Source organism: Sorex araneus, chromosome 4, assembly GCF_027595985.1.
Source record: "Sorex araneus isolate mSorAra2 chromosome 4, mSorAra2.pri, whole genome shotgun sequence".
Lineage (NCBI taxonomy): Eukaryota > Metazoa > Chordata > Mammalia > Eulipotyphla > Soricidae > Sorex > Sorex araneus.
In genome coordinates, this window is record NC_073305.1 from 107222529 (window position 1) to 107294617 (window position 72089).

The following is a 72089-nucleotide window of genomic DNA, read 5'->3' on the forward strand; positions in this document are numbered from 1 at the left end:
TTTGTCTTGAAAATAGGAGGGGACCTTATAGAGGGTATCATTTTTAAAACAAGTACAAATTCAGTAAAAGAACAAAAAGCAAGCAAAAAAAACCCTTTCAGGTGTTATTTTCAGATGTAAGCAGAGTAGATCAGCATTTTCTTTTATATTTTCCCTGAGCATAAAAATGTTTAAATCATATTTTATGTACTTTCTCTGCTTTATAATGCTATAACATTTTAAAGTACAGGAGTACAGCTTCACCCCTCTGTCTGTGTATATCACTCTACATAAAACATAGTTTAAAAAAAAGACATAGTTTATAAACACATTTAAAATAATTGCTTCTGTGAAAGAAACTGCCCATTCGTCATTTCTCCAAGCTAGTAACGTCTTCCCTTCGCTTTTTATTTTTAAATTCTATTTGAGGCACTCTGATTTACACTACTATTCGTGTCAGGGTTTCATGCATGCAATGTTCCACCAGAGTGCTTGCTTCCCCAACCATAGTCCCAGTGTTGGCTCTCCCTCCCCACTTGCAGTGATAATTCATTGAAGCACTGTTCACAGCAGTCAAAATCTGGAAACAATTCATGTGTCCAGGAACAGCTGACTAGATAAAGAAACTATGGTACATATATACACAGTGCAATACAACTTGACTATAAGAAAAGAGGAAATCAAGCAGTTTACAGCAGAAGGACAGAGAGAGAGAGAGAGAGAGGAATAGTGCCTGCCAAAGAGGCAGGAAGAGGAATAGGGGGTTATGGGAGGGAACCTGGGGAAACTGGTGCTAGGAAATGTACACTGGTGGAGGGATGGGTGTTAGAATACTGTATGACTGAAATCCAACCATGAACGGCTTTTTAATGCTCTATAAAAACTGTTCTAAAAAAGTATTTCAATACTGTTATCAAGAACTAGAACAATAATATATACTGAAGTCTGTATATGTTACTATTCTATAAACTTTTATCTACAAACATTTAATTTATTAATTTAAAAGTATTATAAATACTATTTTTATTCACAAGAGAAAATATTTTTATTCACAAGAGAAAAACTAGGGTTAAACTCTTTTCCAAGAATAAAGGAGCACCAAGTGATAAATTTAGGAGCAAAAACCCTAATCTCCTAGATCAGAAGATTTATTGTTCAACATTTAAACTTCTGTCCAAGAATAATTGCAGAACTCACAGGTTCTAAGGAAAAGGTCTGTGATTGACTGAGATCCCGAGAAGGAAGGTGTTAAAAGAAAGAAAATCTTAGAGAATTAGATTCATCTCCAGGGATTTAGAAATGTGGCAAAGAATCTGAAATAAAAGGAGAGATTTGGATGTGTATTGAATCTGTGCTGAATTACAAGCTTTTAAGGACATTAATGTGGAATTTTTTCACTTATAAATAAGGCTCTACAATCTAAGTTAGTAGTTTTACAACTATTATTTTATTTTATGGGGGTGGGAATGTTGGGTCACTTTCTGTGGGTTCAGGACCTACACCTGGATTTGTTCTCAGGGATTACTACTGGTGGTGTTTTGGGGACCACTTGTGATGCTGGGGATCAGTTTTGGTGTTTTGGGGACCACTTGTGATGCTGGGGATCAGTTCAGGGTCAGTGTGTGCAAGGCAAGCACCTCATTGCTGTGCTATCCAATCTATAATTATTATTTTTAAATCATTGTGTTTCTAAAACTGTCATTTATGAACAATTAACTTGAGGGATATGTGTAAAGTAAAAAATCTGAAAGAGAATAGCAGTAGCCAACAGTACATATGAAACATTAGTTGTAAAGGAGAAAACATAAAAGGTATGCCATTTCTTTATACCCTTCCTCTCAGTCTCTAGAAGACAAGAAATTGATACACAACTCTTTGTTAACCTTTTGATTTTCAAATATTCTGATAGAGTACCTCGAATTCTTCCACTCTGTGCGTGATAAGAAAGTCATATTTAACCAGGCCTCAAACAGCAACATTTTGATATATTCTACCCTGAGACTTGGTATACTCTACCATAGACTTGTACCAAATCAGTCATTGATACTATACAATCCCGGTTAAATACATTTGTCTTATTGGTCAAACCAACTAACATGATTGCTCATCATTGGGAGAGATTCTGGGGATGATAGAAAATATTTATCTCAGTTACCAAGTAAATCTATTGGATTTCCAAGTGAATACTTAGTGTAGGAAAAAGCTCATTGAAAGTTAGAACGGGCCTTTGGGCTTGTGAAACAAACAAACAAACAAACAAACAAAAAATGGCAAATTGTCCACATACACTCACCTTCACATTTTTATTGTGAATGTGAGGGCATCTCTCAAAAGACAGAAGAGGATTTGGGGTCTGAGAGGGTAGTATATGCCCTCTGGATGAATCAAATAAAGAAAAAAAAAGATAAAATGTGAAGGGTAGGTAGGTGTGTGACTTACAATCCTTAGTCTTCCTTACTTAGCAAATCCTAGAAACCTGCATAATAAACAATCAGTTATAAAGTCTTGCAATGCACTAATTTGCACTGGTAATCTGCAAAGACTTAAGGATTCATGACACTAGTTGCTTGTCATTTTTGAAATGAGAATTTGGGTAGAATTTTTAAAAAGGGGGTTGGTAGTCTAGTAAGTTTTTATTTGCCACCACTTAAATGATAACTTAATTATCATTTAAGGGCGTTTGCATTGCACACAGCTGACCCGGGTTCGATTCCTCTGCCACTCTCGGAAAGCCCGGCAAGCTACCAAGAGTATCTCACCCGGACGGCAGAGCCTGGCAAGCTACCTGTGTCATATTCGATATGCCAAAAACAGTAACAATAAATCTCCCAGTGGAGATGTTACTGGTGCCTGCTTGCCTGCTCCAGCAAATCGATGAGCAACAGGATGACAGTGACAGTGACAGTGATAAACGATAATGAACCCCAAATAACCATAGCAAAACAAAACCAAATAAATCAAGAACACAACTTTAATGTACTTTCTCTTAACATTTGTGTCTAGAATTTGTTTCTATTACTACATATTTTTATTGATTAAAATTAATTTTCTTTAATGTTAATATATTACTTGATAAACTATCTAGTATTAAATCAACTTGCAATCCTAAAATATATCCAACCCAGTGGTAATTAATATATTACTGTTTTTGAAACACCATTGAGTTCAATTTTCCTTTATTTTTCAGTTTTGTACTTCTGTGTTAATAAAATTAATCTTTTTTCCGCAACATACACTCACTTTTTACTCTCTTTCGGTAGCAAGAGAGAGTACAGAGTAAAAAAATTAGACATGAAAATTAAATCACAAAAAATTTTCTTTTTAATTAAATTTTAATCTTTGACTTAACACTTCTTTGAACACTACACTTTCTCATAAACCATCGTCCTACTTTCTGAGGGAGAATTTTGAACTACTGATACCATTCTGGTATTTATTTATTAATTAAAAAATGTTTCACAAAAAAATGCTAATGAAAACGAACTAGTCCCTGATGTTTCATTTGCTCTCAACAGAAAGAATATCTCCGAATGCAGCAGCTATGTGTACCTGGGTGGAGAAATCAACATGAGGAACGATTTGGCGCCAGAATTGCACAGGAGGAAGAGAGCAGCGTGGAACGCCTTCAAGAGCGTCGAAGAAGTGGTTAAGAGGACAAAGATCCTCCGTCTCCGGGCACATCTTTTCGACTCCACTGTTCTTCCTGCACTAACAGATGCCTCAAAGACCTGGGGCCTAGGAAAACAGGATGAAAACGATATTCAAGTATCACAAAGAGGAATCGAAAAAGCTATGCTTGGAGTATCACGTCTCACTCAAGTGAGAGAAGGAATCCTGAGTTCTGACCTTCGTGGACCATCAAGATCAAGAATCAGGGATGCTGTCTTGTTTGCCAAGGCGTTGTAATGCAATTTAGAAACGGCCACTGGACTAGAGCTGTTACAGACTGGATTCCACGGGACATCGAAAGACCGCATGGCCTCCCACAAACTAGATAGTCAGATTTCTTCATCAAAATCCTGAACGAACGGTTTGAGGCTCTTCCTGTTCCTGGAGAGAGCAGATACCATTGGGCTACGTGACAGAGTCAAATGGAAATGTTACTGGCGCCTGCTTGAGCAAATTGAAGATCAACGGGATGACAAGTGATACAAGTGAAATGATATCTTAGGCACTGTGGTTTACAACTGTTAGTAGTAGGGTTTTATACATAAAATTCTCCAGTGTCACCACCCCCTAAGTGTCATCTTCCCTTCACCATTGGACCTGTATCCCTACCAGACCCCTAATCTTGATGGTAAGTTTTCTACTAAAGTTTATTTCTTGACAAGTGTTAAGTGATAGTTTTAATCTGCTAACTTTTTGAAGGGTTTTCTCTCTTTTTCCTAATACTTCCATTGCTAGCATTAAAGCTACTTGTACTTCCTTAACTTGATCTCTGCTTCCATTTTAGTTAGCTCCCTTTTAGAATTTCATTCCAAATACTTGTGCTATCTTTAGTTTTCTTAGTCAATTTAGCCTGAGATTTGTGCATTTTATTATTAGTTTTTTCTTTTTATATTTGCAAAAAAATAAATAAACAACCACTTTTGGTTTTGTTGCTCCTCTTATATCTTAATTTTTAAAAATTTTTTACTGTGCTTTTGTCTTCTTTGATTTACACCTACTATATTTTCTGTGTTTATTTTTCCCTTTTTCTAATAAGATAAATGCTTGAACAATTGACTGAGTTTTTCTTTTATTGTAATATAAGTATTTTATGTTTCAAATTATCCATTAAGATTTTTGACTACATTCCAGAAGTTTTGGAATGTAGTGTTTTTATTAATGCACAGCTGTTCCTGCAGTTGTTATTTATGCTGACTTTTGCTCATTTTGGCTTATTTCCTTGTGTGTTTATCATTTTTTATGGTGATTTCCTGGTTCTTGAATTTCTGTCTGTGGGAATTCTTTGAGGCTTGTCTTTAATGTACCTTTCTCTAGAACCATATTACCTACAGAACTATCACCATAGAATTCCTTTTAACTCCATTTCAGGTTGAGGTTTTTCAGGAGTATAAAATGCAGTGGCAAGCAAGCTCCTGTGATGATGGCTTTGACTGAGAAATCCCAAGGAGGATATGATCAGTAGAATTGTGAATGGAGAAGTCTGCAGGAGGATGTCTATATAGAGAGATTTCTAATAAATTACAATCTAGCATTCAAGATTTGGAAAAAACTAGAGTACCGATAGAATTTCTTTTGAATTAAAAAAATTAAATAAATTAAAAAATAATTTGTAAATTTTTTTAGGTTAGATCTAAGTTTAACACACAACCCAAGAATTTTAATCTTAAGAATTTATTCCAGAGAAATGAAAATACAAGTGCACAAAACGGCATCTTTTTCAAAAGTTTACATCGGCATTATTTATTACAATCTCAACTGGAAACAACCAATATGTCAACTAATAAATTGGTAAAGAAAATATACAGCAATATAAAATAAAAATCCATGAAATAGAATACTAACCAAATTAATAAACTATAAATTAATATAAATATAAATAGATTAATATTTTAATCTATATAAATATAAAATATAATATACATATAAAATAGACCCAAATATAGTGTATTACTGAACCTTGAAAATGAATTACCTACTAATATATATTACATGTGAATAAAATGCAAGTCACTATTCTAAGTGAAAGAAGCCAGATGCAAAAGACTACATATTTTATGTCTCCAGTTATATGAGATGTTCGGGGTAGGAAAAAACAAGCATCTGAAAAGTAGATCAGTAACTGTCTAGGAAAAATATGTAATCTTTAGAGAGTCAGAGATCTGGGAGAAAATAGGGCATAATTGAAAATGACTAGGGAATTTCTTTTGGAGATTATGAAAATATACCAAAACTGCAGTTTTCATTGAACAACTGCAAGTATATTGACAACCGTTACGCATGTACTTTAAACAGGTGAACAGTATTGATGAGGTACATGAATTACATCTCAATATGTATTTTTTGAAGAGAGAAAATTGGAAGTAAAGTTTTAGGACATGAAACAATATAAACCAGAGAAGTGGTGGGAAAAAGGGCAAAAGTGAGACAAGAAAACTGGACCTTACATATTGTGGCCTAAGAAACAAAGTTCACCTGGAATTAGTGAAGTGCATGACTGGGAGATTCATACCCGAGTCTCCTAGAGCTGAGTGCTTGAAAGATGTTGAAAGATAAATCTGGATGCTATCATAAGGGAATGGGAAGAACAGCCATTAACAACAGTGACTAACGAGTCCTTCCCTTAGTTTTCTGAATTTGTGTGACCACATAGAGGAGGAAGATTTTACTAATTAGTGCAAGCCGCATCTCAGAATAGATTAAATTTTATTTTATTTATGTATTGATATATTTTTAAATTCTTTTTCTTGGCTGGAGCAATAGCACAGCGGTTGGACGTTCGCCTTTCACGAGGCCGACCCGAGTTCGATTCCTTCGCCCATCTCGGAGAGCTCAGCAAGCTACTGAGAGTATGGAGCCCACACGGCAGAGCCTGGCAAGCTACTGGTGTGTATTGGATATGCCAAAAACAGTAACAATACGTTTCTCAATGAGAGACGTTACTGGTGCCCGCTTGAACAAATCGATGAGCAATGGGATGACAGTGACAGTGAATACTGTAACAAAGTTGTCTGAGGAGACCATTATTATTATGTCATTTATAATCAATCTCTCCCTTTGTGCAGTGACTATGCGATTAAGTGACTGCTCCCCCCGTCAGCCTCACTCAAAGTAAAACTCATCCTCTGCTGTCATATAGACTAAACTCCCATGAAATATTTTTTGTTGCTATAATTGTTCTTGAAAGTTATACCATTTTCAGAAAAGAGCTCATTTTTCTTCTCTAACATACTAAAGCAATAGAAGTAATCATAAAAGTAATAAATAATGAAAACAATATTCTCGAGATTATAGTTTCAGGCAGATGTGCTCATCGATTTATGCAACATACTTCTATACAGATAATATCATAAGGATCTAATTTGAATTGTTGTGATGTTTAAATAAACCCAAACAATCAACTTTGCTTATTTAAGCCATGAAAGGGGAAATTCCAATTTCAACTACCCTATGTCTGTTGTAAACATACACAATTTCTATGTGTTCCCAAACACTACTTATATTTTACTTTAATAATGTTTTTCTATGACATAATCTTTACTCCTACATTCAACTAAGTTGCAAAATCATTTGAGTCCCAAAATGTTCAACAACTGATATCAAAAATGGTACAGAAAGAAGATAACATGTCCTCATCATCCCCATTTTATAAATAATTGTCTATTATTTGCTTTCAAATTATTGACTTTTAAGAATTGTGAGCACTGCTCAATTGCTATATAAAAATCTTGTATCTTGAGTTGGGATGAAATAAAATGCATCTTGATTTTCTCTTTTAAAATGACTGAAAGTGTGTTTCCTATTAAGTGACTATAGAACATTAGGGATTTCAGGAAGGAATTTGTCATTAAACAAGGGACAGTGGAAATGTTTCAAGTAACAAAATCAATCAGAACATGACGTGTCTCTGGCTCTGATTTGGTTCCCTGTTGGGAAAAGTTCAACAGACCTATTTTATGATTAGGGAATGAACTGGTTTTCTCTACCTGGATGTGGGCAATGACGTGTGTAGCTCTGTGTGTAGCTGGCAGCATTTTGGGACCATGTCAGGAAGATAGATAGCTTTGGATTGGAGCTGACATCATGAAAAGCAGAGCTAGGAGACAGAAATAATCTATGGCTTTGATGATATAGTTTATCTGCCAAATCAAACTAAATGGAAAAATCATTATTTCTGGAGTTTCTAACTATGTGTCTTATTTAAGGCAAACTCATCTGAATTTTGAGTTTTAAGAGCATCATTAGTTGCCTCCTCAGTTTCCAGAATGTGGCAGACTATATTTGTTCAGATAAATCCCTTCAGGAACAAGAATAATACAAAGTAAATTTTTTAAAAATTCTTTTCAGAGCATAGTGAGTTGAGCTGGAAATTAAGAAGTGCAAATAGAAGAGACAAGCAATGAGAAAGTGTGATTCCACAAGGATTAGGTGAGTGCTGGAGCTGGCATCATCCCTGAGGGTACCTGCCAATTATAACCGCTTCATCTGGGTTTTTATTAGCCATGTGTTTGGGGACCAGAAGCCAAAACCAGAAGGCCACAGCAGAGCAAAGAGGAGAGGCAGAAATACCAGTATGAAATCAGGACCACATGAAGATCAATACTCACAGTGGCTGAATATGGAAACAAAGATAATCAGAAACAAAGAGGTTATTTCAATCTTCTTTCCTTAAATGCAGTGGGGTAAAAAAGAAAAACTCCACCCTTGAGAATTTTTTCTTTTTAGCATATAATACTATTATATGTATTGATATTATTTTTTGTGCCTCAGTGCTGCTATAACATGTCTATCACCATGTTGAATTTCAAGATCCCTCCACCATTAGATACCAAGGCTGCTTCCCAACTATATGAATATGTATAAACATACATTTATATATGTATGTATTTGGTCTGTATCCATAGTTCTTAATTCACAATTCAAAGACCCTTGAAATTTCTAAGTGCTGAGAGCAACGAAGGTACTTTTTTTATTGTGGGAATTTCTTGTGTAAATAAGGTGACATTTGGAAACACCTAAGGATGAGGGTTGGTCCTCAGGAGAACAAACCATATGAAGAGAAGGTTGGAACTGTCTATCTCTTTCTTCCCCAACTTCTACCACTAAATTAATATGGTTGTTAATAGTCAATGACTTAATAAATTGTGCCTATGTTATGAAACCTTCTTCAAAATCCAAAAGACAATATTATGAGAAGTTCGAGATCAGTGAACTAGTGAATTCAAGAGAATGAAATGTCAGAGAAAGCATTGAAACGTTCTGTAACCCTTCCTATAAATCTATTTCATCTAGCTATTCTTAGTTGTATCCTTCTATAATAAACCAGAAACCTGCTAAGAAAAATGCTTCCTGATTTTCTGTGAGTCCAGCAAATTAAAAGAGCTTGGCAATATGACATTAAGGCACTTGTCTTTCATCAGCTGATTCAGGTTTGATCCCCAGCATCACTGGCACCTAGAGCAGTGCCAGGAGCAACCCTGGAACAAGTACCTTTGGGTTTGACCCCAAACTGTACCTCTTTTCTTTCCATCTTCCAAAAGAACCCAAGAACAGGTTATTCTGGGTTTGTGACTGGTGTCTGAAATGTACATATGGGATGAGAATGGCTGACTTGTAAGACTGAATCTTTAACCTTAGCATCTGATAGCATCTAGGGTAGATAGTGTCAGAGTTGAGCTGAGTTCTCAAATACACACTGGTGTCCAAACAGCGCTAACTAATGGCATAAAGAATATGGTCACTCATACAAATCCACATTAGATTTTGGGATCAAGGTGCCAAATATTCCCCAACAATCATCTTTTGAATTATAGTTCTTATAATAGGTATGAAATATTATGCTTATGTGGTAAAATTTCAATGAACTACATTCCAGAAAACATAGGTATCTGGCTTTCCTAGTACCTTTCAGATGTTCTAGTAACACTGGCTCTCAGTTATACTTAAGACAAAAACTGACTATAGCTGTAAAACTGACATTCTCTTTAGACTGACATGCTGTCTCCTTTTTATCAGTGTCACATTTTATGAGCCTGACACTCAGGTATGTGTCAGTTATTATTTTTTTATCATAGGGTGCTCTTTTGTTTCTGGAGGGAAGAATGTTTTGTGCCTCCATTCTCTGTGAAAGTGGAAAACAAGATAGAGATTGATAGGACACTATAATTCAATTCAAGAAAAATAGGGAGGGAATTCCTTATGCAAGTAACAGCTAAGAATCCTTGCTTCATATATAATAGTTTTTTCCCAAAAGTACAATTTAAATAATCATTATGGATAAACCATAGAACTATAATGTGTGAAGGAAATTTTAGTGAACTGCGAAAAGCAAAAAATAAAAAAAAATCAATGAATTCTATTTTGAAACCAAATGAAAGGATGTTACCATGAAAAGTAATTGTCTATTAATAAAATTATTTATAAACTTTAAATTTATACAATAATTGCTTTTTCTTATATTAATTTTGGAAAAATTGTTTCTTTGGTAGGATAACATATCATACTTTAAAATAACTTTTAAGAATTGGAAATTATAGGAATTCCCTATTGCAAAATTGAAAATCCAGTTCCAAGTATAGTTCTAACTTCAGACATTTTATAAATAAATGAAGGTTTCACTTTGTCTCAGAATTAATGTAATAAAGAAATATAAAGTATCATATAAAGTGCAATACATTAAAAACTAAAAATAATGACTATAAAACATTAATTTTTAAAGATAAAATCAAATATGTTTGGAAGTACTTTTGAGTACATTAGTTCTCCATTATGAAATAGAATTGAAATAAGCTAAGTATTATTGCAATTATGGGATTTAGACAAATTCTATACTATCCATTTAATACTCAAATACAAGAACAAATATAATTTATTTAGAAAAAAAGATGTTAGTGTTAGGATTCCAAAGCAGAAAAAAATATGATTCTAGTTAGGATTAGAAAATCTTAATATATCTTTTTATTTTGAATTTAATCAATCCAAAATATTATATTTTTATATGTTGAAATACACATATATATTGGTGAGGGAAGGCTTGGGGCCACATCTGGTGTTACTCAAGGCTTACTCCTGGCTCTGCACTTACTGATCACTCCTGGAAGACTCTTAAAAACACATGAGATGTCAGAGATTGAACCTGGGTTATCCTCTTGCAAGGCAATCACCATACCTGCTGTACTATCACTCTGGCCCTTCCATTTATATTTTCTTAATGCACTTCTAACTTAATACAAGTTTTTTAAATGTTGGATTCTCTTTCTGGAAGTCAAATGTTTTTATACTTGAACTGCTGCTTACATTTTGTACCTGATTTGACTTCAAATGCTTATGTAAAACCAAGTCTCCAGGGAAAGTTTCCATTTCTTCATGATCCAGCCCACATTAAGGGTTATGGGATATGGGGAGAGAATGTATAGGAACCCTGAGCAGGCACTGAGAAATTGAAAACTTGTTGAAGATAAAAGCACAGAATAAACTAGTGGGAAACAGCTATTGAAAAGGGGATGGCCTAATATTTATTTTGGTCAGCATCATGTAACACCAGCTTTCAGACCGCTAGATTAGGTAAATAAGAGTGGCATGAAGAAATTGTTGTTGACTCCTGCTTACTTGTCTTAAAGCAGCAAAGATCTGTGGAAGCTCAGTATATTCACCTCACCAACCACCCACACATACTTTATTTCACAAAGGCCATCTCTTGGACAAACATGTGGTACTCAGCTTCCGCAGGGGTGAATACCTCAGTTTTGGCAGAGAAGTACTAATGCTTCCCGTGTTCTGTATGACTAACTACATAGCATTGCATAAAGGGAAAATGTCCCTGCTTCTGACACTTGGATCAATTGGTTTGTGTTCTGAAAACTTTCATTACCCCTTTTCTCTTAGCATGAAGAGCTGCATCTGTCATTTATTTGTCAGATATCCATTCATTCTCTTTTGAATGCGGCTTCTGTGCTCAGCTCTTCCTTTGGCAGTGGGCTTCACAGGTTGGCTAAATGTGGTATAATGTAATAGTTTCTTCAACTTGCTCTAAATTTATCGGCTATTAATTACACCAGATGACATTTCATCCTTCAGTGACATTATGGAACATTCAGTTCCTTTTCTGAGAGTATAAACAAAACCCTCTGTCAGGCTCTGACACTAAACAATCATCACTTGCCATTTTCCTTTTAAATATGTTAGCGTGGGTTGGTTAACATGGAGAAAATCTAAAGTTCTTTCTGGGTTTCTGTTATTGTGTTCAGATTTTACTCTTCTCTTCCACACTTTTGTGGAAATAAAATCTACATTTATTTGGGGGTATATAGATAAGGTAGTTATTTGCAAAGACTAGGATTATTTTGTGTAAATACTGCACTAGGGTTCCTAAGAAAGTATCAGGTATCTTGTGATGATGATGACTCACAATAAATTAATTTAGGAAGTAGGTGACAGGATACATGCCATGATTTTAGAGTAAGAATTAGTTCTATGCCTGCCTCAACCTTCCTTCTCCCACCCACTACAAATTCTTCTCGTCATCCTGATTTAAGAAATTCCCCTGTAAGGGTTCAAGCTCTTTTGTTCTTACGCCAATGACAACTTCCTCTGAGGGAGGTTTTATTAAGATATTGTTAGCCATTTTCTCCTGGGCACAAATTGTGGTGATGTATGACTTCTCTTTCCTTCTAAATCAGTTGTTTTCAAATCATGTCATGCAGAATCCTAGAGTAGCAATGATATCTAAGAAATTGTTGCAGGATAAGATTAGATCAGACAGAATGGATTTCAACAGAGCAATTCCACTGTTATCTGCTGTGGTTATTGGTCTTATGTGTAAGATTTCATGTCAGAATAACATTTTGCATCATTGATATTGCTCTTTTTTATATCCTTACTTTAGGACCTTAGGTTACTCCTTAGCATACATAGTATATTCTTGTAATTTGCCTTTTAAAAAGTACATATTATATATCAATTTTACACTTTTTAGCATATACATTAGAGGTCAGGGGTGAGTTTCTAATACTTCTATGCCTTTTATCCTTATTAAATATTCCAAACTCCTTATACTCTCAGGCAGCTCACACTCCTGATATGGGCACAAGCCTTTGCTTACTTCTTGGATTATCATCTAGAGGTGCACTCCAACCTCCTCCACATTTTCCATCCTTGCTGCACTAAGAAGTAAAGAAAAGAAATCTTGGGGCTACTGAGAGACAGCCACACATATACTTCTATTGCATCCCTTATTTTTATAACATTTTATTTATAGAACCTCATTTTCCTTAGGAGTTTTAGAATGGATTGCTTCAAAAGCAAAAGGTGTCTTTTATACCACAAAGTTGAAAACCTTTAAAGACCTGGAACATTGGAACTATATATACAAATATATTAGCTATAGAATTCAACTAACCATGTTGGGGGGCAGGGGTGGATGGGAGGGGACCTGAGGACACTGATGGAGGGAAGTAGATACCCTGGTGGCGGGTATGCCGTTGGAATATTACATGCAGGAAACTACCATTAACAGTATATTGTAAATCATGGTGTCACAATAAAAATTGAAGAAATAATCTAAAGTCACTTGTTATAAGGCAATTAAAAATATTCAGCACAAACCAAAGCAATCAAAATAAAGAAAAGAGATTACTTATGGACTGGTAGAAAGCTATTAGCTTTGAAGCAGTTTAGAAAAAATCATATAAAACAATTCAGAAGCTAAATTCTAGCAAACTAAAATTTCCTAAGTGGTAGAAAAAATGATAAAAACTAAAATTGAGAGGAAACAACTGGAAACATTTACATAAAAATTGACATTGGTTTATGTAATACAAATATGCTATCAACTTTGGTCATAATAAACAGTAGAGACCAAGTATGGTTCATTTATTTTTTTAAAAAACAACCCAATTGTAATTAAATTATTTAATCACATGTATCACTTGTCATCCTGTTGACCTTCGATTTGCTCAATCAGGCGCCAGTAACGTCTCCATTTGTCCCTGTTTCGTGCTAGTGCAGCCCAGTGATATCTGCTTGCTCCAGGAACAGGAAGAGCCTCAAATCGTTCATTCAGGGATTTGACAAAGAAATCTGACCATCTAGTTGGTGGGCGGCCACAAGGTCTTCTGATGTCCCGTGGAATCCAGTCTGTAACAGCTCTAGTCCAGCGGTAGTCTCTGAATCGCATTGCATGACCGGCTCATCTGATTTTTGATGCCTTGGCAAACGAGACAGCATCCCTGATTCTTGACCATTGATGGAGGTCAGAACTCCGGATTCCTTCTCTCACTTGAGTGAAACATGATACTCCTAGCATAGCTCTTTCGATTCCTCTTTGGGATACCCTAACAGCATTTGGGTCCCTAACATCCTGTTTGCATAGGGCCCAGGTCTCTGAGGCATATGTTAGTGCAGGAAAAATGGTGGAATCAAAAAGATGTGCCTGGAATCGGAGGTTCTTCGTTCTCTTAACCACTTCTTCGACACTCTTGAAGGCATTCCATGCTGCTCTCTTCCTCCTACGCAGTTCTGGCACCAAGTCGTTCCTCATGTTGATTTCTCCACCCAGGTACACATTGCTGCTGCATTCGGAGATGTTTGTTCCATTGAGAGCAAATGGAGCTTCAGGGACCAGTTCATTTTTCATGAACATCATCTTGTTGAAATTCAGCTGCAATCCGACCTTTCCACTCTCATGGTCAAAGTCGGCCAGCATTTGTGCCTCTTGGCTAATGTTTGGTGTTATGAGAACGATGTCATCAGCAAAGCAGAGGTGGTGTACTTGCCAATGTCTATCTTCACTCCCATTCCTTCCCATTCCTTCCCATTCCCATTCCTCGCATGATGTTCTTGAGGGCTGCACTGAAGAGTTTTGGTGAAATGGTATCACCCTGCCCCACCTCTCTCTTTACATCAATGATCACTTCCTTGTAGAATGGTGAGATCCTGGTGGTGAATCCACAATACAGCTCCGGAGGATTTTGATATACTGAGTTTTTACGCCCTGTTTGCCTATGGCTTCAATGACCGCTTCAGTCTCAACAGAATCGAAGGCCTTCTTTTAGTCAATGAATATTAGACAGAGAGGCATCTTGAACTCTTGCAAAACTTCAATGAGTTTGGTCACTGTGTGGATATGGTCTATAGTGCTGAATCCCCTTCGAAACCCTGCTTGCTCGCATGGTGGTCCTTCATCTAATATTCTGGTTATTCTATTCAGGAGGACACGAGTGAACAACTTGTAGATGACAGACAGCAGGCAGATTGGGCGATAGTTGCCAATGTCGTGGATGTCTCCTGTCTTGTACAACAGAACGGTCCTACTGGTTTTCCACTGGTTTTCCAACTTTGCATTCAGAGAGGTAGCGTGTGAAGAGTCGAGCCAGTGTATTGATGAGTACTGTCGGTAGATTCTTCAGGTTTTCGGGTCTGACCTTGTCCGGACCAGGTGCTGTAGGCGTCTTTACCAACGGGATGGTGTGTCGGATTTCAGAAGGGAGATTTCAAGCGAAGCCCCAAAAAATCAGGTAAGCAAAACTTTGCGACCTTGAACTCTAGGTTCAATGAGACCTGGAAACAAGATCCTCTATCTGCCTCCTCCAATCTCCGGCATCTGAGGGAGGGGTTAAACTCAGACGCCCCACTCTATCCAAATTATATAATAGAACTTATAAAATGAAACATTGAAAAATATCAGGTCTTACTTATGAATAAGAACCAGAGTATGTTTGCAAATATATTCATTCTTTTTAGAAAGCTGTGATTATCATGATGTGGTTTTTATCATTTTCTGTCCTGCTTTTATTCTTCTCAAAATTAAAATTCCAGAGAATGCCAAGTAAGTCAGGGAATAGAGACAAGACAAGAGCAGCTACATAGCCTATAACAGAAGAGGGATAGGCACCAAGGTAAAGTTCAGCTATGAAAGGAAAAAGATTTTCTATAGGCAAAAAAATAAAAAACACCAGAAGTTCATGTAGATATATAGAAAAATACCGATAAAAGTATCAATAACTGGAGAGAAAACTTAAATTAGCAATTCATAGAAGATTAATTAAAGTGACATAAATAAATGAAAAAATTCAAACCTCATGAAAATTTTAATTGACTTACAGCAAACAATTGATACTTTTTAATATTTAAAAGAAAATCACCTCTCAAAAGTTAAGCACAGAATTTCATGTGGTCCAATAAGTCTACTTAATTTATACATATTATAAGTAATTATAATATATAATATATTATAAATTATAATGTATGGTATAGGATGTAATATATTATATTATATAAATATATACTTTAGCGCATATGCTGCCTGAGCCCATGTGCTGCTTGTGCCCAGGTGACTGAGCACATGTGGTGCCTGAGCACATGTGTCGCCCGCATCTCTCCCCTTGAGATGTGTACTTTTATGCTTTCTTGTCCAGTGCTAGGTTGTGTGTAGAGCTCTCTCCATGCTCGGAGGAGCCCAAATTCTTTCTTGAGTGTGTTACTCCTGCTGTTTTTTTCCTTTTCCACTTATCCCTTCCTCCTTCCCTAAAACCCTCTAAAATAAAATCTGTTTACTTCAAAGAATATATATATACTTTATACAGATTTATATATAAATAATTGAAAGTAGAAACTCAAAAAGATATTCTCTACACTATAGAGACACTAGTCATGATATAGTGAAACAACCTAAAAGTCCATTGACAGATGAATAAACTATCTAGATGAAAAGATAACTGAACATATACATAAATTCAATGGAACAAATATTATCTACCTGGAAAAGGAACAATATTCAAATATATAATGCAATACAGATTAATCTTTAAAACACAGATTAATCTTCTAAGTGAATTAGGAGATACATAAAGACACATAACAGTCTACTTATGATGTAACTAAAATAGATCTCATAGAGAAAAGAAGTAGGGAAGTTACTGGGGTCAGAAGAAAGTTGGGAAATGAATAATTATTAATGGATGAAGAGTTTCTATATGAGATGATGAAAAGTTCTGGAAGAGGGTGGTGGTGATGTTAGCACATCACTGTGGAAGTAATACCACTGTGTTGTAGGCTTAAAATGGTTAACGTAATTTTCCAAGATCTTTTAAAAAATAAATAACTGCTTAAAATTAGGTTGCATTTAACTAATACATTTAAATTGAAGATGGATCATACAAGTCACTTTGGAAAACAATGTAAGTTATATAACCCTCCCCCAAATATTTCTCTTTTAATACAACTTCTTTCTTTCTCTCCCTCTTTCTTTTCCTTCCTTTTTCCTTCCTTCCTTCCTTTCTTCCTTCCTTCCTTCCTTCCTTCCTTCCTTCCTTCCTTCCTTCCTTCCTTTCTTTCTTTCTCTCTTTCTTTCTTTCTTTCTTTCTTTCTTTCTTTCTTTCTTTCTTTCTTTCTTTCTTTCTTTCTTTCTTTCTTTCTCTCACTTTCTTTCTCTCGCTTTCTCTCTCTTTCTCTCTTCTTCTCTCTTTCTCTCTTTCTCTCTCTCTTTCTCTCTTTATCTCTCTCTTTCTCTCTCTTTATTTCTCTTTCTCTCTCTTTTTCTTTCTTTCTTTCTTTCTTTCTTTCTTTCTTTCTTTCTTTCTTTCTTTCTTTCTTTCTTTCTTTCTTTCTTTCTTTCTTTCTTTCTTTCTTTCTTTCTTTCTTTCTTTCTTTCTCTCTTTCTTTCTCTCTTTCTCTCTCTCTTTCTTCTTCCTTCCTTCCTTCCTTCCTTCCTTCCTTCCTTCCTTCCTTCCTTCCTTCCTTTCTTTCTTCCACTTTTTTTATCTTTTGGGAGTTACACATAGCAGTGCTCAGGGGTTACTCCTGGCTCTGGACTCAGGAATTACTTCTAGCTCTGCACTCAGGAATTATTCCTGGTGGTGCTCAGGGAGCCATATGGGATGACAGGGATCAAACCTGGATCAGCTACATGCAGGACAAATGCTCTATCCACTGTACTCTCCAGACCTCAACTATCTTATTTCTAGGTAACTAATCTTTAAGCAGTAAAATCCATTTGCATGAAAATTATCATAACAATGTTAACAATAACTGAAAAATTAAAAATATGTCTGTCAGAAAAAGAGGAATTTATCATACAAACTAAATGAGATATTATGCAACTATTAAAGTTATACTTAGGAGATAAAGTTAATGATATATTGGAAAGTAAAAAAGTTTACAAAGTGGCATTTTATCATGAATGTAATTTTATGTAACATTTATTTCAATTACTGCATATATAAAAATTTCTGAGGTGGAACCAGAAAGATAAGACAGCGGCTAAGTCACTTGCATTTAATGCTACTGATTCTGGTTCAAATCCCTGACACTATATACAGTCCACTGAACACCACCAGGTACTCAGGTGGTGAATACACAGCCAGAAGTATCTCCTGAGCTCCACTGGGTATTCCTCAAGAACAAAAACAAGAAATTCTGAGATAATCTGAGGGATTTATACTAGTCATCTTATTTTCAATTATTTTTATCTTAATAAAATAATAATTCATATGAAATAAAATTTAATAAATTAAGCATCTAACATATGATATACTAGCAAAAATAGGGGTTTTTAAATGCTACACATTTTGCCATGAAGGAATTTTTGTCTTTTAGATCTTCCAGTGAAATGCTATTTTATGTTTGTTAATATTACTAGACACTTTAAAATCCAGTATTCCTCCCAAGAGTGTTGAAGTTAGCTCCAAACTTAAATAAGACCTTATGAAATAACAATAAAAGAAGATAAATTATGCAGTGCTAATTCAGAGGTCAATATATAACTCTCTAGAGTCTGCGAATGCAGACTCTATGGGTATGATCTGGCAGGAAAAGAAAAAATAAAACAATGCAAAAGTAAGATTTGAAGATAATTTACAACTGAGCCATTCGCAAGCTAGCTTAAACATATAAAGCCAGGAGTTTGTGTTTGAACAGGATTTCTTTATGAGTTTTGTATCAGGAAAGGTGTGAGAGCCCAGTCCAGGTGTTTAGGTGTTGAGGTAGAAAATGGACTGTAGCAACAGCAAAAAGTAAGATCGATTCTGAAATTTTTCATAGATGCAGACCTTCAAAGACCACAAGAAAAAAAAAAGACCACAAGAAGATTCACTATTATAAAAGAAATGTGAACAATATAACAACCAGGCTTAGGTTTCTAATTTCTTTTGCTTTACTTCGGTGTTGTAAAAGTTGAATTTCTTTTCCATGTCAGTGCAGCTTACCAAGTTGTGCTATAACATCTGGATATCTCAAGGAAATAATTCAATTATAGTCACATTATGGCAGTTCAACTAAAAGAATAATAAATGCATGGATTTTAATCAGTCATTTTGACAATCACAGTCTATTCATGATCCCATTTAGGTAAAACTCTTGGGTCTACTTGTTTCATTTTGAATAGTTTTTCCCATGACCTCTTTTTAACCCCAGCTTATAGGGGCATGGTTGAGTCCATTTTCTCTAGACACTTTCATTCACATTTCAGTATGTACCTATAATTACTATATAATTTCCTCAAGTTTATGGTATTTTTCATCTGAAGTTGACATACCTTTTTAAATTTTATGACTTTACTATTAAATATGTTCTTTGAGACAGAGAAGTACCAACAAATAGCTCTTAAAGTTTGTAAGTTTTAAGAAATCCCCCAGAGTTCTCAGTAATTATTCTTATCCCTTCAAGTCTGCAAATGGTATTGACGTCCTTTTCCTGTCTCCATCAGGGACTCCCTCTTCCCCTTAACTTGCTGAATTCTCTTCCTGGAACTGTCTGCATCAAAAGTTGTTTTACAGGGCTGACATCAGTGCTCCCTCTCCCTTTCTTCTCAAGTACAGTATTCAGTCACTAGGTAGTCTTATTTCATACAGGAAAGATTTGGTTGTGTAGCAGGTAGGTGGACTAACAGTGTGATCAAGGTGTAATAACATGTGGGCACTTAGAAAACCTTCCAGTCTCCTCTCTTTATAGCTCTAGTTTGTTTTTGGTCTCTATGTCTTCCAGGCTTGTAAAAGGCTAGGGAGTAAGTAAAAGCTTAGACACTGAACATTGAACATTTTAACACTATGGAAAAGTCTACTTACTTTGTTGTTTTTGAAAGACATTCTCACACTGATCATGATAAAAAGCCATTTTTGTTCTTTCCAAGGATGATTTTTACCTTAAATTCCAAGGGGATTTACCTTAAAGTGAGCCTTTCCATTGTCATGGTCTATAGTCACTCAGACTAACCACGTTCTCGAAATGCTGACTCTATAACCATTTCCCAGGTTTCCTCCCTCAATCACACATATCACCTAAAATTATTCTGGGGCTATAAGGAATACAAATGGCAACTACACCTATAATTTTCCTTATCTGGAACACTCTTAAGTTTACCAGCTCACCAGGGTATTTGCCACTCTGTTCACAATAGTCTTATATCATACAAGAAAGATTTGGTTGTATAGTAGGAATATTAATGTTTCTGTTGTCATTTGTTAATTGCAAGTCCCATATCGATGTCCCAGGAGTATCTACTTAGTGTTGAATAAAAGGGGAGTGACCACCAGAGAGCAGACTGGCAGGAAAACCCAGATATGCAGGAACCCATGACTGAGGTCTCCAAGTCCACTTGGATTGGGACTGTGCCTCCTCCCCCCAGTTTCCCAGTTTTCCAGAAGCTTGGCAGTCACACTCACAAACTGCCCCAGCACCATATAATCTCATCAATGGCCAAGACCCAGAGACTATAAGCTAAAGCTCCCGGAAGAGAATGACACAGAATTTCATGGACATTATATTCTATCCATAACAAGCAATACAAAACAAATCGTCTAGCATTGCCTTTTCAGCAGGTTTGAGTGGTGGTGAGACTGGTGTTGAAATATTGAATGTAACTAAAGTAGAGAGAGTATGGGGTAAATTGTCTGCCACATAGGCAGGGGAAGGATTGGAACTAGGCTGGGGGGGGTGTGAATACTGAGGATTTTGGTGGTGGAAAGTGTGCACTGGTCATGGATGGGTGTTTGATGATTACACGACCAAAGCTCAAACATGAAAGCTTTGTAGCTATATCTCATGTTAAATCAAAAAACGGGGGGGGGGATAATAAAATAAAGTTAACATTTAGAATGGTAGCACTGTAGCACTGTTGTCCCGTTGTTCATCGATTTGCTTGAACAGGCACCAGTAACATCTCCATTGTGAGACTTGTTACTGTTTTTGGCATATCGAATATGCCACGGGTAGCTTGCCAGGCTCTGCCATGCAAGCGGGATGCTGTCAGTAGCTTGTTGGGCTCTCCAAGAGGGACAGAGGAATCGAATCCAGGTCGGCCATGCCCAAGGCAAATGCCCTACCCGCTGTGTTATAGCTCCAGTCCAACATTTGGAATAGATTTTAAAAAGTAATAGATTTCATACCAATTCAATCATCTTAATCAATGGCTGAATAAATAGCAGTATTCCTACATTGATGAGAGAGAGAGGGAGAGAGAGAGGTGAGAGAGAGAGGGAGAGAGAGGTGAGAGAGAGATGGGTGGGGGTGAGTGTAATAGAGGCAGGCACAGGCAGGAGACTGGATAGGAGTCTCCTATCAGGAAGGAAGGAAGGAAGGAAGGAAGGAAGGAAGGAAGGAAGGAAGGAAGGAAGGAAGGAAGGAAGGAAGGAAGGAAGGAAGGAAGGAAGGAAGGAAGGAAGGAGGAAAGGAAGGAAGGAAGGAAGGAGGGAAGGAAGGAAGGAGGGAAGGAAGGAAGGAGGGAAGGAAGGAAGGAGGGAAGGAAGGAAGGAAGGAAGGAAGGAAGGAAGGAAGGAAGGAAGGAAGGAAGGAAGGAAGGAGGGAAGGAAGGAGGGAAGGAAGGAAGGAAGGAAGGAAGGAAGGAAGGAGGGAAGGAGGGAAGGAAGGAGGGAAGGAAGGAAGGAAGGAAGGAAGGAAGGAAGGAAGGAAGGAAGGAAGGAAGGAAGGAAGGAAGGAGGGAGGGAAGGAAGGAAGGAAGGAGGGAAGGAAGGAAGGAAGGAAGGAAGGAAGGAAGGAAGGAAGGAAGGAAGGAAGGAAGGAAGGAAGGAAAGAGGGAAGGAAGGAAGGAGGGAAGGAGGGAGGGAAGGAAGGAAGGAGGGAGGGAAGGAGGGAAGGAAAGAAGGAAGGAAGGAAGGAAGGAAGGAAGGAAGGAAGGAAGGAAGGAAGGAAGGAAGGAAGGAAGGAAGGAAGGAAGGAAGGAAGGAAAGAGGGAAGGAAGGAAGGAGGGAAGGAGGGAGGGAAGGAAGGAAGGAGGGAGGGAAGGAGGGAAGGAAAGAAGGAAGGAAGGAAGGAAGGAAGGAAGGAAGGAAGGAAGGAAGGAAGGAAGGAAGGAAGGAAGGAAGGAAGGAAGGAAGGAAGGAAGGAAGGAAGGAAGGAAGGAAGGAAGGAAGGGTGAGACAGTGGGAAAATGAACTTCAGTGCACTGAAGTTCATTTTCCCCATTGCTGGACACACCCTCTTGCTAAAAGCTGACAATTGTTTCTTTAAGTCTAGTTGGAAATTTATATGGGAATTGATGTAGTAATAGCAGTAAGGAATAACTTTTGCATCTTGTGATTAATAGAGAAATGCAATCAACACATTCAAAATATGATTAGTAGTAATTTATATAGCTTTTTGAGACATAACAGAATTTGGAAGGGCCTTTTATTTTAATGCCTATATTATTCTGAAGTTTCGCTACAATGCCATATATTTGCACTCATTCGTTACTCTCGGTAAAGAAACTATTTTTGAAAGTCAATTTTTATTTTAAAGAAAACGGGATCATTTTAAGCATTTAGACAATTTCTTTTTCTTTTCTTTTTTTTAAGTGAGGACATCTCAAAACACGATAAAAATTACTGTACCTACAGTTAGACAGAGTGCTCAGGTGAGAGAGCATCTGCCTGGCATCTGGGAGGACCTGAGCTTATTCCCTGCATGTCCCACATCCCAGTACTGCTAGGTGCAGCCCTGGTTGTTCCTGAGCATTTTACTATCAAGTCCACAATTCTGAACCCAGTATCACTGGGACTAGATGCTATAGAAAAACTATTTTGTGTTTAATTAAATTCTCTTTCCATAAGTTTATAAGTATTTTAACTAGTGTCCTCAAAACCAATTAGGGATGACCCTGAGTATAATTCAAAATAAAAGTGCTAATTTAATGCATTACAAACCAATTCTGTTTTTCTTTACATTTTGCGATATTTAAAAAGTTAGAGATGAACAAAAGGGAATGCCCTGCTGCAGAGGCAGGGTGGGGTGGTGGGGGTTAGGGTGGAGGTGGTTGGAAGGATACTGGAAACATTGGTGGAGGAGAATGGGCACTGGTGGAGGGATGTAAACGAAATGCAAACATGAAAGTTCATAAGTTCGTAACTGTACCTCACGGTGATTCACTAATAAAAATTTTTAAAAAAGACGAGAGAATGCGCAGCAAGTAAGGCTACCACCTTTCATGCGGCTAAGCTCAGTTCCAATCCCAGCACCTGTTATGGCCCTGTAAGAACACTGGTACTAGTGATCCCTGAGCACAGAACCACGGGTAAGCCCTAAGCACTTCTAGAGGTGGCCCCTAAAAAACAAAAAATAGAATAAAATATTTATGAGTGAGAAGGAAAAAAATGTTATATTGAAAATCCTCTGTTTTGTTAAATTGAAGTAAAATATCTGAACATAACATTTTAGCTTTATTTTTTTTCTTTAGATTTTCAGCCACACCTGGCAGTGCTCAGGCCAAACTCCTGGCTTTGTGCTCAGGGTTTCTTCCTGATGAGGCTCAGGGAGTCCCTATACAGGGCATTCCTATATGTGATGTAAGGGATCAAACCCAGGTCTGCTGCATGCAAGGCAAGTGCTCCCCCATTGTCACTCTGGTCCCGAACCTAAATTTTTAAATAAACTTATTCCCTGATTTGTATTTAAATGTACAGTTCATTAAAGCTATGTACATTTAAATTGCTATGCAACCTGTTTTCAGAATGTCTCACCTTGTAACAGTAAAATGCCATTCCCACTCTCTCTGCTGCTGCTCGTCTAGACACTCGTCACCCTCATTCTTCTTTCTGTCTCTGTAAGATCGTGTACTCTAGCTGCCCCACGTAAGTGTAATGATCATTTTGTTTTATAAACTATGTTCTGTAATATTACCATAGTATAATCAAATTTTCATAATCTGATATACCTGTCATGCTACATAAAATTTTCTATAAAATCAGAAGTTTATGGTTTCTGATTATTAACTTGTATAATGGAGGCTTTAAAAAATGAGGTCTTACTGAGAAGTGGTCCCCATAACTAAGCTTAACAAGGGGTGGGGCAAGGTAGATAGAGCTCACGGGACACTGATGTGGGGAATTTGAAACTCCAGTGGTGAGCATAATGTTAGAACATTGTACAAATAAAAACTACCATAAATATAAAAATTGGAAAAATATAAAACAAAGTTTTAAAGAAACTCAAAAAAACTCGACAGAGGAATATAAAGAGAAGAGAAAGGGGAAACTAGTTCCATCGTGAAAATAGCAAGCTAAAATGATTCCTAATACAGCAAAGAACTTTGATGTTAAAATAGCTTCCACAGAAGACTTATTCTTAAAGAAAATCCATGAAAAAAATAAGTTTATTATTTGGAAAGATGCTAATAATATGTCTTATGGATATTTAAATAATATTGTATACTAAAATTTTTACAAAGTTCTGAACATATTTTTCTTTTGTTTCAGCCAGGTGCTTCCCAAGGAAATTAAAGAAACCCTTTTCTCTCCCATAAAACCTATGAAGACCATGAAGGAAAAAGCTTGCTTTAAAACATGGAATGATTTTAGTTACATCTCAGTAATTTTTTTAGTTTTAAAATCTTGATTTAGAACTCAACCACACTTATTCATTCCACATTTTCATATTTACTTTTAGAAAGATTTGTGTATGCTCCATAAATGCTGTCACCCAGACACCCCTTACTGTAAATGTCAAGTTGATTAAACTTTCATTTGAAAGAATGGTGAAGCAAGTCTGACAATACACATTTTTCTTAGCTTGGCGTTTGAAATGATGGGCATAAATCCCAGGGGGCAGATCTCTGATCCTCCAGGCAAAAATAAAAACTGTTTAGTTATTATGCCTCCACTACATATGAGTTATAAACCTATCTCCCACAATGATAAAAACAAATGGTTCTGCTGCAAACTGCCTTTAAAGTACTAGAATAAGAACAGCAAAGATTGGTAAATGAGAATGTTTCTATGCACAACATGACATTAATATTGCATTGAAAATCTAACTTTGTGTGGATTGTATTTAGAGAAACAATGATTACAGGAGAGAGTACATAAAATACAAGTTGAATCATTGTTGCTACACAAAAGGCTCTGAAATTATGCACAGAATCTAAATGGTAAGGGGCTTGAGTAATAACTTGGAAGTGACTAATTTTCCACTGTAGACATTTTGTTAATTATTTCAAGACTATAGGAAATTTTAACACCTTGTGAGGCTGTCATAATCCATTTACAATAACAGCAATTTCTTTCTCAATATTTGGCGGTGCATAAATTAACTTCTTCTTTTTATGTTTTCCCCAATTATGGTTGAACATTTGTTCCATGTATCATCATCATCATCATCATCATCTTCTTCTTCTTCTTCTTCTTCTTCTTCTTCTTCTTCTTCTTCTTCTTCTTCTTCTTCTTCTTCTTCTTCTTCTTCTTCTTCTTCCTCTTCCTCTTCCTCTTTCCTCCTCCTTTTCCTTTTTGCTAAAATTAAACTTTCTCAGGTCAGCAGTGATATTTTGACTGTATAAGCTAATCAGAACTTGGAAGAGTACTTACAGCAATTTTAATATTTTTATGGAAAATTATATGAAATTTTACAACTAAATTTATTCAGTGTGTAATCAATATTTCTAAAGAAAAATTTCATTTCTCCATTGATTATTACTGGAGGTTAAAATGCTAAATACGTCTCTCAACTAGAAGAAAGAAATGTTGTCCATAAATTAAGGATTCTGCACATATTTGGTGTTCTTGATATCTGTTTCTTAAAAAAAAGTTAATACAAACTTATCTATGAAAAAGTGAAAGACAAGAAACAGGACATTGGAAAAGGGAAAATGGCATATTTGTGTACAAATTGATTTATTAATTTAAATGTAAAGAGCTTCCTGAATTTTTACCAGAAATCTCATAAAATATAAACCAAGTTTTACATATTATTTTCTATTTATCCTTGAATTATCCAGTTATAATAATTCTTTCATAGATGGGTCTAGTAAAGAATCCCTGTTGTGTTAAGTATTGGTATTTCTTTCAAGAAACTTCTGATGCCTGGGCCTAGCCTGGTGCCTGGCACACATAACACACAAACACTTGAATTTAATAGTTTTATAAATGTTTGTGCATACTTGTCACACCAATTCATTATTTTTATTTAATTTGTCCACCTTTGTATTTGGACAATATTATTGGAGTATATGGAAGTTGATAGACAGTAGGTAGCAATTATTCAAATAAAATCGCCCTATTTCAATTACTTAATGCATACAAATACATTGGGAAAGTATTATAGATCAGGTAATTAGAAAAATTTGAGCAGAGTGGAAAATTTGTTATGCATTAATAGATATTAGAGACAGCACTTTGCAAATTGATATTTTAAGCCTTATAACCACCATGTTAGGTTGGCTGGGATTACTGCTGTCAGACCAAAGTACCAGAAATTGAGTAATCTGTCTGTGGTTTGATAACTGAAACAGAGACAACTTGAACTGGAACTCGTCTAAGTGTTTGTTTTCCCATGCTGAGCAAGGGTGAAGTGATTCCTTCTCTGCTTCAAGCAACTTCAGATTAGTAAGCTCAGATATGAGAGAGCTTTGAGACAAAAGATGTTAACCTGTTCATAGAATAGTGGTAATGAAAATAAAAAGGTGGGATTTGAAATGAAGGCTAGAGCAAAGAATTCTACAGCTCTGGTTTCTGAATTATTTTGGAGTATGGAGAAAAACAAAAGAAGAGTGTTTGGAGTGATCTGGAGACTGGCACAGACTTTTGCACAATAGAGTAAAAGATTTGTGTGTGAGTGTGTGTGTGTGTGTGTGTACACAAAGCAAAGAAACACACTTTTGATAATACTTCCACTCCCCTTGGAGAGTTTTTTATGTCTGTGCAGACAACTTCCTGTAAGATATTCTTCCTGTATCCTAACGTCTATTTTAGAAGAAAAAATAATGAAAAAGGTAACTATTGTAGATAGGCATCTGAAACTCTTGACAGTTTATGAAAACCAATTTTGAATATGTTTAATTATTTGATGATTTCTATATGAGAAAAACTACAATATCAAGAAGAAAACATTTACTCTCGTTTCCTACACCTGGTTTTTATAAAATATAATTTGTATAAAATACTTTGTGACAGATATATCTGAGCAATCTATATTATTAAAAATATTTACTATTTTTATTTTTCCTTTTTTTTCTTTTTGGGTCACACCCAGTGATGCTCAGGGGTTACTCCTGGCTCTGAGCTCAGTAATTACTCCTGGAGTTGCTTGGAGGTCTATATGAGATACTGGGGATCAAACCTGGGTTGACTGCATGCAAGGCAAATGCCCTACCCACTGTACTATCTCTCAGATCCCTGATATTTACTATTTTTCAATGTGTTTTTTCTTCTCTTCTAGCTTTCCCTGATTTATTCCAATAAAGTTTCTATAAGATATGGCAGCTTAAATTTTTTAAATAACTTTTTGTTAGATTAAAAAACTTGCATATTTTAATTTTAATTTTTTTAATTGAATCATCATGAGTTACTAAGCTACAAAGAAAATTATAACTTTTAGACATTTGTTGTTCCAACACCAATCCCTTCACCAATGATCTCAGTTTTTCTGCCACTCCCAGACTGCCAATGTGGCAGACACTTTTTCCCTTCACCTCCAGGAGTAACTCCTGAGTGTGGAGCCAGGAGTAACTCCTGAGCATTGCTGGGTGTCACTTAAAAAACCAAAACCAAAAAATTAAAACTCTATTTTATTTATTTCTACTCAAGTTCTACTTTTTTTCTTGTTTAATTGTGTTTTCGGTTTTGTGTGTATGTGTGTATTTTTGGTGGTGGTGGGGTGTGCCAGAAATGGAAGCAGGGCAGCCTCACATGTGCAAGGCAAGTGTTCTACTGCTCAACTACAGCCCTGGCTACTCTATTTCCTTTTTTACATATACTTTTCATTTTTATTTTTCTAGTTCCTGTAGGTGCAAGCTTAGATTTGTAAAACTTTTTGTTTCTTGGTGTAGGACTGTTTTTCCATCAGCTTCCTTGGTTTTACTATCTTTCCTGGAATCCCAGAGGGTTTAATAACTCCAGTTGTCATTTGCATTAATCTCCTGGTATATTTTTAATTTTACCTTTGATTTCCTCATCAACTTACTAGTTCAGTAACATGTTATTTATGCTACACAAATGCTTGCTATGATTCTAAGCTTCATTAATTTATTGAGACTTGTTTTGTGTCCCAACATGTAGTCTGTCCTTAAGAATGTCCCTTGGGCACCTGAGAGGAATGTGTACTCAATTTGGAGAAAGACATGTTTTTTAAGTAGCTGTTGAGTCCATCTTGTCTGACTTGTCATGTAAGGCCATTATTTCTATGTTAAATTTTCATCCATTGCTGTAAAGGGGTTGTTCAAGACACTTATTACTGTGTTTATTGGTACTTTCATTGGGCCTGTTAATATTTAATTTTTGGAGCTGCTGTGTTGACAACACATATATTAATAATTATATGTATTTGTATTGTGTTGATTCCATTGTCATTTCACAACATCCATCTTTGTCTCTTGTTACCTTTTTGGGGAGCTAAAAACTTTACCTGATATATATGTACATAAGTACATATATAATTTTACCTGATATATGTACAAGAGTGCAGCACCAGGAGTAACCCCTGAGCATTGGTGAATGTGGTGTAACAAAAATAAGGCCCTGGGGTCAGAGTGATAGTATAGTGGGTAGAGCATTTGTCTTGCACACCACTAACCTGGTTTGATTCCCAGGTTCTCATATGGTCCTAGGAGTACTGTCAGGAGTAATTCCTGAGTGTGGAGCCAGAGGGGATCCTTGAATATTATCAGGTGTGACCCAAAAGAAAAAAAGCCCACATACATGCAAAAGCAAATGTGAAACTATTTATTCTGGAGAGCAATCAAATAGTGAGTTAAAGAAGTTAAATTATTTTTACTGAAAAACTCCACCTAGGGATTGGAATGGACTGGAGCCATAGCACAGTGGGTAGGGCATTTGCCTTGCATGCGGCCAACCTGGGTTTGATTCCTCCATCCCTCTCGGAGGGCCCGACAAGCTACCGAGAATATCCCGCCCACTTGGCAGAACCTGGCAAGCTACCCATGGTGTACTCGATATACCAAAAACAGTAACAACAAATCTCACAAAAGAGACGTTACCGGTGCCTGCTCAAGCAAATATGTACATAAGTATAGCTTTTCTATATAATTTTTATATTGCTTTATAATACTATTTTTAATCCATTTATTTGTTTGTCTTTATAGACTAAGTTAGCTTCATCTATGTGGCAAATAGGTTTTTTCAAATCCACCCTATCACTCTGTGCCTTTTAGTGATGGGTGTCCATTTACCTCTACAGAAATTATTGACAAATGAGGGTTTTTTTTTCTTTTTGGGTCACACCCAGCAATGCACAAGTGTTACTCCTGGCTCTGCACTCAGGAATCACTCCTGGTGGTGCTCAGGGGACCATATGGGATCCTGGGAATCGAACCCGGGTTGGCCACATGCAAGGTAAACGCCCTACCTGCTGTGCTATTACTCCAGCCCGACAAATGAGGTTTTACTGATGCCATTTTTACTTTTTGTTTTATAGTATTGTCTCCTCAAACTTTTGTTAGCTTTGCTTTTTCAATTTAGATAGAAGAGCTCCTTTCAACATTTATCTGAGAGGTTTAGTAGTGGTGAATTTTTTTTCCAGCTTTAGCTTATTTGGGAAAACCTTTGTTTCTCTTTATGTCAGGAGGAGAGTTTGGCAGGACATATTATTCTTAACTGACAGTTTTTAATCTATTAGTGTTGAGAATACATAATTTCACTACCCCTGAGCAGGTAAAGTTTTTGCTAAGAAATCTGATCATAGTCTTAATGAAGTGTCACTATAATTTCTATAATTTACCTGCTTTATTTGTGTAATTTTTTGCAGTGTCAAGAATGAAACCAAGGGCCTCACATACACAAGGCATGACCTCTTAAATAAAGTACAACTGTGTCCCTGTTTTGGACTTTTGATAGTCTCAGATAATTGAGTATTATATTAGCTGTCTAGACTCATATATTCTAATACTTACCCAGGTTTGGGATTTTTCTGCTATTGTTTCTTTGAATGATCTTTTATTCCCCCTTCTTCCTCTCTTTACTTTCTGGGGTGCCATAATCCTTATGGTACCTTTCCTTAATGCAGTCATGTAATTCTTACAGTGCACCTTCATTGAAAAGTTGCACTTCATTATCTAGTGGTAAAATGAATTTTTTGATAGTTAAAAAAATCCTAATTTCTATAATCTTGCACCTGGGTTATTTCTAAATTTCCATCTTTGAATTCACTAATTCTTTTCTCCATTAGGTTGATTCTGTTTCCATAGCTTACTATTGCATTCTTGACTTCAGTAAAGAGTTCTTTGTGTTCTGAATTTCTATTTATTTATGTATAATTCTAATTTCTACCTTATCATTCACTTTATTCCTGACTTCATAGGGTTGCTTTTCTGAAGTTTTTTTTTTTTGTGTGTGTATGTTGTTGTTATTATTGGTTTGGTTTTGGTGGGGTTATTTTTGTCTCTTTTGCTAGATTTTCTGAGTTTCCTTTTATCTGAGTTCCTTTATGATAGATACTCAGAATTCTTTCCCATTAGAAACATATAATCTTCCATATCTTTGAGTTGTTTTTCTGGAGAATTGTTATTCTCTTTTTGTGATATCATATTATCTTGACTATTCAAGTGGCTTAGTATTTTATTTTTCTGCATACCTGTTGGAAATCTGGGATAACAGTTTATAACCAAGCTATTTATCTTACTCTCCTAGTAGGCGGCTCTAAGGCTCTAAATTTTTTATTATTTCACATTTATTTTATTGTATTGGTTCCCACTGGCAGTCACAGGTGTTCAGAACTGTAAGCAGCATGTGTTGTATGTGTGGCATCACTGCTGGCCACTGTTGACTCTCTCTGGGTCCACATTTGAGACGTGGCAAGCTAACTGCTCTTAGCCATTTCACTGAGCTAGTACAGATCTCCAAAAATGGGAGAAAGGACAGGTAAACTAGAGCAGTGTTCTTCAATCGTTTTTACACCTGTAGAACAAGGAAAATACAGGAAACATTTTGGGGATCAGCTGATGGCTAAGATAGAAACAAAAAAACAATATAGGCAGTATCTTATTTATTAATCTCAGTGTTATAAAATTATAGTCTTCAGTGAGGGCAACATCTGATGCTTCTCAGCCTCTATCTATATCATGAAGCGGGTATTTGTGGTAGACCGCCAGGAGATTTCTAAGCACCAGTATTATCTGCAGATCACAGGCTAGAGGGCTTCTTTGCTTGTCTTCTGGGCCAGGGTTCCAAGTTGTGAGCAGCATCACAGCTTCTCCGCTTTGAAATTTCATCCGGGCCAGGATCTGTGCCAAGATGTCTGTTCTCCTTCCCTAGACCCCCTGGCTCAACTAGCAGACTCCCCCAGTTGTCTCACCCCCACGCTTCCCCACCCAGAACACCACCTCCACATGCCTCTCTGAAACAACCCTTTAAAACAGCAGTGCGTGAATCTCCCCTGGACCCTTCTAGCATAGACTATTTTTGTCTTTGAGGCACAAGGGACTACTTTATCCTTACCATCATGCAGTGTAAGTTTCTCAGTTATCCTCTTCTTGGCTAAGTTTTTAATTTGTTTTACTGTATTTGGGGCCACACTCAGCTATGCTCCAGGGTTAAGCCTGGACCTGTGCTCAGGAATCACTCGTGGTGGGGCTCAGGGGATGACAAGTGTTGGGAATTGAACCTTGTTAAGCTGAATGCAAGGCATGGGACCTTACCTTCTGTGCTACTATCTATCCAGTTCCTTGGCTGTTACTAATTATTTCTCTGCAGAGAATAAGAAATATCCTCTGTTGCTACTTCAATGAAATCTCTCCCAACATTTCTTATTCATATTATTTCTTAGGACTGACTGTTATGAAATGTTTACCTAATTGACTTTGGTATTGTACAAATATATGCTGAGCAAATTTAGTTTTATAGGTTGTTATGGCATCCGCTCTTAGTATACAATATTTTATTTTATATGAAGTAAATTTAAATTACTTTCACATACATAATATACATAAACTAATAAAATGAAAATGCTCAATAAAATTTTCTGAATAGAATACACATGGGGCACTAGACGAAAAGGATTCTGAGTGTTTGAACAATCTGTCATACTTTGCATAATGTAAAAAAAAACAAATAGAAAACAATACCAAATGAAAGAGAGCAGTAAAATTTGAAACTTAAATTGTAAAGAACTCCCACAGTGAAAGTCATTGTAATTATGAGAAGTCCTATATTGTATACATATTTTATTTTTTGGAAGGGGCTACTCCAGCTTCAGGATCATGCAGTGCCAGGGATAAGACCCAGGACTGCCACAGGTCAAGCAAGCAGCAAGTCCATTCAACTATCTCTCTGTTCCTGTATGTCTTATTTTGAAAGTGACTTTTTTTGTCTTGGACCTGAATTAAATTATATTAAAGGTCAATTTTGTTGTGACCTCTTAAGTATATTAGCCACATGCTGCTTCACATATAGAATCTACTTGATTCAAAGAAATTTAAGTTAAATATTTTTATGAAGCAAAACTGATTTTTCTTAGCCAACAGAAATAAATTGGAAATCTGAATATAAGTAAAAAATTATTAAAATGGTTTAATTAATACAACTTACTCTTATTAGGATGAGTTGGTTTTTAAACTTCTTTACCTGAAGTCCATTAAGTTCTACCAATCAAATCATTGATTGGGTTAATTTATATGTCAAAAACATCACTTTCTCACAATCACCAAGTGCTGACTCCATTGACATAATGATATTAATATGGGAAGTTAATTGCCTTGTCAAGAGCCAAAAATGTATGAGATGAAGCAGTGAAATAATATAGAAAGCATCTGTGACTTAGAGTCTAGGCTTACTAGACTATATTTTTCCTTTTTACCCAATGATGTGTTAAAACTATTTTCCATAAGTATAATAAGACTGTCTGACTCCTACATCCTGGTCTTGGTACTGCCATACTATTTTTCTTTTTATTTCATAATACTTTTCTAGGTCTTCCATAATCAAATATCATAGAATGGATGAATTTAGCAACACAAATCAATTTTATCATAATTCTACATGCTTGGAGTTCAAAATGAAGTTGTTGACAGGTCTGATTTCTTTTAGGTCTTTCTCTTTGCTTAACCAATAGTTGCCTTCTTGCTGAGTCTTCACATGGTTATTCCTTTGTCTACATTTGTCCTAAATTTCCTCTTCAGAAGAGAACACCAAATTTACTACTATCATTTAATCTTGCCTACTTAACAAGCCAATTTCCAAATATAGCTATAAATTGAGATTATGAGGGGTGTGACTTCAAGGATGAAATTTGAAGAAACACAATCACATGCTCATGTATTTTTTGAGAGCGTTCCTTTAGACACTTTAGACATAGGGTAGCAGCAGCAAAAGTGTGAGAACCTCTCTGGTAAACAGGAAAGGCCTGGGCCCTGCTATTTGGTTCCTGCGACCCATTCAATTCCTGGTCTCAGAAGTACTACTTAGATGTAGTGAATTGGGCCTGTCAAACTTGTGGTTTGATAGCTGGTAAAAATTCTTTTGGGGTTTACTCTAAACTGCTTGGCATCTTTTCTCATCACAATCATTTGTAGTTCCTGAAGGTCTGCTAAGTCTCAGTATCTAACCAGCAGGGCTATGTTGAAGATATGCCTGCTCTGGGGCCCATGCGAGTAGAGCATGCTTCTATGTTACTTCATAAATGAATCCAGTTAGTATTTATTAAAAAATTCTAAGTATGCTGCTTTTAGAACCTGAGCTGTGCTTCTTTCTTAGTGCCTACTGAAAAACTGTATTGTTTTTTCAGTAGTAATGACAAAATCCAATAATTTACTTTTTGCTTTGGAGGAGATATTCTGGCATTACACAAATAACTATGACCCCACAAAAGTTTCCTGATAAGACAGACATGAATAATTGTAAGTTATATTTCTTAGACTGGAGTGATAGCACAGTGGGTAGGGCATTTGCCTTGCATGTGGCTGACCCAGTTTCGATTCCTCTGTCCCTCTCAGAGAGCCCAGCAAGCTACAGAGAGCAGCCCGCCTGCATGGCAGAGCCTGGCAAGCTACCCGTGGCATATTTGATATGCCAAAAACAGTAACAACAAGGCTCACAAGTCTCACAATGGAGACGTTATTGGTGCCTGCTCGAGCAAAACTATGAACAACAGGACAACAGTGCTCTAGTACTATATTTCTTGAGGTATGTGTGTATGATAATTATAATGATGGAGGGTCATTTATCTTCCCAAACAAGGAAAATAGGTTCTTTCTATAGCCTTACTAAATTAAAGAGAGTTTGGGATACAAGATCTCAAGTATATTTATCCAACAATCTAGATCTCAGTGTCCCGGTATTTCCCTGTTCAGGCTATGTTTTAGGTATAGGACATTTACTGAGGTAACAAATTAAACTTTTTCTGAAGCTTTCATAATTTTTCAATAAAATCTTAAACTTGGGTTTTCCTTTAGGTGTGTCTTCTGGCTGTTAGAGGTTAAGATTTATTTAATGCTACTATTGAAGTGTCTGGTTTTTATAATTTGCTTTGAATCAATGATTAATCACAGTCTTTCATTAATTTTTGACAAATCAATAATATTGAAGTTTCCCAATGTCACAGTCTTTTAATTCCTATTTCCTTCATGTTTCTAAAACACTAGAAGCATTGTTCACCTAGTGTATGCTTTCTCCTGGTATTTATCGCAGTTCACATCTACAAAAGATTAAACAATTGTGCTTACAAAGCATGTCAGATATTTTATCTATTTTATCATGTCAGATATTTTATCTATTGCACCAAGTAATGAGATCCTGCTGGCCAACGAGTAGATAAAACATCACTTTAGAGTCTGCTTTACAGAACTACTGCTAGGATTAATTGTCTTCTGTTTGGAATCAGATAATTAGACAAAGTTACCTATAGGTTTGTTGGGTAATGTCTTGGGAGACACATAAGTAGGAAAGCAAGAAGGGTGACTATTTTTATTTTAAAAAAGCATTAAATTTGAGGATTTAACTAGGCTGTAAGAGTGGGTTGGGGGCCAGATCCACGGGCCAGATCCACGGGGCAGATCCACGGGGAGAGATCCAGGAGAGCGGGAGAGAAGCGGAGGGAGAGAATGAAATAAACGGATCGAGCAACCAGTTTGGCCTTCTTCCTTCTTCCTTCCGTTGCCTGCCCCCGACTGACAGCACACACAGCGGTTCTGGGGCACCGGACGCGGGCGGTGACACAGAGCCGCCCGGAGAGCCCGCGAGTGCACGCGCCCCCTCGGCGAGCTTTAGTTTTTTACAGCCAACCACTATTAGCTGAGCCTATCCTTTTTCGCAACAAAAGGAAACAGGGACACTCATCATCAAGGACCCTCTTTCATATCACCACAAACAACATGAAGAAACAGCGAAAATCCCCATTGCAACCAGAGGACGATCAAAGGAGTCCGGAAACCTCAATGGGCGCTTCCTACAAACTTGACCTCTCTGAGAAAGAAGTCAGAGTTGAAATTCTCAACATGTTCAATGAACTCAATGCAAAGATGGACAACTTCAAGGAAGACCTGGCGGAAACAATACAACAGACAGCCGACAAAATACGGGAAGAAATGAGAGCAGAAATAAAAAACCTTCAAAAAGAAATGAAGGATTCCGTACATGAAATCAAAAACTCTCTGGCTTCCCTCAACAATAGGATGACTGCAGCTGAAGACAGAATCAGTATGCTTGAAGATGAGCTGCAAGAGGCCTACAGGCAACATCAAACCATGGCAAGAGACCTCAAAATAGCTCTAGCCAGAATCAGAGTCCTAGGGGATGAATTCAAGAGGAACAACATTAGAATCATTGGACTACCAGAAACACAGGGAACCAACCCCAACGAAAAAGACACAGTCAAACAAATCATTGCGGAAAACTTCCCACAGCTGGACAATTCGGGCATCCAGATTCAAGGCGCCCGAAGAGTGCCAGCTAAAAGAGATCCTAACAGAAAAACCCCAAGACATATCATAGTTACAATGATGGACATCTTCCAGAGAGACACAATACTCCAAGCAGCAAGGTCAAAGAAGGAAATCGCATACAAAGGAGCACCCCTTAGGCTCACAGCAGATCTATCAGAGGAAACCCTCCAAGCTCGAAGGCAATGGTGGGATATAGTGAAAAAACTCAATGAAATCAACGCTTCACCAAGAATACTTTATCCGGCTAAACTCTCATTCAAACTAGAAGGAATCATACACTACTTTGGGGATAAACAACAGCTCAGGAACTTCATAGACTCAAAACCAAACCTAAAAGAAGCACTAACGGGGCTATTGTAAGACAAGAACAACCCCTACAAGCACAACAAACCCTTGCACAAAGACGGCACAAAATCCCATAACAATAATCTCCCTTAATGTCAATGGTCTGAATTCACCAATTAAAAGACACAGACTGGCAAAATGGATTCAGAGACTCAACCCAACATTCTGTTGCCTGCAAGAAACACATCTGAATAGCCAGAACAAACACAGACTCAAAGTCAAAGGATGGAAAACAATCCTGCAAGCAAACAACTCCCTCAAGAAAGCCGGGATTGCTTTACTAGTATCAGACAACATAGACTTCAGGTTGAAAAAGATTAGAAGGGATAGTGAAGGCCACTTTTTATTAATCAAGGGATGTGTACATCAGGAAGAAATCACACTCCTAAATGTCTATGCACCCAATGAGGGACCAGCTAAATACTTACAACAGCTGCTAAGAGACCTCGAGAAGGACATCTCGAGCAATACAATAGTAGTTGGAGACTTCAACACCGCACTGTCTCCTCTGGACAGATCTAGAAGATTAAAACTCACCAATGAAATACTGGCTTTGAAGGAAGAAATAGAAGAGAGAGGGCTAATAGATCTATACAGGGCTTTATATCCCCCAAAAAAGGAATACACATTCTTTTCCAGTGCACATGGAACATTTTCCAGAATAGACCATGTGCTGGGCCACACAACATACCTCAACAGAATCAACAAGATAGACATTGTACCAGCTATCTTTTCAGACCATGATGCACTGAAGATAAAACTTAACTGTGGACAGATGCAGAAAACCAAATCAAACACCTGGAAATTAAATAGCTCGATATTGAACATTGAGTGGGTCAGGAAGGAAATCAAGGAAGAAATCAAAAGGTACCTAGAAACAAATGAGAATGAAGACACAAGCTACCAGAACCTGTGGGACGCAGCTAAAGCCGTTTTAAGGGGAAAATTTATAGCTCTGCAAGCATATCTCAGGAAGGAAGAAAGGGCCCACATAAATAACTTGACTTCACAGCTCAAGACCTTAGAAAAGGACCAACAAAAGGAGCCAAAACCAGGCAGAAGGAAAGAGATAATAAAACTGAGAGCAGAAATTAATGACATGGAAACCCAAAAGACAATCCGGAAGATCAATGAAACCAAGAGCTGGTTCTTCGAGAAAATAAACAAGATTGATAAACCACTAGCAAGACTCACATAGAAAGAGAGAGAGAGAACCCTTATAAGCCGAATCAGAAATGAAAAGGGGGACATCACAACAGAAACCAATGAAATTCAAAAGATCATCAGAGACTACTTTGAAAATCTCTATGCCACGAAACAAGAGAACCTAGAAGAAATGGATAAATTCCTCGACTCCTATAATCTCCCAAGGCTGAACCAAGAAGACCTGGAGTACCTGAATAGTCCAATTAACATCAAGGAAATTGAAATCGTAATCAAAAGTCTCCCCAAAAACAAAAGCCCAGGTCCAGACGGATTCACTAGTGAGTTCTTCCAAACATTTAAAGAGGACCTTTTGCCAGTCCTTCTCAAGCTCTTCCAGGAAACTGAAGAAACAGAAACCCTCCCTAACAGTTTCTATGAGGCTCATATCTCCCTAATACCAAAAGTAAACAAAGACACCACAAAAAAAGAAAACTACAGGCCAATATCCCTGATGAACACAGATGCAAAAATTCTCAACAAAATATTAGCAAATAGAATTCAACAACTCATCAAAAAGATCATACACCACGACCAAGTGGGATTCATCCCGGGGATGCAAGGATGGTTTAACATCCGGAAATCAATCAACATAATCCACCATATCAACAAAAGAAAAGATAAAAATCATATAATCATATCAATAGATGCAGAGAAAGCATTTGACAAGATCCAGCATCCGTTTATGATGAAAACACTAGCCAAAATGGGTATAGAAGGGACCTTCCTCAATATAGTCAAAGCCATTTATCACAAGCCTATGGCAAGCATTGTCCTCAATGGGGAAAAACTAAGAGCCTTCCCTCTGAGAACAGGGACGAGACAAGGATGCCCACTCTCTCCACTTCTGTTCAATATAGTACTGGAAGTACTTGCAATAGCGATTAGGCAGGAAAAAGACATTAAGGGCATTCAGATAGGAAAGGAAGAAATCAAGCTCTCACTATTCGCAGATGATATGATACTATACTTAGAGAACCCTAAAACCTCTACCAAGAAACTCCTAGAAACAATAGACTCGTACAGTAAAGTTGCAGGCTATAGAATCAATACCCAAAAGTCCATGGCTTTCCTATATGCAAATAATGAGAGAGAAGAAAGTGACCTGAGAAAAGCAATCCCATTCACAATTGCGCCTCAAAAAATCAAATACCTCGGAATCAGCTTAACAAAGGAGGTAAAGGACTTGTATAATGAAAACTATAAAACACTACTTCAGGAAATAAAAGAGGACACGAGGAAATGGAAAGACATCCCCTGCTCATGGATTGGAAGAATTAATATTGTCAAAATGGCAATTCTCCCCAAAGCATTGTACAAATTCAATGCGATCCCTATAGGGATACCTTTGACATTCTTCAAAGAAATTGAGCAAGCGCTCCTGAAATTCATATGGAACAATAAGCCCCCACGAATAGCTAAAGCAATCCTTGGGAAAAAGAAAATGGGAGGTATCAACCTCCCCAACTTCCAACTCTACTACAAAGCGGTAGTCATTAAAACAGCATGGTACTGGAACAAAGGCAGAGCTGCAGACCAATGGAACAGGGTTGAATACTCTGACATACACCCCCAAATATATGATCATCTAATCTTTGATAAGGGAGCAAGAAATGTGAAGTGGAGCAAGGAAAGCATGTTTAACAAATTGTGCTGGCAAAACTGGATGGCTACATGCAAAAAAATGGGCTTAGACCTCCGTCTATCACCATGTACAAAAATCAGATCAAACTGGATTAAAGACCTCAACATCAGACCAGAATCCCTAAGGTACATTGAAGATAAGGTCCGCAAAACCCTCCACGACATTGAAGCCAAAGGTATCTTCAAAGCTGACACGCCACTGGCCAAGCAAGTGAAACAAAGATAAATAAATGGGACTATCTCAAACTAAGAAGCTACTGCAACTCAAAAGAAACAATGACTGAAATACAAAGACAGTCTACAGAATGGGAAAGGATATTTATGCAGTACCCATCCGATAAAGGGTTGATAACAAGGATATACAATGCACTGGTTGAACTCCACAAGAAGAAAACTGCCAACCCGATCAAAAAATGGGCTGATGAAATGAACAGAAACTCTTCCAAAGAAGAAATCCGAATGGCTAAGAGGCACATGAGAAAATGTTCTACATCACTAATCATCAGGGAGATGCAGATCAAAACAACAATGAGATATCATCTCACACCACAGAGACTGGCCCACATCCCCAAAAACAAAAGCAACCGGTGTTGGCGTGGATGTGGGGAGAAAGGGACTCTCCTTCACTGCTGGTGGGAATGCCGACTGGTTCAGCCCTTTTGGAAAACAATATGGACGATTCTCAAAAAGTTAGAAATTGAGCTCCCATTTGACCCAGCAATACCACTCCTGGGAATATATCCCGGAGAGGCAAAAAGGTATAGTAGAGATGACATCTGCATTTCCATGTTCATTGCCGCTCTGTTCACAATAGCTACAATATGGAAAAAACCAGAGTGCCCGAAAACAGATGATTGGCTAAAGAAACTCTGGTATATTTACACAATGGAATACTATGTAGCTGTCAGGAAACATGAAGTCATGAAATTTGCATACAAGTGGATCAACATGGAAAGTATCATGTTGAGTGAAATGAGTCAGAAAGAAAGAGACAGACATAGAAAGATTGCACTCATATGTGGAATATAATGTAACTGAGAAGTACAAGTTGGCAACGATGCAACTTCTGGCAGATATCTCTCTAGACTTAGTTACTAAAATACTAAATTACAGAAACCCAAAACTGAGAGGCCGCTAAGTGTGGTCACTCGACCTCATACCTCTTCATCCTCAGCAATGGAAAACAAATTATATAATGCTTCCTTTTCAGCAGGTCTGACTTTAGGGGAGAGACTCTCCAAACAATAATAGTGAGTTTTGTTGAAATATTGTATGCAATCAAAGTGAAAGTAAAGTGAAATTTATTAGTTACGCAGGCGGGGGGGGGCTTATGGTGGGGGGGCTAGGGGCGTGGGGGGGGTTGGGGTGTGAGGGGGCGTCGTGGAGCTAGCTATACTGGGATTCTTTGTGGTGGAATATGAGCACTGGTGAAGGGATGGGTATTCGAGCATTGTATAACTGAGATTTAAACCTGAAAACTTTGTAACTTTCCACATGGTGACTCAATAAAAAATTTAAAAAAATATATAAAAAAAATAAAAAAGCATTAAATTTGAGGCAGTTGAAGTTTATCAATATTGCAAAAACTTCAGGTTGTCAAACACATACATAAATGAAAAGACCCAAGCCTGGCCAATTCCGCAAGTAAATATCCCGTGAATAACCTTTAGATTTATGACTGACACCGGAGTTGGAGGATTCCCTGGTGCTGAGGAGCCAGTTTTTGACCATGGCAAAGCATATTTGTAATCTATAGCTCTGCCCTGAGGAGTGTAGGGCAGAAATCTTCACGTCCTATTAGAACTGATGAGGGAGGCAGTAAGGAATGAATTCTTAGAAGCTTCCCAGTTGATATGGGAGGAGAATCAGAGATGTTGTCACGTAATTTCCTTTTAAGTATTCCATCCTGTGAAGTTCTAGGGAGATCACAAAGTGTTTACCAAAAGATGCATACAAGTTATAGTTTAAGAAATACTATATGGGTGTACAGATCACTAGAATACTATTTTTTCAATAACTTTTCCCGTACAAATGACTGACATTCCAGAGTTATCCCAAATTGGGAGAAGATGTCTAGATCATTAGTATCCCATGGCTGGGGTTGTGACCTTGGGTGAGAGAGCTGAGGGACAGGTGTCCAGAAAATTAAAAATGGATATAGCAGAATACCAAATTATGTGTTATACTTACCCATGTTATATAATTTTAAGTAGATGATACTAATTATTATATAAAGATACTTTTCTTCCTTAATTACAACTGAAAAATAAGGATATTTTTCAGTTGTAATTTTAAAATGGACTTTTTACTTAAAATTACACTTACCAGATTTTTTTTTGGTGGCGAGGCACATCCAGCTGTGCTCAGGGCTTTCTCCTGACTCTGAGCTCAGGGAGCGATCCAGGAAATCAGTTTTGGTGCCAGGGATTGAACGCAACTTGGTTATGCACAAAGTGAATGGTTAATTCACTGCACTAGTCCTGTGTTTACTTACTAGCCCTGTGTTTATTTACTATGAAGAGAAACATAGAGAGGGCAGTTGGAGGATTAGTTTGGAGGTACAAATAGTCATCCAATGGTCAGCCCAAGAAGTCTCCATTTTTCCACTCTACCCATGTGTGATGTTAATTATCATTCTCTTTTTGCTACCTCAGGGTCACCAGACAGCATCTTTACTTTCATAAATTTCTTACCTTATTGTATCTGCACTGTAGCACTGTCGTCCCATTGTTCATCAATTTGCTCAAGCTCCATTGTGAGACTTGTTACTGTTTTTGGCATATCAAATACGCCACCAGTTGCTTGCCAGGCTCTGCCGTGCAGACGGGATATTTTTTAAGGAAAGGGAGCTAAAAAAATGTTTTACTTATATTCATCTTCTCTTCTTACGCCTTTATAAAAATTGAATCACTGTCAACTATAAAGTTACAAAGATATTTATGATTGTTTCAGGTATAAATTTCAATGTTGATTTCTTCAATCCCTTCACCAATGCCCAATACCTCCGCTGATCTCCTTACTTTCCCTCCCACCCCAGCCTGCCTCTGTGACAGGCACTTTTTCTCTCTCCCATTCCTCCTGGTCTTCATTTTTATTGCCATTGGGTATTGCATATTTCTTGAGGGAAAGAAAATTTTCCCAGAAATTCCCACAGACTTCTTTATGACTTATTGGCCAGAAGTGGTTTACATTGGGCCAGAGAAATAGCACAGTGAGTAGGCACTTGTCTTGCATGTGACCGACCCAGGCTCCATCCCCAGTATCCAGTATGGTCCCCCGAGCACCAACAGGGTAATTCCTGAGTAAGAGTCAGGAGTAACCCTTGAGCATCACAGAGTATAGCTCCCCCAGAAAAGAAGTTATTTAGATAAACATCTCCCCAGAGGCCACAAGAGAAGAGAAACAGGATTGTCATAACTTCTTAAACCAATCACTCCTTGAGCTTAAGACATTTTTATCGTCCCACAAAACAGTGTTAGCAAAGGAGAAAGAGGAAATATTTCATCTCGGGAAACAACAAAACATCATTAACTGCCATATTTATTGCCAAAAATCCTTCCAAATAATCGAAGCTCCAAAAGTAACTTGCAACTAAGGATGCTTATTTGTCACTTGATCAAAAACAATTAGGATTTTCTGAAATGCAGGGTCTAAACCTGCATTTCCAGGCATAGATGCAAATAATCTGATGTAAGAAATAAAATTTGTTTAAAGTCTAAAGAAAACAGAGCAAAACTACAACATAATGCAAGCATATGCTATCTCCCCATGTAGCCATGACTGTATTATAGGTATTTAGCTTCTAGAGAAAGCACATAACTGAATTATTGGTGACTTTATTGTTAAAAATCAAAAGTCAGAGAAATCAACAAGTGAAGATAAGACAAAATAAAAATGAATACAATGTAAGTTTAATAAAAAAGAGAAAATCATTATGAAGACGCTCCCATGATAAATTTAGCAAACAGAAGTATTTTTTCTATGAACCTAATAGTTGCTTAAAATTCCTATTTGAAGCAATATAAAGAGTCTATCATTTGACAAAATATAATTTTCTATGATAATTTTTGAGATACATGAATTTTTGTTGTCTTCAGAATATCACACAAAATACTACATTATATATGTATCCTGGACCAGAGAGATTAGTCAAATGGCTGAGCTCATGTTCTGCATGAGGGGGCCCCACTTCACCTTTCTACAGATAGCTGTTGTCCCGCTCTGCTATTTTCTACAGAACTACAGCAGGATTTCTTCCATGGTTTCTGTCTCTGGGCTGCTTTTTCTTCTCTGAATTTACCACACTATACGGAATCACATATATTAAAGACTCTCACCAGGTCTTTTTAAACATGTCATTTTGACTGCCAAATTAGCACATTGGCACCTATTTTGTGGAACAGATGAGTGTAGGTTTCCTTCCTTTCCCTGCCCTTTTTTTTTTCACCCAACAAAGGACTAGAACTTAACCAAGAGAGAAGCTAACATAAAGGATTGATCTAAAGCAAACATGCGGCAGATTATTGTGCTCTGGGGCTGCTTTTTGGATTGCCTAGTAAATTGATTCTAGAGCCAACTGCAAAGGAACTCCCTGCCTGGGAAACAGCCTACTCTCTGCCCTGAATGACAGCAGTGGGCAAATTGTGTCTCAAAGAAGTAGTCTCCTCTGTTAGTTCAATGTCATACCAGCTACATAAAGGCTGATGTTTGCCTTAAAAGGCTGTCATTATTTTATAGGTAGATTTATCCAATCTCCCGCGTTGAGCAAAATAGAACCCAAACAATGTGTCTATGCCAGGGATTAAAGGAGAAGACTTGTTTTATATCCCAACTGAGGAAATCACACTTGAACTCAGTCACCTAGAGTCACTTATATCAAAATTATTTTATTGGAAGTTTATTTCCTTTTTTATGGTGAAAAATTTTTTGTTGTTCTGTCAAAGACCTGAAACATGCCCACCAGTTTCTCTTCCTTTTCCTTTCTCCTCTAGACAACCTTTCTCCCCGAGACACTTCAATATTTCTCCACTGATGACCCAGTAATCTGCCACCAGAGCCTTACACATTATTTTGCAGAATGCTGCCACTGAAATTTGATATCAGAAAGTGGTCCCTAGAGTTTATGAGTATAAAGAACTTCAATTGCTCATGTCTTTTTTGGTAAAAACAGTAAATATTTCATTTGATTCCAGTTTTTGTTTATTTCCTTTCTGCAGTAAGTAGTAAAGCTGCAGCAGCGGGAACAAGCTCATTTGGTGCTGCTGGCGTCAGGAACTTTCTGCTTCAATAACACAAGATTATGTTTCTAAATTCCCCATTCCTCTTTCTGTCCACAACATTGTTTGTTAGAATAACAACAGTTCCCTCTGTTCCTTGCTAACTTAGATCACATTAAGCAAACAAACAAAGATCTTTCATTGTTTTGTAGTTTTCTTAAACCAGTGTGCTTGCCAAACAGCTAGTGTGAGCAGTGGGTCAGACAAATCGGCAACACTTTGTGATAAACGAAAATAAGGAGCTGCTTTGTAAAACAAATTACTGGTGATCTTTCTCATAGGAGGGACATAGTCACCTATTTGTTCTCACGCCTTTTCTTTCTATGGTATCCTTGTCCTTCTCTCTTACATATCCCTGAAAAAAATGACTAATCCATTCCCTGTGGAACATGGATGCTGGTACTTATGATTCATTCTGTTATTCCTGTTCTCATTGTGATACTTTTATTCCCCCTGCAAACTGAATCAAGTCTGTTTGCATAGTTTTGCACGAAAACTTTCTCAGATCTTCCATATTTGAAAAGTTTCTTAACTTCCCTTTTCTTGCTCAGGACAGGTCTCCAGTGCCTTTCCTTAGCACTCACTGCTATTTGTAGGTGAGAAGCAGCCACTTTTCTTTAATTTGTGTATTATCGTATTTATTATTATCTCTCGCTTGATTAGTTCATTTATTGACATATTCATCTACTCAAACTAAATTGTGGATAATCTAGCTTTGAATATTCACTGTATCACTGTCGTCCCGTTGTTCATTGATTTGTTCGAGCAGGCGCCAGTAACGTCTCCATTCGTCCTAGCCCTGAGATTTTAACAGCCTCTCTTTACTCATCTTTCCCAACGGTGCTGCATGGGAGGCTCTTTCAGGGCCAGGGGAATGAGACCCATCATTGTTACTGTTTTGGGCATATCAAATAAGCCACGGGGAGCTTGGCAGTGTCTGCAGTGCAGGCAGGATACTCTCGGTAGCTTGCTGGGATCTCTGAGAGAGAAAACCAGACAATAAGAGGTCGTTTTTGAATATTATATCATATAGCATTATATATGATATAATATTATATAGTCTTATATATTATATGAGTTTTGAATACTATATCCCAACAAATATATAAAAGAAAAGACCATAAAAAAGAAAAAGATATCTTTCTTGTCTCTAAGATAATGCAAGCAGTGCGCAAACACATCTAAAAAGGTGTTTGGGGGCCGAAGCGATAGCACAGCGGGTAGGGCGTTTGCCTTGCATGCGGCTGACCCAGGTTCGATTCCCAGCATCCCATATGGTCCCCCAAGCACCGCCAGGAGTAATTCCTGAGTGCAGAGCCAGGAGTAACCCCTGAGCATCGCTGGGTATGACCCAAAAAGCAAAAAAAAAAAAAGTGTTTGTTTTTTTTTTAAAAAAAAAAACCAGTAATAATAAGTCCCAGAGAAATAGGCTTAACAACTTACTACTCCGCAACTACAAAAATGTGTGAGACCTCAGCAAGCCCCAGCAAGCACCACAACCAGAGTGTGCATGAGCATCACAGCTACAGCATGTCATCCTCAGTAAACGTGTGTAGAAATACCAATACTAAGGGACTGCAGTTCTGAGGGCATTGCTGACAAGTGTGCATGCACTGCAACCTCAAACATGAGATGCCACTCACTATAGTGAGTACCATAGTCAAATCTGCCAGGTACGTGTGCAACCTAAGGCATAAAAATAACAGCAACAATAGCAGAAAGGGACAAGAGAGGAGAAAAAAAGGAGTCAGAAAAGTGCACAACTTCTCAGCAATGCTAACTTGACAGTAATTCATCTGTTGTTCAGGACTTTCAGAACTTCCAGGAAACATTGAGCCTTCTTGTGTGATCAGATGCTCCTTGCAGAATGCAAAAAATTTCTTTTTCTTTCCTTTTTTTAATTTTTTTGCTTTTTGAGTCACACCTGGCGATGCACAGGGGTTAACTCCTGGCTCTGCACTCAGGAATAACTCCTGGAAGTGCTCGGGGTACCATGTGCGATGCTGGGAACCAAACCCGGGTCAGCCGCGCACAAGGCAAAGGCCCTACCCACTGTACTATTGCTCCAGCCTCGCAGAACACTTCTTGATGGCTTCATTTTTTTTCTCTTTTTTCTTTTGGTTTATGGGCCACACTTTGGTGTTCTCAGGCCTTACCCCTAACTTTTGTGCTCAGGGATCATTCCTGGCAAGGTTAGGGGGACTCTGTGGGAACCAGGGACAGGACCCTGGTTGATTGTGTACAAGGCAAGGGCCCTCCCAACCCCCACTCCATGTTCTCATCTGAAATGTTTTCTTGCATTAAAATATTCCTTATCTTTTAGGCTTAACCCTATATGTGGCTCTTGATTGGCTGAGATGTCCCCAGGCCAAGAGGGATCCATCAGCTTCCTAAACTCCAGCAGCATGCCGTGCTTTCTCTCAGAGCACACGCTAGGAAATTATTTTAAGCAAATATTCAAGGAAATTTTTTAAAACTCAATTATATATTCAGGTGTAGTGGAAAGTATATGGCTGTCTTTACTTCAATCTATATCCCATTCTGTCTCCTCACAGAAATTGTCAATAATTCTGTCTACTGTGAGGCCACTAGAGTTTTCTCTTGGTATTTGCATATGTGTGCATAATCACATACCTAAAATAGAGGGTCAGTGTTGCTCATAAATGCAATCAAACTTTGCATTGTTGGGGGATTACATGTGATGATTATAGTTAGACAGTTATTCATGACAGTACATAAAAATGCAATTTGTTCATTCCAATGTACTACTTAGCTAGCCCATTTATTTGCTGACATTCCATTGCTAAAAACAAATCCGCTTTGCATACTTAAATGTATCTTTTTATGTCTGCAAGCGCTTCCATGGATAAATTTATAAATGTGAAATCCCTGAATTAAAGAATGCGCATATTTAAAATATTGATAGCTTCTACATCCAAATAGGCTCACCCAGTTTAGATTCCCACAGAGTCCTCAGAACTCATTTAATGGTATTTTGCTCATATTTGATCTCTCCCAGTACAAGAGAACACAATGTCCTTATAATTGGGCCTATAATTTTTACATTTTAGCATTTCTAGTGACTTCTAGCACAGAGCTATGTTTGATACCAATTATGAATATCCTAAAGGTTGTGGAAACAAAAGTGTATCGTACACAGGCAAAAACAAGTAAAAACCGGTTTTTCAGGTGGAAGGAATGAGTTGTTTGGTCTTTGTGGAAGATCTCTGACCTGGCTACTCTAGACTAACATCCTATTTCTAGTCCCCAAGTGCTCAGTTTCATATTAACAGCACAGACCAACTACAAGTGTTCTTATTAGGAAAATCTTAGAGAGCATCTGCTAAGGAGTTAACAGGAAGTTCTGAAAGTAAAGCTGCCTCATGCATGGCTAGAGGATAATCAAAAAGTTGGATCTCTAGGGACTCCTTTCTGTTCTGTAGGAATGTGGCCAACAATCATAAGTGTATAAAAAGAACATGAGGTCATAATAACCTTCGAATTGGGCAAGGAAACTTGAATGTGAAATAGTACCTGACGTCTTACTGCTTTCAGTACAATACTTGTGCACCTAAAATGAGAAGATCTGGGTTAGCACTAATTTCATGACATTTGGGATTCATTCTACTCTTTTTGAAAGTCCCTCTACTCTTTCGTAAGATGAATAGAGCAATTTTATTTGTTTATATTTTGAGAATTCAGAATTATCAGGTAAAAGGAACTAGTATAGTCCTGGTACATGGTAAGAACCTTTCAGTGCTGAGTCCTGCCTTCTAAGTCCCAGAAAAGGACTGTGCCTGACAAAAGCAACAAACTAAGGAACATTGCTTTTATAGACCTGCTTTGCAATGTTGAAGAGTACACCAGTTTCAAAGCAGCCTCTTTGAATAAACAAATCTGGAAGCACAGATAACTATTTTTCATTTCTTTGCTTTTTGAAAAATATTATTTCTTTATAACTGTTAAGGAAACACTTTAAATATTGACTAAAAAAAAATTAGCAGTGGCAGGTATAAAGTTGAAATGAACTGAAAATTCCTCTATGTCTCAGATGAGAAGTCACCTGTCAGAGGATGCTATAATCAGGAATGACTCTGAGCCTGTAGTAAGCACTGAGGGCTGGCTTGGATTCCAGGTTAAACCATTCCCAAGGAGTCTAGACTTTGCACAGTGTAGCTGACCAAGGCACAGACTGCTTGAGCGTCACCAAAACATTAACATATATTTTAATATGTTAATTTTGTTTGTTTGTTTGTTTGTTTGTTACTTCTTCCATCTGTCCTTCTCATTACCTGGCAAGTTCCCCTTTATCATCTAAGATGTTGTATAAAGTTAGTCATGTGCTCATAGAATTCTTACTATGTGGCATTTTTTATATTCATTTTATACTAATTCACAATTACATTTTTCACTTGATTTGTCCATTTCACCCCATATAACATTAGCACTACAGCAGAGCCTGGCAAGCTATCCGTGGATTACTTGATATGCCAAAAACAGTAACAACTATGGTCGTCATGTCCCTGATTCTGAAAGAGCCCCCAATATGCCATCGGGCTACACTAGCATGTGACAGGGACAAATGGAGAAGTTACTGGCACCCACTTGAGCAAATTAATGCACAACAGGATGACAGTGATGAATATTAGCACTGCAAATGAATAATTTTCCTATTTCAATTTCTGCCATGCTCTGAGTTTATGCAATGCCTTATATTGAACAGTTTTCCAACAATATTTTTTGAAAGTGAGTAAATTAAAATATGTACTGATTCAATAATCATGAGCAAAAAAAATGTGACTAGTAAAGTGATTCTCCTAAAGGCTGCTGGAGATGTTCATGATCCATTTCTTTCAGGAGGAAATTCTTGGAAGTTAAAACAGGACTCTCTTACAAACAGAGACTAAACATATGTAAAGGTTTTTAGTTAACCTACTAATTAACCATAATAAATGGTAAAATTGATTCTTGGCAGATTCAAAGAACTGAAAATTGATGTAGCCTTTTAAGAAAGAAAAAGATCGCTATTTATATACAAAACTAGTTAATGTTTTTTATTAGCTTTAACATTTTAAGCTTTCTTTTCTATAGTGTAGAAATCATTTGCATCTCTACCAGGAACAAATACATAAGTAAAATAAATTTCAACACAGTAAACCCTTAATTAACAATTTAAAAAAAAAGTTAAATAATGGATTTTTTTCTTAGAAAATTAAATCATCAATTGGTAGGTCCCATAAACAATGAATGACTCAGGATTCTGTGAAAGAACATGGAAACATATTCATGGACTTACATTATGGGATAGCTTTTTTCTTAACAATTTCTAGCTTTTTTTACTCTGATTTTGTCTGCAATTTGCTTCATATACACAATTTGCCAATAATTCTCAGATTTATAATTCCATTCCAAAACTTTCCTTTCAACTTCAAAATGTAATAACTAAACTTTGTCTCGACAAGCTGTGTGACTCTGAGAGGATTACATAACCTCCTCTATTTTATTCTCTATGAAATGAGAATAATTGTACCTATAATATAAAGATTCTGTAAAGAGTAAATGAATTCATGTATATAGAGTGCTTTGAACAGTTGAACACATAATAGAAGATCTTGCTGCTAGTATTATCATGATGTCTCAGTGGTATCCAAAAATACATGCCTGAAATAAAACTTATCCCATTTTCTTCTCAAATCTGCTCTTTTCTTTTATGTTTTCTTTCACAATCTAGGACACTACAATTCTTGTCCCAATAAAAATCTGAGAATCTTTAGCTGGAAAGATAGTATAGTAGGTAGGGTTCTTGCCTTGCATGTAGCTGTATTGGGTTTCATCTCTGGCAACTGGTGTTGCTCCCGAAGCCCACCAGGAGTAGTCCCTGAGTGCAGAGCCAGGACTAAGAACTGAGTGGGTGTGACCCACTGCCCCCAAAACCAAAGCAAGCCAAAAAAATCCTGAAAATCTGAGGACCATACTTTATCACTGTATCACTGTCATCCCATTGTTCATTGATTTGCTCGAGTGGGCACCAGGAACGTCTCTATCGTGAGACTTGTTGTTACTGTTTTTGTCATATCGTATACACCACAGGTAGCTTGCCAGGTCCTGCCATGAGGGCGGGATACTCTGGGTAGCTTGCTGGGCTCTCCAAGAGGGCCAGAGGAATTGAACCCAGGTCAACCGCATGCAAAGCAAACGCTCTACCTGCTTGTGCTTTATAATTCTAAGTCTAGCCCAAATCTGAGAGCAACACTCTAGAAATAAATATTGAGAAAAGGGGCTAGCCTTGCCTCATTTCAGATCTATCTGCAGCCCACTCTCTCGCTTGAATTCTTTGCACCTCTTCCAAAAGAAAGATAGGACAGTACGTTAAGCATTTGCCTGGCATGGAGCTGACGTGGGTTCAATTTCATGTGCACACCATACAATACCTTGAGGCAGGACTGAACCTCGAATTCAGAGCAGAGTAAGCCCTGAGCACCATCAGGTGTGGCCCCCAACAAAACAAGAACAAAAAAACAAACAAAAAACCCAAATGACATCCCATTTCAAATTTATCCTATGGTGTTCCCCTTTAATCTTATAAACAAGCTGGCTTCTGAAAGACTATAAATTTCTTGTTTAGAAAAGAAAGGAGGAGGGGCCGGAGCGATAGCACAGCGGGTAGGGCGTTTGCCTTGCACGCGGCCGACCCGGGTTGGATCCCCAGTATCCCATATGGTCCCCCAAGCACCGCCAGGAGTAATTCCTGAGTGCAAAGCCAGGAGTAACCCCTGAGCATCGCTGGGTGTGACCCAAAAAGCAAAAAAAAAAAAAGAAAGAAAGGAAGGAAGGAAGAAAAAATGAAAGAAAGAAAGATAGAAAGAAAGAAAGAAAGAAAGAAAGAAAGAAAGAAAGAAAGAAAGAAAGAAAGAAAGAAAGAAAGAAAGAAAGAAAGAAAGAAAGAAAGAAAGAAAGAAAGAAAGAAAGAAGGAAAGAGGAGAGGAAGAAATAGAGGAAGAAAGAAAAATAGAAAATAGACCATACTTTATATGTCTTTTTTTTTTTGCACATGTAAGCTATCAATAAGTCCTATATTTTATTGCTAAGTGTCTCTTAGATCCATCTGTTTCTCTCTACTGATACTGCTGGCACTATTCCAATCTGCTCGTCTCTTTTGTCTAAATTCCTACAATAGCCTTCTGAATGATCTTCCCATAAACACCCTTGGTTCTCTCTAAACCACTCTATACTCTGAATGATCTTTTTATAATAAAAATCTAAAAAAATAAAATAAAAAATATAAAGATCTTACTGTGCAATTTCCCCTGCTTGGAGCCTTATAAAGCTTTTGATTGCTCTCCAGTAAGGACCTAACTTTTAAATGGATCCTTTCTGATACTCAGGGCCACTTCTCAGTACAAAAGTTCCAAAAATACTGGCTTACGCTTGTTTCCTGATCATACAAGTGGCATCATTTGATCTCTGTCTATGCTGTGCCCTTTGACTGTAATGGTCTCTCCTCTTTACCTTGTTCCCAGCTCAAACCATACCTGTTTAGAAACTCTCTTGAATTCCCAGACCCGGTCACATTTTGCTCATGGTCCTCTACATTTTCTCCAAAATATTTACTGCCTCTTATAATCATTCATCTTCTATGTTCTGTAACATGAGAGACTGGGAAGTTCTGCTGTGTGCCTTTGTTTTTGTGGTGTCCTGGTAGTCTTTCTTATGCCTTTCTAACTCTAGTCTTACTGAGGTGATACTACTTAGACAAATCTACCAGAGTATGGAAAGAGCTTTACCAACTTTGAAGTCTGAGTCAGGAGACCTTATTGTTTTGTGTTCTGAGAAACTTAATCAAGAAAGTTTTAACAGGAAGGTGAAATCCATCTCTCCTTTCTGGACAATAATAATCAGCCTGAGCTTTAGAAAGCCAGAAATGAACATGAGAACAAGCAGAAGAGGTCAAGTAACACAGACTGTGTAGAAATACAGACACTAGACACAGAAATGAGCAGAGAAGGGTCCAGAAGGGGGACTTGTTCTTACTATTTCCAAAGACAGTCACTAATGCTTTTTCAACGTTGTCTGAGATCTCCATGAGTAGATGGTTCTTTCAGATACTTCTTTAAAGCTTAAAATTCTAAAATTGTTTATATTGATTTTCTTTGATAAGCCATTTCTAAGTAATGTATGACATATAAAAACAAGGAAGAAGAAAGAGTAAATATGAAGGACATCATAAGAAACATTTCTTTAGCATCTGAAGAAAAGTAACTAACAACTCTGGTTGCATCTTAGTGAAGTCTGCCTCCCCAACACTGAGACCCAGAATGCTAAGATGTCTCAGAAGAGGCAAGAATATACTTTTATGGCTAAAGAAGGGTGTAAGTTATTTGGGTATTGGGGGGCATAGCAAGGGGGTCCTGTCTTACTACCCTAGTCACAGCTGACCTAGAGTAATACTTTGGGAATATTATATGCATTCTTGAAAAGCTTTAGGAATCATTTTACTTGGGACATTACAGTTAAAGATATGACTGTAGTCAATGTGCGCAAAGAAGATAGAAAGTCACATGATGGTAGCCACATGCATGGAGAAGCAGTGAAATAAAGGGAAACATCAGCGCCAGATGAATAGAAGCAAGTGAGAGAACAGACATTTTCTTCAGAGAGAGAAAGATCAGGTGTGGAGAGCCTCCATGGGACCGTGCTTCGTGAACACCTGTTTCTTGTTGGTTGCACCGTGCTTTGTGAACAACACCTGATGGGGAATCAGGATGTCTTGTCACGCTCACAAGTTATGGCTAGTTTATCAGCTACAGACACTTGAGGGCAAACAAGCAGGGAGAGGTAGATAAGGGGGGGAAGTCACCTAGCTAGTCGGTTCCCCCTCATGCGTCCCTCTTTCCTCCTTCCTCCTCGTCCTCTTTCCCGTTTCTTCCCTAATGCATGAGAAAGTTCCTGAATAAATCACAGCCAGAAGGATCTCCGAGTTCCGTGTTTCTTCGCTGGTCAAAGCGGCACGCGACAATCAGTTGTCGCTGATTGTCGACATAAAATTCAGTTATGGTTCTCATGAAGGCTGGCTGTGTTTGTAATCTACCTCTGGATCTTTCCAACAAAGTTTCTTCTTTACTTAAACAATCTTATATGCTTTCATTCTTTGCCACCAAGACTCTTCAAGAGACAGAAGGCCATGATCAAAACCCATCTTATTCTGAGCACAAAATAATTATGTAATTTATCATCCTAGCTGGGACACTGTAGGCATTATTTATAATTATACCAAAGGAAAATCAGAATGTATGACCATTGTTCCTAGGTAGTGAGAATTGATATTGGGGGAATTTGATATCAACTTCAGTTTGCTGCGTATGTCTAAGCTCCCTTATCTGATGGTCACAACAGTCCTTTCATGCTTTTCCTTCTGGACAAGGAACTGGAGAGATTAGACACTAGCACTAACAAATGGATAGAACAAGAATACAAGTCAAGCTGACTATAGAAACTGTTCTCTTCACCAGCCTTTCTTTCTCTGCACTAGTTTTTTCTGTGACTCAAGCTCTCTTGGTCCAGGGTCCTCAAATCAGCATTCTGGGTGTTTGAGAGCAGTAATCAGTGAGGAGCAACGTATGCAATCACACTAATCTCTCACAAAATCCACGCCCACCCTATTGACACTAGGACAATGTCTAGCTTCATTCTTGTTCGAAATGCCTTTCAACTTAAAGAGCACAATGCAACTAAATCTCCAATAGCAAAGAAGGAAATTGAAGCAATTTTGAGACAATTTAAAAGAAGCTCCATTTTCACCTGAGTTATCTGGGCAGTGCAGGACACAAAAGATAAGAGGTCAAAATTTTTTCAGATAATTACTTGTTTTCAGGCTCCAGCAGATTTAACTCTCACACTTTTTTTTGCCAAGTATGTACTGCCCCACCACCCAATAAATATGCATGTTTCTAGGTAAGAGTTTTTCAGCAGAAGAAAAATGTGATGGAAAATAGAACGTGATATTCTGATTAAGAATCAGGTCAAAAAGTCTCTTCATTAAAATTCTAATGTGATCCTAGTTTCCTTTCCACTGAAATGCCAAATTTAATGGGAAAATAATTAGTTGCAAGTTCTATATTCTTTTTCTTATCAAGCACTCTAGTTCCCAGGTCTAATCCAGTCACAATCAAGCAATTACCTGATGATTGGGGCTTCTGGGATTTGCTAACCATTATGTGTCAGGTTCTTCTGAGTCAGAAAAAAGACCAATTACTGCCAACTGCACCCACCTGTTTGCCCATGGTAAGAGGTAGACTGCCAGGATGGCAATTACTTCTTAATTCAAGGTGACATGACTTAGATAATGGCAAGCTTTCCTACGGTGTTGAGCTAGCTTGAAGAGTCTCCAGTACCAGGTTCAGGGACAGAGTCTTCTTTTATTTTGGTCAAGAGTCCTAGCAGTTTTTCCTAACACTTCTTTAAGTCACTGATGAATCTGGACTTGAGTGGTTTGCTAACAGGGATATCCAATGTAATCTTGGCCTTGTGATAAGGTACAAGGGTGGTGATGGAATTTAGAAGGAAGTTGTAGCATGGACAGTGAGCACAATTCAGATTGAAGACATTAGACTATGCATGCCAACCCCAGGAACTAGTTCTTAGGGCTCAGTTTGCCTAAAGAACTTTTGTTGGCATGTCACAATTTTTTTTTGATAGCCGTGAAACACATTTGACAGGAGGCAATATTATAACCTAGTAAAATGGAAATGTGGATTTACTTTTGTAATGCTAATTTAATTGAGGAAAAGCAAAAGGAGTAGTTAATGTGATTCAATTATCTATTTTATTTTGAGACATCATGATTTACAAGAGTGTCAGTGACAGGGTTTCATGCGCACACTGTTCCAACCCCACACCCTCCACCAGGGGTCTGCTTCTCAGCACCATTGTCTCAAGGCCCCCCACCCCCACCTCCTGTGTTGGTAACTCAGTTTGATAGGCAGTTTTCCTGTTCTGGTGTTTTTGACCGTCTGCTGCTCCCTTACTATGTTTCTTTATATCCCACCTATGAGAGAGACTATTCTGTTAAAATGTGATTGGTTAGTTTTTTTTTTCTGCTTTCTGGGTCACACCCAGCGATGCTCAGGGGTTATTCCTGGCTCTGCACTCAGGAATTACTCCTGGCGGTGCTCTGGGGACCATATGGGATGCTGGGAATCAAATCTGGGCTAGCCGCATGCAAGGCAAATGCCCTCCCTGCAGTGCTATTGCCCAGCCCCAAAATGTGATTGGTTTTTGAAGAACCTGTGGACTATTAACTGTAGCACTTTTGGTGGCATATCATAGCTATACAGTATTTGTTGAGCTTTATTCAGGACACAGAACCATATACCATAGTTAGGTACCTCAAAGTTTCTCTTTTAATTGATTTAAATCCTTGAGAATTAAAGTGTTCGTATTACTCTCCTTCCCCTCCCCCTATCCATTTCCTGATTAGAGAAACTGTTTTTAAAGTAGTCAAATGTTTGTCCAGAATGTGTGTGCATAATGTGTTAATGGCCTGCACTTAGAAAATGATTAATATCTCAATGAATGATCTTAGTTGGTAAACTCACGCACACACACACACACACATACACACACACACACACACACACACACACACACACACACTCCAGACAATGCCATTAAATTTTGCAGCAAAAAAAGAATCAAATTTGGAATAGGGTAAACTGAAATAGCTGTTAAACACATAGGTTAGTGTATATAAAACACAATTTACAACTAAAAGCTAGGTTCTGTCACCCTGTTTAAAATTTCTCCTTTTAAAATGTTAAATAAAATTTCTCCTTTTAAGATGTTAAATATATAAGCTAAGCTATCTTAAATATATAAACTATTTATATATCTTAAAACTATCTTAATTTTAAGGTGCGATAATGGCTCCCACACAGAATGGCCACTAATTTAGGTTTTTATGAGTATTATGAATTAATCTTATTTTTATAAAAATACCTGTTTTCCTGATGATCAGAATGCATGTTTTACATATGTTTAACTGTTTTTTTGGGTTTTTTTGTTTTGTTTTGTTTTTCTGCAGGAGGCCTTATTTGGGACATACCCAGCGATGCTCAGTGATTACTCCTGGCTCTGCACTCAGAAATTACTCCTGGCTGTGCGTAGGGGACCATATGGGGTGCCAGCAAATGGGTTGGCTGGTGCCAGGTAAACACCCTACCCACTGTAGTATTGTTCCGGCACAGATGTTTAACTTTTAATCCTTTTAGTCCAATTTTCTACCCAAATATCAACTTCAGCTTTTATGAGTTTTGTTCATTTGTTTGTTTTGTGTGGGGGGCACACCCAAAGGTGTTCTGGGGTTACTACTGGCTCTGCACTTAGGAATTACTGATGGCAGGAATTGGGGGTCCATAAGGGGTGCTGGGTATCGAACTTGGGTCAGCAAAATGCAAGGTAAGCACCTTACCCACTATACTATTTCTCTGGCCCCAAACTGGCTTTTAAAGTGGATTGTAATCATATTGATAGATTATGACACCAGCCTGCCAAGATGTCTCTACAGCCCAAATAGTAATGCTGTGGGACAAACACCCACAATGTTTGGACAAACAGGGCACCATTCACTGTGATGTTGGGGATTGTCCCCACCACCCTGGGTACAGCTTGTTGGTCTCCACACTCCAAGTTGCTTGGCAGGGGGGGGGGGCGGAAATGTGGTGCAGGGAATCCAACCCAGCTGAAATACATATCTAACCACTATAGCCTATTTTGTAAAGAACATTTTATTTCTTTAAAGCAATCGCTTCCTTGTTGAGTTTTAGTCTAGTTGATAAATTTAGGGGTAATTAAGCAGTGTTGAAGTCTCCAACTACTATTGTGTTGCTGTCAATATCTTCCTTCATTATTAGAGTTGTCTTGAATATTTTGATGGTCCCACGCAGAAAGTAGAGTGGGGGGGATTAGGATTGGGGCAATAGTGGAAAGAAAGGAACACTTTTAGAGGAGGGTGTAGTGCTGGATTGCATTATGTTTGAAACCCTACCTTTAAGAGTACTGTAAACTACAGTGCATAATTTTTTTAAAAAAAATTAAAGAAGGAAAGGGATAGAAACAGAATAATCTCTCTTATATGTGGCATGTGAAGATACACAGCAAGTTAGCAAAAAAGAGCTAAGGGCAACAGAACAGAAGAGCTGATCCACAGAACTGAGTTGGGTGCGTATGTAGTGGGGAGGGGGCAAGGGTGTGTGGAGGGAGGGCTGGCAGACAGGAGGGGTGGGTTTGAAAGAGACATTGGGGAGAGGAGGTGGGTACTTTGGGGATGACTGTGGTGTTAGAATGATGTAACTTGAAACCATTATTAACAATATTGTAAATCACAGTACCTTAATCAAAAAAGACGAAAAATTAAAACTAAGAAAATAATAAAAGGACAATTTATTCACCAGTTATGGCATAGTTTTATAATGGGCCAAATATTCTGGGGGTCTGCATTTTATTTGTAAATTTACATACAGTGATTTCCTATAAGTGTGGTGTCACTACATTTCTAAATTTTAAAGACGTCTTTCCCCCCATTTACAATAATTACTCAAAATTCAAATTTGGTTCATAGTACTGAACTGATTAGTAGGACAGAGGGAAAAAGGCAAGAAGAGCAAAACTGTGACTCTAAACATTTCATATAATAATATTAAAAAAATAGAGATGAAATCAAAATATGGTTATCAGTTTCAGCAATAGTCCTTTAAGATTTATCAGAATGTTCGAGCAATGTGCTACATCTATTTACATGCTGATCTTCCTTCAGTTACTGAGTTTGGCAGAAACTTTTGCCCTGAGATTTTCAGCCAAACTAGCAAGTTTATTATTTATTTATTTAATTTATTGTTTTCCCCAGTCTTTGAACCACATCTGGTGGTGCTTAGGACTTATTCCCAGCTTTGTGGTCAGGGATTACTCTTAACTGCTCAGAGGACTGTATGTGGTACCAGGGATCAAACCTGGATGGAGTGCTTTTAAGGCAAGTACCCTACCAGTTGAACTATCTCTCTAGCCCCTCAATGCCTTGAAAGACAATTTTAACTAAAATTATATGCCCCTTCGAAAAACAATAGTTTTCAAAGAAATTGGCTGATACTTCCTTCCTATTTGGCTCCAGGCAGATATGGGCCTCTATACAAATCCAAGAATGCTGACAGCACTGTTCCTTCTGTGTTTTGGCAGAGGCCCTAATAAACCTATAAAGCTTCATGTCATGAGCAGTTACTTTTCTCCTAAGCAGCAGCTAAATAAGATCACACTGGGCATCACAGAGTCCCAATTGCAGTCCTTTTCCCAGCTCTATTCCAACACTTTATCTAGTGTGGGAATTGCATGGCAAGGAACGAGGCATGAGGGTTTCAGACTTTATTGTGAAAATGCTCCTAAAAATACCACCTTTATACTGCAGGTCCTGGCTGAGACACATGTTTCTCGGGCACATGTTTAAAGAGTCTGGGCTGGGTAGTTGCTAAGGAAAAAGCCGAGCCAGTAGCTACTAGATTTAGGTGCCAAGTTTTCGAGGAACAAGTGTTTGACAGCACAATACGTTTCCTATTTCTTGAGTTGCTATTATTAATTTTTAAAATACCAATGTCATTCTCAAGTAAGAGGAGAAAATTTTCCACCAGAGGGGGTTATATTGTTTCAGAGAAAACAGATAAAGCCACACTGAACTCCCACAAGAAAATGCAACAAGAGTTCTAAGAGGAAAAAAAAAATAGAATAAAAGAGAAACTCTTCAGTGACTGTGGGTATGAGCAGCCGTAGTAAGAGTGACGTTCAGGGAGAGGTGAGGAACTGGCTGGTACTCATAATACTTCAGCAGTCAAGACAGATGTCAATGTTAGCTCTAGGAAATGGTGGCCAAATTTTGGGCTTTTAAAGGTGAACTCAAGGAGTCAAGGAATAAATGATATAAAGGACATCAAATGCCTTTCAGATCCAGGAGGAAGAGAAAGACTCTGCACACAGATTCACTGACCTTTGGGAGTTTCCTAATGTGACAGATGAAGAAATTCAAGTCCAGAGAGGATTATAATGTTTATAGCATGGTTGGAAGAACAAAACAAGCAGGCAAGAGGTACGCTGGGATTTTTTCAATGTTCTTCCTATTTTCCTTTTTGTTTATTTCACAAGTTTGGCAACATCTGTTTAGGTTCATTTACCATTTTAAATGTATTTGAGTATGAAAATGTTATTGTGCTCTATAACAGGCATCTTAATCCATGCTTTCATGGTGCACAAAAGCATAGGGCATACAGGGAGCAAAATACACGGCTTCCCTAAAGATATGAGAAAAAGCATATTAGTCCTGAAGTGATTCAAATATCTATTCAGAAAAGTTAGTTCAAATTGCTATTGTGTCTAAACCACTATTGCTCAGTAAAGAAAATTTTCTTCACAAAGCAAAATCAAAGTATTTCAACCCTGTTCTTTAAAAATAGGCTCTTTCAGGGCAATATTGTTTTACCTGGTTCAAAAACACAATCCACAGTAGCATTATTCACTCAGAAAGAAGTCTTAAAACAACTAAAACAAGCCAACACCATTTTATTAAGGATTTCTAAAATAGCAATTTAAAAAGTGATGGGAAAAATTAAGAGTGGTGGAAGCATTAGAGGATCATTGTCTTCTGCCTATTCTACTTCCCTTGTATTGGCATGCTGAGGCAAAGAAGTTTTTATTCTCCAGAGAGGATTATTTTCAAATACAGATCAAAAATAATAATGGGTTCTGAGACCAAACAGGTGTTGGGGAGATCTTTCTTCCCGTGGTATAAGTAAAAAGATTAAAGGAGGTCTGTGGGGTAGTTTTATAATCATACCTTGGACTTAATCCTAGTTCTAAGGGTGCAAATAAACTCTATGAAGTCAAAAAATTAATTAACTGATTTATTAATAAATCAGTTAATTAATTTAGAAAAGGTTTAAATTAATTTAGAAAAGGTTTAAATGTTAATTAAACCTTTAGAAATTTAATTTAGAAAAGGTTTAAATTAATTTAGAAAAGGTTTAAATGTTACAAGCTAAGAAATTTTCTTTAAATCACCAGACTGTATACTGTGTCTATAAACTTTTTCAGGCTAGTAATTATTTCATCTGCTTTGCATTCTAGACACACCAAAATCAACATGTGGCAAAGAAAAGAGGTGGAGGGGGGTGATTGCTCTCTTTCTCCTTATCCCTTTGTTTGACAACTACAGGTTAGTATTCACCGCTTGCAGCCTATGGTAAGCAGAACAGCAGTTTCCCAAAGATGTCTCAACCATTCTTCCAGAGTCTGTGAATGTGTTCACTTTCCTAGCAAAAGAGACTTGGCAGATGTGTTCAATTAAAGATTTTTTAGCGTTGAGATAATCCTGGGTTATCTGTTGGGCCCAAAGTAATCATGAAGGCCCTTATAAGGGATATGAATCAGAAGAGTCAGAGAAATAGATAAAAATGGAAGCAAAGGTCAGAGTCATGTGGTTATCAGTTTGGAAGATCTAAGAGGGCAACAAGCTACGAGACAAAGGAAACTTGTAAAAGCTGGAAAAGTCAGGGAAGTGAATTATCCCTTAGAGCTTCTAAAAGGAACAGAGCCGTACCCACACCTTGATTTAAACCCAATTTCTAACTTCTTGAGCTGTAAAAGAATCTGCTTATGCTGCTTTAAATCACAAAATTTGTGACACTTTGTGACCGCAGACTTAGCACAATAATCCAGTGCCGTGTGCTGTATCTGTGATTATAGGAAGACAATCACAAGCTCTTAGCACTTCTGTGGTTCATCACTGGAGGATCCAGATGCGAGGGCCCTAGGGAAGCAAATGCTGACCACGTAGGCTTTACTCAGAGCCCAGGATGCAGACATTTCTTCCTGAATTTCAGTGACCTGGGCTTGAACTCTGTGGGATACACACATCTTTTTATCCCCAGGATCAGTGGGACGTTTTATGTCATTTCTTCTCTGTCAGAGAGTAGTCAGCTAAGTTTCTCAGTGCCCAAATGTGGATTTTATGTTCGCAGTGGTGATATTTGTCATGTTGGCATTCTGAACATGGTGAAAGACTGCATTACTTATACAAATTGTCACTGAAGCAAGCATCTCCTCAGATGGACTGTCACTGTCACTGTCATCCTGTTGGTCATCGATTTGCTCCAGTGGGCACCAGTAACATCTCCCTTGTGAGACTTGTTACTGTTTTTGGCATATCGAATATGCCACTGGTAGCTTGCCAGGCTCTGCCGTGGAGGCAAGATACTCTCGGTAGCTTGTCGGACTCTCTGAGAGGGGCGGAAGAATGGAACTCGGGTTGGCTGTGTGCAAGGCGAACGCCCTACCCACTGCACTATCGCTTCAGCCCCTCAGATGGACTATCCAACAAAATAGTTCTCATGTCCATTTTGATTAAACTATTTTTCCTGGTAAGACAAAGAACACACTAACTCTGACATTTCCTTATAAAATGTGACCCAATCTTAAGAATATGATATTTTCATATTCTCCCCATCCACCATATTTATTGAAGGATCATGATTTACAATACTGTAAATTGTCTTTTTATGCCTATATTATGCCTATATTAAAACACCCAACACCAGAATGCTTGCTTCCCTTCATCAATGTCCCAGGGACCCTCTCTTACCCCACCCCCTTAATGCTAGTTCTGTAGACCAATACTTCAGTTTGTTGATTTGGTCATTTGTTGCTTCCTTTCTATGTTTCCTTACATTCCACATATAAGAGAGATCATTATTACATAATAAAATTTTTCAAAAACATAAGAAACTCTAGAGCTGTAAAGATTGTTTTGCTACAAACTGCTTATGCACTGAAAGAAGAATGGAAACTAGAGGAAAAGTAGAACAGTAGATGTAAATTGCCCTTTATCTTGTGGTTGAAGTCACTTTCCTATTCAGTAATTTTAATAAAGAAATCCCCCTAGAAATCCCCTTGATCTGTTTGAACATAATTCAAGTATTATACCCATTGATTCCTTGGATTTATACCTTCATTGTTTCAAATTATGTCCAGTACTTGCCAAGACTTAGATCAGTCTTCTGTAGTTAAAATTTCAGTTACAAAGTAACTAGAAATTCTTGTTTCTCCCATTTCAGAAACAAAATTCTATTTACAGGAAATCTGTCATTGTCTTGATTTTTGAATTCAGCAAGTCATTAGTAGAATTATGAAACACTATGAACAACAGCACAGTAGCACAGTTGTCCCATTGTTCATCGATTTGCTTGTGCGGGCACCAGTAATATCTCACAACAGAGTTGTGAGACTTCTTGTCACTGTTTTTGGCATATACACCATGGGTAGCTTGCCAGGCTCTGGGGTAGCAGGCGAGATGCTCTAGGTAGCTTGCCGGGCTCTTCGAAAGGGCCTGAGGAATCGAACCCAGGTTGGCCGTGTGCAAGGCAAACGCCCTACCCACTGTGCCATCGCTCCAGCCCACTATGAACAAGTTTAAATTAATTTTTTGGTGTTTTTTCCAAATTATCAATTATACATCTTTAGTTATTGGTTGGTTCCCAGTCTGAAATATGTAAGTTCTCTGAGGTGCCAGGAAGTTAGTGCAAATGGATTCTCAAATTCCTCACATAAATTCACTGTTACCTTCAAACTGCAGGCAGGTACAAATATGATCCAAACAATTCCAGTGGGCTGAAAATTCTTAGCTAATTTTTATAACTTCACATAATATGCTTCCTTGATTAGTGATTAGCTGTTTGAGTTAGTAACACAGATACTGTCTTCATTTAAAACTCTTTTTAGAGGCTGGAGCAATAGTACAGCGGGTAGGGCATTTGCCTTGCATGTGGCCGACCCGGGTTCGATTCCCAGCATCCCATATGGTCCTCTGAGCACCGCCAAGGGTGATTCCTGAGTGTAGAGCCACGACTAACCTCTGTGCATTGCCAGGTGTGACCCCAGAAGCAAAACAAACTAAAACTCTTTTTATTCCCTGATAGTGCCTCTAGAGGTGGGTGTGAGAGCCCAAATGGAAACATATGTAAAGACCTTGGTTTCAAGGTATTTGTCACTCACTGTCATCCCATTGCTCATTGATTTGCTCGAGCGGGCACCAGTAGCGTCTCCATTATGAGACTTGTTACTGTTTTTGGCATATCGAATTCATCATGGGTAGCTTGCCAGGCTCTGCCAGGCGAGTGCGATACTCTTGGTAGCTTGCCAGGCTCTCCAAGAGGGGCGGAGGAATCAAGCCCGGGTCGGCTGTGTGCAAGGTGAACACCCTACCCGATGCGCTATTGCTCCAGCCCTCAAGGTATTTAAGGATCTGAATACACTACCCAGTGGCAATACACTGCCTATGCATAAATAAATGAGCATGTGCACATTCCTTTTATAAAGGAACACCATCCTTTATAAAGGATGTCTTTTCTCTGCAAACAGACAAGGATTTAGAATGCATTTTCAAAATTCTCTGGTATTATATTCGAGGCTTGAGATATTGGAGTTGTTTGTGCAGAGCTATTACTTTGAGCTGAAATACTTAGATCTTCTTTGGGGAATGAATGGTACTATGCAATGTTTTTAAGTTTTAAAACAGACCCTCAAGCCTAAAAAACTAGGGAACATTGCCACACATTTTCTCTCATAATAATCACCTTTTCCAATAAATGTTTACAAAACACTGACGCAACTATTAGAAGATCTAAGTATTTCAGCTCAAAGTGATAGCTCCGCACAAACAACTCCAATATTTCAACCAAAAATACGATACCAGAGAATTTTATTTAAAAATTTTTTAAAAATAATTTAAAATGCATTCTAAATCCTTGTCTGTTTGCAGAGCAGAGAGATGGTGTTCCTTTATAAAGGGAATGTGCACATGCTCATTTATTTATGCATAGGCAAGTGTACAGTCACTGGTAGTGTTCAGATCTCTAAATACCTTGAAACCAAGATCTTTACAGACATTCCCATTTGGGATCTCACTACACATCTAGAGGCAGTTTTAGGGAATAAGGAGGGTTTTAAATGAAGACAGTATCAGTGTTACTAGTGCAAACAGCTAATTAACAGCAAACAGTTAAACCCAACATCTATATGAATTGGCTGAAAGCAGGAGCCTCAAGTATTTCCTCTCTGAAACTAGCAGTCCTTTTCGTGTTTTTACACTAACATATTGGTTTTATTTTATTTTGCACCAAAGTACTGGTTTTGGAGAATTTGGGGCTTAGTAAATACTAGCAATGCTGAGAATGGTGCTTCCCTTCCCATACCTGCCCTACACATCTCTTCTACTGGGTGTTCATTTTATCCTTTACCTTATTCTTTTATTAAAAACACAATAACAAAAAAAAGGGTAAATCGAAATGTTAGTGAGTTCTATGAGCTGCTCCAGAAAATAAACAAATCAAAGGTGGAAGAGGTCTTAGGACTTCCTTTACATAACCTAATTAAAAGCTATAGGCAATTTGGAGACCTGCTTCTTGCCATTGAGTCATAAGTGGATAGGGGTGAATGCAGTCCCATGGGGCTGAGCACTTAACTTGTGAAATTGAATACAATATGCAATAGCTAGTGTTAGATCTGAGTTAAGCTATAGGACACCCTGCTGGGGCTACAAAGAACTGCTTGTTAGGGAAAATCATAAACACATTTTGTAGGCAAAGTGACAGAAGTAAGGTGTTCTGTGTAAAAGTAATGGAGGGACTGGGAGTGTAGCTCAGAGGTAAGGGAGTTACTTGAATCACTTGTGTGAGACCCTGGGTTAGGTCCCAATCATTGAATATGATCAAGAAGAAATGCACACATACCAAAGCAAATGTATGTCATTTCTAATACAATGAGTTAGGCACCTAAAAGTAAAACAGCTGTAAAAAAGTAAAATAGTATAATTCAGAAGTTACTTGCTGCGAAGGAACAAAGCATGGTTTAGAGAGTGAGAATGATGTAGTGACAAAGCTTCTAAAGTTACTGAGGCTGTACTATAGATTAATGTTAAAAAAAAAGTATTATTTTATTTTGGGGCCACATCACCTGGTTGTGCTCAAGGCTTACTCCAGGCTCTGCACACAGGGATAACTCCTGGGGGCATTAGGGGTACCATATGTGGTGCTGGGGATCGACCCCAGATGATGACGTGCAAGACAAGCACCTTTTCCACTGTACTGCCTCTCCAGCCCCAAACGTTGAACATTTAACCTTGGATATGACACAAAGATTCAATAAGTTGTTGTCTATTGTAGTTAGGTCCATTATATTGACCCAATGTGTAGGCAGTAAGATGTATGATTTTAGAGTTGGACATTTCAGATTCTATGGGAAAATAAGGTGTGAATAGCTCCCCACTTAGGGGCTTGTCTAGTCTGCTTACAATTGAGCTCAAATTTATTTTTCTTCTCAGTGAGCAAATGCTCAGGGAACATATCTAATTAGTCACATTGGAGAAGCTGAAGTCATTCAGGATTAAGCCATAGTAAAGGTCCTACCATTCTTGCCTGACCAAGGTCTTGGTTGGGATCATTTTAGTCTATCCCAGAAATATTTTCTATGTTTGAATTTCTGACAAAAAGACTAGAAGTTCAACTTTTTTCTTTTCAGAAAACACGAGGTTCCTTTTGTGTATTGTCAGAGAGCCTCAGAGTTTCTCTTTAATATTCCTCCCAGGAAAAATGTTTATTGCCATTCATTTATATAATGAATCAATGAGGCATCACTTTTTTATATTTGCCAGAAAACGAGTTCCTCTGTGGTGTCTTTTTGTCAGTACTTATATAGAGAAGTAGTAAATTTCCTCTTTAAAAAAAATCTAATATATCCCACTTCCCCATACATTAAATGACAATAATATGGGCTGGCGTGTTAGTATAGCAGGTAAAGTATTTGCCTTGCTCAAGACTGACCTGGCTTGATCTCTAGCACCACATATAGTTCCCTGAGCACCCAAGTGATCTCTAAGCACAGAGCCAGGAGTTAAACCTGAAAGCTACTGGTTATGTCCCAAACAACAAACATAAAATGTCTCACCTATGACTTCTGATGTTGGATCTTAATGTGGTTGGTTCTAATAGCTACTTTGTGCTGTCATTTATGAATCTGGGGGAATGTAGCATTATTTAACTATAAATTGTACTTTCCCCACACATGAAACAAACAATACTGTCTCAAATGGAAGAAACTGACTCCAATTTACTGAGGGCAAGAGAAACGAAAATTAGGGTTTTTAAATAATGAAAGAACAAAAAACTCATTGGAATGAGTTCATGCCCAATTCAATCAACTAAATCAATGGCTGAAGAAATAGCAGTACTCCTACGTTTAAAGAAAGAGAAAGAAAGAAAAACAAAGGAAACAGGCATTAGATAGTACCAGAGCAGGGTCAGCCCCTAGAAAAATTAGATGGTTGAGACTGGATCCTGGTAGAACGCTCCCTTGCATCTCTGTTCCTCTCTGAGTGCTGGTGTTGCTATTTTCAGATTTTTTTTATATGACTGCTAACATTTGAAGGTGACATTTTGCAATACTTAATCACAAAGGTAAGAAAGACTGTTTTCTGTTAATTCCAGTAGAAGAAAATTCTAGGGAAGAACCCTTGAGGCATAGTGTTTAGTAGTCATATCAGATCACAATTTATTTATTTTTAATGATGTTTGCCTTGTATATTAGGAGATAGCCACAGTAGGAGAGATACTTGGGAAATAACACCGCCAAAGCAGAAACTCTTTTCTTTTACTGAGCCTGTTCCAGGTACAATTGCCTGCCTGAGCTTGCTCATTCATTAGCATAATGAAGCATTAGAAATGTTAAATGAACATATATTTTAGAAAACTAAAGCATGCATATTTTCCATACAAATATACACACATTTTAAGTATAAATACATAATCATAAACATATTATATCCATAATTTAAAAGCAATATATGTCATACATTTTTTTGTCTCTTCCCTGTCAGATCTGGTATCTTTGAATACAAGTACAAATGGTATACAACACATTACTGTTTAAGAAGCACAGGCAGGGGTCTGAAATTCATTAAGTGCACCCTAAATGCCAGTTGAATTTCTGTCTCCTACAAGATGACTTTTACTCATACAGCCGTCCTTTCTGCTCCTGGCAGCTTTATTTGGGAGTGGTGAGGCTGTTTCAAAGATAATCAGAGGAACTCTCAAAATTCTGAGTGTCAGAAAATACAAGAGAAGGATTTTTTAAACATGTTTCTACTCATGATTTGGCAGCCCCCCAAACCCTCTCTGAATCTGTTCTTATTTCTCTGCAATTGAAGCTTTTCTCAAGCTAAATTTGCAGTTATTACTAGTGGCATCTCTCACATTTCATGTACATATATATTACCCACTTGAATGAAAATAAAGGCACACCCGACATTCCATCTATGGGAGGGAACTGAAGAACATTGAGTAGAAAACAAGCATTTCCTCTTTGTATTGAGAGATTCAGAAAGCTTTAGAACAGGGTGTAGTGTAACCATTGCATGCCAAAAAAATGTCCTTCTGAACATGTCATCTACTTCTAATTCCTTTATTTGGTCTGGAGTATTTGAAGAGAAGTAAAAACTACTATGTACAGGGAAAACGTATACATCGTATTCATTTACTACAAGAAGAAACCTTGTCAACAATGATTAGATTACTAGAAAAGCATGGGACCTAACTTGTCCATGATCGAACCTTTACTAGATATACTTATTACAGAGAAGTTATCACATCTTTTTGTTTGTTTTTTTTAATTGAAGAAATGTGACTTGCAACAGTTTCCATATTATTTGACACTTAGAATGCTACTTCATCACCCCTACCACCATAGAGTCAGTAACCCACCACCACATTCCCAATATTTCTTGCCACCTTCAACCCCACTTTTGCCATCACAGATTGCTATTCTGTTGGAACTAATACCAGGTGTGTTTCCACTGGAGACTAATACTTTTCTTTCTTTGTATTCACAATGAGATAATTTGGTGATTGTCTTTTTCTTTCTGACTCATTTCACTTAGCATAACATACTCTTCAAATACTTCCAGATTGCAGTGAACTCCATAATGTCATTGTTTCTCATGATTGAGCTGTATTTCATTGTGTTTGTATATCACACTTTTGTTTCCATTTATCTGTTGTTGAGCCAGACCTTGGCTACTGTGAATACAGCTGCAAGGAACAGAGAACTGTAACGGTGCAGGAGCAAAGAGTAAGACTCTGATGAAATTCCCAAAGCTTGATTTGTATGCAGCCACATGTTCAGGATAATGAATGAACTCAGGTCTAGGATGCAAGAGGACGTTAGGAAAAGTGAAACACAGAATAAAAGTGGTAGGACTTATTCTGGACAGGAGAGGAATATTTGTTAGATGGGGATTCTATAATTTGCTATATATATTTCCAAGTTTTACTAATTAGAGGCTCTAGGAATGTGTGATTGATTCACCATCAATCTTCTCATTCCCTCTCCCTACTTTTGGGGAAGTATCTGGACCCTGAATTCAGACATTTTTACTCCCTTTAAACTATTATAGCTTTTTTTCTAAAGAAAATATAGAGAGCCTCTTAAGATGATTAATAAGCTTTAAATTTCTGACAAGTGAATAAAATTTATATTCTAGAATATGCCTTGGATTATTCTTGTTTATCATGACTGTTAATATGTATGATCATGTCTATTATGTATTTTGATTGGCACACAAATGTATTCTGAGTACACGTGAATTTTTAGGTTTTTCATTATTAAATGATAAAATAACACACTTAAAGAGAAAGAAGATGGTAACTGAAAAAATGTTAACTATTATGTTAATGCTAAGTCAGAGGTTAGTAAGATCAATGAGCTAAGAAAGTTTGTGATAAAAATTAACAGAATGCAGTGATGTTCTACTAGCTACTTCACACCAAAAATTTGTTTCTTGTGCTAACTATATTGTTCATTAACTTACCTGTTCTAAATATGCTCTAGTCAAGGTGGTTGAAAGAATTGTACCCAAAAAAAGTGAACAAATGGTTTAATTTTTTATCACCTCTACAAAAATTAAGGGCCTGAGCAATAATACAGTGGATAGAATGTTTGCCTTGCACATGGTCAACTCAGGTTCTTTCCCCAGCACCATCTATGGTTACCCTGGCTCACCAGGAGTGATCCCCAAGTGTGAGACAGGGGTAAACCTTAAACACTGCCAAGTACAGACTGAAAACATATTAAAGAGAGAAGAAAAAAAGAATAGAGGAAAGAGGATGATGGAGAGAAAAGAAGGAAAGGGGAAGAAAGAGTAAAGGAGAGAAGGGAAGAGAGGAGAGAGGAAGGGAGATGAGGGTATGGGAAAGAAAGAAGTGGAGGAGGGAGAGGAAAGGAGACGCAAGGCAAAGCGAGGAGAAGAGGGGAGAAGAGGGGAGGGGAGAGGGGGGAGGAGAGGAGACTGTTTAAGGGGAAGCAGACATAATTATTGTTACTAATGTTCTTTCTCAATTTAGTCACACTAGATGGTGTATGTCACAAAAAATTACAGGATTATGGAAGTATAGGAGAAGGCATGGAGGAATGAAAATCAATAAAATGATCTTCATAAATGCTCACTTTAGATACCTGGAATCCTCCCAGTGTTGAAGGGAAAAACACAAACTCAAAGCCCAAAAGCTCCTAGTATAGGGAACCATAGAAGGAAAGTGATCTGGAAAATCATTACTTGGAGGAAAACCAGAATGAGAATATATGTGCAATGTACCCTTTTACATGACTCTAAATTCATAGGCATGCATTTTAAAATATTCCCAAGCATGGACAGCAAACATTGAATACATTACAGTTGGAAAGGGAAATATGTAACTCAACCAGAGTGTTTAGGATTTGAACATTACTTACAAAATGAGAGGTTGTAAATGTATCTTGACTTTATCAGTTCAGAATTAAATATTATGTAAATTACATATTTGGAGATTTATATCTAAACAGATTGCAGGAATGAAGAGGCCCTAACATTTGTTGCAGTTAAAACAAATATAAGTTAGCTTTTGGAATTTAACTCTCCTCATCTTCTCAAACATAAAAACCTTGGGTTTTTAAAAATGTGTTTTTGAGGGACAAATAGCACAGAGCAATGCTACTCAATATGCGAATACGAGCACATGTCAGTCCACTAACTACAACTTTATCTGCAATGAAATAGGAACAGAAACTAAAAGTTAGTAGTTAGGCACTTTTATAGCAATTTAATGATTGTTTTGTGTCTGCAAAACTTAATAATTAAAACTATAACTTCTAATTTTCCTATATTTTCATTTCTATTGTTATTGAATTCTTCTAGTAACTTATTTTAATTATTTTTACAGAAATGTTCTGTAGACAGGGAAAATATATAACTGGTTCTTGACCACAAATAATTAAAAGGATTGGCTTAAAGCATTGATGAGTCATAATTACTTTTAAAAAAATAAAATGGTCCATGACTCATAACTGTCAATCATATTTTTGTATGAAAAAGAAGCAAGGTAGAATCTGAAATTCTTTAATCTGTGTTCTCATAGAATTCTTTGGCTTATGTTCTCCATAAGAAAGAAGAGCCCATAAAAGATTTTTGTGAGCTGTTAGTTGATTAATCTTAAATTCTAGAGACAAAAATCAATGCCTCATCTAGAAGGCTGACTTCTGCCAAACTTTCTTTAATCCCTTTGCCTTCTGATTTCTATTCAATAAAATTGTACTGGAGGGCCTCATTTAGAAAAATAACATGTGGTTTTCATTTTTAGGAAAAAAACACTCATTCAGCTTTGCATTACTTGTAATCATTAAAAGCCTAATGCATATATATTTCAAGACTCACCGTTAGCTTTGTAAAATATTCATATCTTTAAGAAAATTATTATTTCAAGCTGACATGTAAAGTTAATGTTTGCTGACATTTTAAATAGAATCCAATAGGAAGCATGTGTCTCTGAGAATCCTAGGCTGACATTTTTTTTTTAATTTCACTGATCTCCTATGTCTATGGGATGGTAATTAAAAGTTCCAATATGTACAGCTCGTTCTCTTAACCAGCTCAATAATAAGAAGTGGGGTGTAGCTTTAGTCACATCATGCTCTGATGAGGTACATACCAACCCTTGGTAGGCCCTTTTAATCAAAACAGAATATTATGTGACGTCAGGACAATTTAGTAAAAAAGTTGTATCTCTGCCTATACTGATGCTCAATAAATTAAACTGTAAGTGAATGACAAAGACCTTTCTGAGCAAAAACCAATGTAGAAACCTTAAAGGGAAAAAATGATCACAGGTGCACAAGCACGTGTGTGTGATGTGTGTGTGTATGTGTTGTATCTTGTGTGTGTGTGTTTTGTGTCTGTGTGGTTTGTATATCAGGCACTAGCAGGTGCTTAGGAGACCACACAGTACTGAGGACTGAATCCAAAGCTGCCAGATGCAAAGCCTGAGAGCTTGAGATCAAACCTTTTTGGCCCAATAAATAATACCTTTGGCTTTATAAAATAATAAGAAAAACTCCACTCAAGGAATAATTGGAAAAGGCGTAAATTAAGAACACGACATGTCATTGTGAACTGCAGTGACAGAACAGCGGGTAGGGTGTTTGCCTTGCATTTGGCCGACCCGGGTTTGATTCCTCCATCCCTCTCAGAGAGCCTGGCAAGCTACCAAGAGTATCCCACCCGC